This window comes from Stegodyphus dumicola, chromosome 5, assembly GCF_044657685.1.
Source record: "Stegodyphus dumicola isolate Sdum_Otavi_A_Nest chromosome 5, ASM4465768v1".
Lineage (NCBI taxonomy): Eukaryota > Metazoa > Arthropoda > Arachnida > Araneae > Eresidae > Stegodyphus > Stegodyphus dumicola.
In genome coordinates this window covers 35,523,144-35,595,232 of record NC_140772.1, presented here as the reverse complement: position 1 = coordinate 35,595,232, position 72,089 = coordinate 35,523,144, and the positions used below count along the sequence as shown (strand labels likewise).

General features: G+C 34.2%; 1 long non-coding RNA gene across 1 annotated transcript; it reads left to right on the top strand.

Moving 5' to 3' along the window:
• Nucleotides 1-40,688: 40,688 nt before the first annotated feature.
• Nucleotides 40,689-67,557, top strand: LOC118197367 (uncharacterized). The gene is made up of 2 exons (XR_004759577.2): nucleotides 40,689-40,895; nucleotides 67,217-67,557. It is a non-coding gene; the product is annotated as an uncharacterized LOC118197367 (long non-coding RNA).
• The last annotated feature ends 4,532 nt before the right edge of the window (nucleotides 67,558-72,089 follow it).

Sequence of the window (72,089 nt, the reverse complement as noted above, 5' to 3'; positions counted from 1 at the left end):
ATCACGTGGTCCGCTGTACATTATGATTCTCAACCCGTGGTCCGCAGAACACTCGTGCTGCTTCTTCAAGTATTCCGCGAAAAAAAGTCAAATGTACAATTAAAACTTGTAAGGATTATGTTAATTTTATTAACAGTTACATTTTGAGTTAAAGTTCCTTTCCTGTCGATTCTTAACTTCAACTTACTAATTCCGGCCAGAACGTAGTTTTAGAATCACTTCTGAATACATAATGAGGAAGAGCGGTATTTAACCGCGAAGTTCTTCGGTCTTAGTGAAAGAGATACCAGGTATTCTGGTGCACGCGTCCGCCTTTTTAGACCACTCTCTCGTAAGCTATTATTACACTCGGCCGTACTTTAGGCCCTTGATAGCTTCGCAGTCTATTAACGTTAAGGGGCCAACTCTGTTAGAATTTTGATAGCTTCGGTTATACCTCTTTAGTTTAGATTAGTTTAGTATTATTCTTAGTCACTTAAGTTCAAAGCTCAAGTGTCGGCTTTATTGTACACTCCAAGACGGAGTCTTGTTAAACCTTAGTTGGAATAATAAAGGGTTAGTTACCCTTCTATCTTTTTGTTTCCTGTCACACGAACTCAAGCGATTATTTGCTTAGCAGTTCTTAAGATTCTTCACTTCCAACAGTAACTTAGAATTTACAAAGTGAGGAACTCTACAAACTTTTTGGAAAAAATTCAGTACTCTATGCAACATTTCGTCATATTGTGGGTTCTTTTCGTTAGCAGCCACCCACTATTTAGAACAATTCAAAAACAATTGTTGTTGCTTCTTGAAAGTCTGAGGCCAAAGCTTCAGTGAGTACCGGCCCATACTGGAATCTTGGGTAATGAAACAGCTGACAAGACAGCAGCAAAGAGAGCAGCTAACGAGTCATAAATTTACTGAATGTACCCCTTCTTGCTTCATATCTTACTCAGCACTGAACTCTCTAAACAATGGCAGAGCTATTGGAACATCGACATTACAGGCAGAAGACTGCATAGCATGTTTCCTAATATGAATCAGAACTTCTGTGTGCAATTTACAAATACCGTGTACTGTCATTAGGTTGTATCGATACAGAAACGTGAAAAAATATGTTTTGCCCTCACCAGAACTCGAAATACAGACTTCCCGAATACGCGTCAAATGTGCTTCCAGTTACACCACGAAGACATGCGAAAAGGAGGGAGAAAATACCTTACATATTCCTTCTTAGGGATTAGGGGAGCAAACCGCCAAATCCTGGTGGGGAAGAAGTATTGTACACCCCCTCGAATTAAGTCGGGTGGCACTTGTAGAATCATTTTCGAATTTTTTGAAGCAAGGAAATCGAAAAAAAAAATCGCAATGCCCTTGTCGAAATTCGAAATCCAGACCTCCCTAATGCGTGTCAAGCATGCTTCTAGTTACACCACAAAGGCATTCGGTAAGAAGGGAGAAAATACCTTATGATCTACAGGCCATATATTTCCTATTTTCATCGTTTTCACCTCAATAATAATAACCCTCTGCATCATCAATGATGATCACTAGTTGTTCGACTCCAATGTCCGTGGTCTGGTAAAATACAAAGCATTGCAAGCAACGCCTGGCAGGATCCCCTGTAAGTCCTGTGGGGTGTAATTTATCTAGATATCTAGTGTGGCTGGACAATACCCACATTGCCAATGGTTAAACAATGGGTGTCCACCACATTTCTCCATATCCATATCCACGTATACAAAAACTATCATTTGAACAAACCCTCCATGACCCACCCACAAGCATGAGTCAGGAGCACCAACAGAAACAAATATGCGCTCAGTTGTCTGAGACATTGTTCTGCCATTCGCTAAGAGTATAGCTGAGAGCCTGGAATAATTCGCTGCTACTTACCTATCTCCATCCCTCCAAAAAAAGAGCCGGCAGCTATGAACATTTGCATTTAATTATGCACTTTTTTCTGTCTTCGTATGGAGTATTGTATTTTATATCTCTGTATTATTTGCTGAACATAATTTTAAGACATTTTCAGTTAATGTAGTTATATTTTCTTTTATATAAAGTGCACGTATGCTACTTACTGTATTGTACGAGTAAATAAACGATACACGTTAATCTTGGTGTCTTTAACTGTATATCAATAAGTATTTGGACACTTGTGGTAGAAAAGAAAAACTAACTTTATTCAAAATCAATGTTCGTATCAATGTCAATTTAAGTTTATTCAAAATCAATTAAAAATCAATAGTTGGTAGAGCCTCCACGAGAGGTAATTACAGCGTTGACCCTCCGGGACATACTTTCCACAAGTCTTTGTATGACAGCTAGTGGTATTTTCTTCCACTCGGCTTGGAGAAGACATAGAAATTCCTTCACCGATTTTGCACGGGTAGTGCACCCCTGAATTCGGCGATGCAACTCGTCCCACAGGTTCTCGATAGGGTTCAGGTCTGGACTCTGGGCAGGCCAGTCCACTCGATGAACTCCTTGGCACCATACCAAGCCTTGGTTAACGTCCAAACATGACAACTGGCATTGTCGTCCTGAAAGTAACAGGGGTCCAACCCGTGAAACTGCCACAACGTAGGAAGCACATTGTCATCCAAAATAGTGCAGTAGGCATAGGAGTTGAGCTTACCATGAATGGGGACCAAGGGTCCCAGCCCATACCAGGAGAAACACCCCCAGACCATAATTCCACCTCCGGCGAACTTGATTGTTGGCACAATGCGTTCTGGCAGACGTTCTCCAGGTAGACGCCAGACCCAGACCCTGCCATCCGAACGTTAAAGGGTGAACCTTGATTCGTCACTCCAAAGAACCCGTTTCCACTGATCTACGGTCCAATTTCGATGTGCTTTGCACCACATTAACCGAGCAGCGCGGTTGGACTTTGTGATCAAGGCTTATGGGCAGCAGCACGACCATGAAAACCAAGCAGATGTGCTTCCTTACGAATGGTATTCATTGAAACAATACTCCCAGATGCCTATTGAAACTCCTCGCGGATGGGGGCCATCGGTTGGGTGCGGTTCTTGCGAATTTCTCTGGACAGCACTCGTCGGTCTCTATCTCCCAGTTTCGTTGGTCTGCCGACTCGGGGCACATTCCGACAATGACCGCTCACCTTCCACTTCTTAATCACATAGGCCACTGCCGATTTTGGGTACTTCAGATCTCTAGATATGTCCCTTAAGGATCGGCCACATTTGTGATACCCGATAATTATACCTTTCTCGAAATCAGAGAGCTCCGAACTGCGAGGCATCTTGCATGCGACTAAAGCCGATGCTGTTTCCTACACGATATATACCGGCGGAGTCCGTGACGTACCTTAGGACCGCAGATATCGTCATTTGCATAGGTGTCCAAATACTTATTGGTAGTCAGTGTAGCTGCCATGTCCACATTTCATCACTGTGTATTCTGCTACAATTTGTTTTTATAATAGTTTGTAAAATTGGTGTCTTTATAATGCTGTATCTGTGTAATATGCGTAACTATTTTTTTTTCGAGAACGCAAATAATGTTTTACTCAGAATTTAGTTGTTTGAACATACTGCCTGGCCTTCTTCCCTGCTAAACCTCTTACCATTAATTAACCGAACGTTTTCTTTAGATACACATATTTGGATTGCATCAAAAGTGCCCCGGTGGATATGGCATAAACGTAAAGTTATTAAACAGTGTAGATAATGGAACTTTTAGCCGAAAATCTAACTAAACCCGTTAGATGGCTGCCTTTCTATCGGTGGATAAGGAAAGGGGCTTTTTTCGTAATTAAAGTAAATCTAGTGTGGAATCTTAAACAAGACATTTGCATAGTACAGGACGGTATTTTATTTACAACCTACAGTACGAACGAGTAAACAGATGTATATTACCCACATTTAATAAAATAATATTCTTCTGGATTGCAGTAACGTCGTAGCTGTTTTACACATGGTAGCAGAAACTCTCATTTTACCAGCTTATTGCGAAATAGTGATACAATAGAATTCCAGAAATCCGCAAAGCTTGGGACCAGAAGTTGTGCGGATTTTAGGATTTTGCGGATTTCAGGACAGAAAAGATAAAGCATAAAACTCGGACTAAATGAATAAGGCATATTAGATACATTTAATTAAATTATTATATACATTATTGCAATAATTTATTATAGGGATTAAATTATTATTACATATGTAAATCTATCATTGTATTATATGTACACAGCATCAAGGTTTGCCGATTTCGCCTCATGCAAAGATTTCCGGTTTCGGATTCCGCTGTTAGAATCACTGTTGCTGTAAAATTCGTTAAAGTTTTACAAAATATGAAATGGATTAAAACAAATTCGAAATTCGGCTGTTCGAGTAGAGGATCACATTATTGAGAATTTGATGGCTCTAGATACCGTCATTTTTTCCCAGTGCGAGAAACATACATGCATTCATGCAGATTATTTATTAATAAATTTCTTTAAATAGAATACAAGGCGATAATATTTGGTGGCAACAATTTATTTATAATATTTGGTGGCAACAAGGGATATTTATACGTTTAATCCTGAAACAGTGCAAAATGCCGTTTCGAAACTAATAGCCTTTCTGGGATACCGCCCCTTTGGACTAATAAATTAAATTCACAGTAAATAAAAAAAATCTTATGCAGAACTAGAATTAAATTTAAAAAAATAATCATTATAAAATATTAGCACAAACAGTTATTACAGTTTACAATTTTCACATTAGAATCAAATGTATAAAAATTATTAAGTGTTTATCGCGATGATGTATTTTGAAATATAATTGAAATAAAACTTCTTTATAAAAAATATGTTATAATATTCACCTATAATCTTTAAAAAGTAGCACAACTTAGAATTTTAAGCAAAAACTTTCAAAAATTCATTTTTAGGTATTTTAGTATTTTTTACTTATTTACGCCAATAAAAATGATAAGAGAAAATTCTTTGTTTAAAATTTTCTATTAATTCAGATTTAAAATATTATTTTCTAAAAAAAGTAGTTACAAATTTCCTTATAGCATAGGAAAAGCTAAAAAAAACAGCCGGACCTGAAAGCATGCAACAGCTTTATAATTATTTGGAACGTTAATTATGCTTTAATAATATGCTAAATTTTTAAAAATCAATCTCAGTTTAAAAAATAAAAATATCTAAAAATTCTAATTTGTGAAATGAGGCGCTACAACCAACTTTTTCTTGACAATTATACACACTGCAATAGCCAACCATTGTAAGTTTCTGCAAGTCGTCCCTACTCCTCCGGATGTGGTGAAGGTGACAGCCGGGAATGTGTCAGAAGAGGGAGGAAAGCTTGGGTTGATCTTTTTCTTATAAGGTCCATGGCAATATCCTTGTTACGTAATCAAAACAATATTTTTACTTGTTTATTTTGAAATAAGTATTTTATCATTACTATTTTACTATTTTTCATCGTTACTAATTTTTTATTACTGTTGTTTAGTTTTCGAAAGTGTGTTTTTCTTTTATTATTGTGTAAAGTATTGCTTCATGATTTTTGTAACTATATTTCTTTTCTTGTGTGGCAGCAGCTCTTCTGCAATTCTACGATATATTTCTTTTTAGTGTGTGGTGATAGTGATTCTGTAATGCTTTGAAGTGAGAACATCGTTTTCGATTTTGTAGATGAAACATGTTATTTGAGAACGTTCTTTCTTTAAAAATGTGTAAAAAACTGTTTTGCTTTTGAGCTCGAATTATGCAAACGTTTTATTTTGTTTCAACAATCATTTTTTATCATTGCGCCCTTTCAAAAATGTTGACCACTTCTCTTTAGCTTATGATTTATTACACTGTACTAAAAATGGTATCTTCATTATCAAATAAGTTCCCATAATTTGGTGATGGAAGAAATTCTTGTTATCCGTCTGTTATTTTATTCATCATTGTCATCGGTTCCGAGATTGAAGTTTGACCGAAATTCCGCCGTAAATGAAACAATTTTTTTGTCGTATAATGATTGAAAAACAAAAGTCTGTCTTGAAGTTTGTTAAAAGCATCACCTGTCATAATGTGCTTTGCACAAAAATTGTTTCATTTTTTTCATTTATGTCTTTTTTTACTTTTTATCATACGGAAAACAGATACGAAGGAATAATTGCAACCAAAATCTCGGCAATGCTTTACGCATCTGTTAACATTTTCTCAAATTCATCATTATGTCGAATTTACATTAAGGGCTAATTTTAATGATTTATATTAACTATGATACAATTTACTTCATGGATTTTACTCTGGATTTCTTCACCTGTGAATCTTATTTCGGAAAGAGAACTATATGTGTTCTGTACTGTGCCGTATATCTATTTCTTGATTTCCTAACTTAGTGGATCATTTTGTATTTTCTCAGAATGATATTCAAGTATTTGCTTTCAAACATTTTCGTTACGAGTCAGAAGTTCGATGCGCTATTATCGCATTTTCAAAACTCATCAGAAAGATAATCAAAACAATGCTTGATCTACTACTGTACTAAAATCCTTTGTTTGGAGAGATCGGATGTTGTGGTAATGTCATTTACATGTCTCTCCACTGAAAAACACTTTTTTTCCAAACTTAACTTCGTTTTACTAAAGATAGTTCATTTCACAAAAAAATCAGAAAGAAGTAAAGACGAGATTTAGCATTGTCATATATCTGAAAAGAATTAGATGACTCATCATGACACACAACAATTATCTAAGGAACTGGACCTTTGCCAATCATGAATCAACAAGTTTTACAGTTCACTTATCGTTAACTACGCAAAAAACAATCAAAATTAAAAGAACAGGAAGTTTCGTTTTGAAATATGAAAAATAAACTTCGTCGTTATTGCAGCTATCTCTCTGAATAAAAAATATAAATGTATACATGGGTTAGAAAAAAAAATTATAGTAGGCGCCGCTTAATGGAATCATGTTTTTCCTCGACTATTTTGATAGCTTTAACCCACCAGAAAAAATGTCCTTCAAAATAGCAATGGAATTTAACTAATTTAATATAAATATAGCCGGAAACATTTAAATAGGTACTTTCACAGCATTTTAACTAGGAAAAGACAAAAAAAAATTTATACCTTTTAATAATACCTTTAATGTAAAAGTTCATATATGAACTATTCATAGCATTTCAGGAAATTACTTGGCCGATGTTGAACTCCTAATCTTAATATTTGGAGGGCATCTCTTGTTGAAAAAGAACATGCCAATGTAAAATTAAAAATCTGATGTGTACACCACATGACTTCCTTGTACGGAACATTAAATTATACGCATTTTTTCCTGCATTTCATTTAAACATATTGGATTGAATTAAATCTACTTCGCCGACAGCGCATAACCCACAATAGAATAAATGCATTCTTTAAAATTCACTCTAGTACTTGTTTACCATAGCGACACTCTAACGCTAGATTCACTTAACAGTATTAATAATTATATAACAGTTAACTTATATATTTCGTTCATGTTATAACTCAAAATGCACAAAATTTATATCATTTAAAGAATAGAATTATCTAATCGTTGCCACATGTTCTATTCAAATACTATAATAAAGCTAGAATGATGTATAAAAGAAATTAAGCAAACAAAACAAAATGGAAACAGTTTTTCACAGACGATTGAGTATTTCTTATTTAATTAATTCAGTTCTCACTTCGCGAGAAGGCAAAAATACATAAAAACTCAAAATATCTATATTAAAAATTACAAAGTAAATATGAAACACTTATTTCCTCGAAAAAATTCCAGAAAGAATTAAGCATGATTTAATTGGCAATAATAAATGAATGCGTTATCTTTGTTGTTGCGAAGCTAAGTTTCTCTAATTGGCAACAAATCCACTAGTCTCCTGTTTCAAATGTAAACATCAATGGCCGCCATAAAAAAACGCTCTGCGGCACTTAGACAACTTTAAAATTGTTGATAATTCTAAAAATATTGCATACAGATTTACTAAAGGCATAAAAACCTTAACCGGAAGATAAGAAAGAACAACATAATTCAATCATTTTAAAAGCAAAAAATGTACAATTTACAAACATATAAGAGTAAAGAAACTGAGATCACTGAGCCGGGTAATAGAGTGGATATATATATAAATATATTTATATACGTTTGGGGCGGCCGATTGCAACCAAAATACGAGGTGCACATCTACATGTTATAGCAGTCCTATATACAAAATTTCAACGTTCTGAGGCTACTCGTTTTTGAGTTATGCGAGATACGTACGTACGTACATATGTTCGTACAGACGCCACGAAAAATTCTCTTCAGAATTAATTTTAAAGCAGTTTTATAATTTTTTGAAGGAAAAGAGTATTTTATTCTTTCCTTACGTACAGATATCACGCATAAACATCGTTAATAACGGTCAAAATGGATATTTTCGTTGAAATATGCTGCCTGAAACTTTTCGCGATTACAATACTTCCTTTTTACTTCGTACAAGGAAGTAATTAGCCAAAAAGCAATCTTAGGTTGACGTAGAATTTCAAATAAAACTTACAGAGCAGTTAAACTACGGAAAACTAAATTTTTTAAAATATTAGAATATTGAAAAGGGAATAAATCACAAATTAATACACCGAGAAAAAAAAAGACATGAAAATGTATTGAAGATCTTACCGATTTTTGAGAACGAAAGTATTGATAATTGAATTGAAATGGCAATCAAAATAACAAAATGGCGCAGCCAAGCAAACTCCGAATCAATAAAAAAAATTCTCGAAAATGCCGTGTCATAGTTATCATAGATACCGTAAAATATTACTTATTGAATACGCGTTTTATTCAACTAACCTTAGTAACCAATACAGCTTATTTTAATAACTTTCTTTCAAGGAAAATATATTTTATTACTTATAAAGATCTTATGCTACTATTAAATGAATGACTTCCTCCCACAATCTGTCATTATCATTAAAAATGTAAGAAAACACGTATTTTTCTTGATGTATCACCTTTTGGAATGGGAATTTCAAAATATATATTTTCTTCTAGAGAATTTTTTTAAACATTGCCATTCTATAATAAGAAGAAAAGAGAAACTCTTTTACTTAGTAATTGAAAACTTTCAATTGATTCAGAATTTCAAATTCGTATTTAATGTATTACTGTACACAACTACATTTAACATACTACTTTATTTTGTGAATACCAGAAGATACAAATAAAATTTAGCAAACGAAGTATGTACAATTCTTGAAGCTTGAACTCTTGAATACAACTTAACCAAAAATATTTGAAAGTGGCTTTCAAATTTTTTAATATTTTCCCAGTGTTTTTTTACATTATAAAGAGAGATATAAAGTTATAAAGAGTGAGAAAAGGGATCATTTTAAGTGTTAATATAACAAAAATAATTAACTGAAAATCAAGCGCACGCTTCTCATCGACACTATGAAAGAATTCCGAAATTTAAAACCTAGAATTACTGAAATAATAACAATCGCGGTTTTTACTTTTTATTTATTAGTCCAAAGGGCGTTAACCCAGAAGGGCTATTAATTTAGTTTTGGCATTTTACGTTGGTTCATTTAAAACGGGATTCCACTTTTCAAATTGTTGCCACCAAATATTAGAGCCCTGTATTATATTTAAAGAAATTAAATAATAAAAAATCAACATGAATGTATGTCTATTTCTCGCGCTGTGAGATAACAGCGGTACCTAGAGATCTCAAATTTTGAGTAACGTACACCTCCCCTCGAATATATGGAAGCCCAAATTTGGAATTTGTTTTATTATCTACTTCATATTTTGTAAAGCATTTAACCTTAATTCGTTAAGTGATTGACAAGATTTCAAAGCAAACAAACTCAACCATTCACTCAACGAATTTTGATTAACAAACACAACGATATCGAAGCAAGCAATGCAACACTTTACGGGGGGGGGAATTATCTCCAGCGCGCGTGTATCGGAAATTCTAAACATATGCTCTTTTTAAATTATTTTGTGATATTGCTGTTGACTTGAACTTTATGGTTTAAATGCGAAGAACATGATATTCAATAAATAAAGGTAACACACAGAATATTAAAAAAACGCCCCTTTGGGCGTAATATAAAAATCTGAAAGCTTTCAGTTTTTTATGACTTTTAACGATCGCTTATGGTGCATGTCAATGTCAAAATTTGAAGCTTAATGGGCGTTCAGACACACATTCGGAAAATATAATTAAGAAAAAGTCCTGACGTTTCGAGTTTTCGAATGTCATATATCTTTCGCCAGATTAATGAGATTCGACAATCGAATGTCAATCCTTAATTTTCGATAAGTGAATAAGTGGACATGGCAAAGGTATTGGTTTGTAGTTACCTTTGAGACGAAGAAAAATTGTCTTACCTGACGAAGAACTCTGAAGAGAAGTGTGAATAATAATTTTCACTTTAAAAAAAAATTCTGAAATAGCAATGAATTTATAAAAATATATAATAGTATAAAAGACCGTTTATTAATTATGAAGTATTTATTAACACAATTTAAAACGGGGAATAGTTTAAATATAAGCAGATACAGTGTCTCACAAAAGTAATGGGACACTTGTGCTTTACAAAAGGAAACTGCAATAAAATAAATTTTAAAAACATGTAAAATTTTTTGTGGGTGTGTTTCATACTTAAATTTAGTAACAATTATTACATAACATACATTTTCTCAAAATATTAAAATATTAATTTAATAAAAATACAATTGTTTAGAACGGCGCAGAAAATGGCTCACTTAAGTGATGGGACACTTACTTTTCCATCAAATATTTATCCAAAAATTTTACTTTTTAAAAGGTTTTAATAATTTGTTGGATTTCCTTTTACTTTTAAAACATGATTTAATCTTCTTGGGATGGATTCGAATAATTTTTTTGTGATTTCTGGAATGATTTTACCCCATTCTTCTTGAAGCACCGATTTTAATTGTTGTTTTGAAGAAATAGTGTGTTTGCGAATTCTTGATTCCAATTCTTGCCAAATATTCTCTATGGGATTTAATTCTGGAGATTGTGGGTTTTTTTTTATTACTTCAGGACAGTTATACAGCAGCCAGAGTCTAACGTTCAAAGCACTGTGCTTGGGGTCATTGTCCTGCCAGAATTTAAAATCGTTATGAAGGTTCAATTTTCGTGCTGAAGATTTCAAATTTTGATTTAAAATGTCAATATACTTGTACCGATCCATTATACTGTCAATAAAAACAAGATTACCAACTCCAGCGGACGGCATACACCCCCATACCATAACTCCTCCTCCACCATGTTTTACTGTTGGCACCAAGTTCTGTTTGCGAAATTCTTCCCTGGGTTTTCTCCACACCAAGATTCTACCGTCAGAACCAAATATATTAAACTTACTCTCATCAGCACATATAACTTCATTCCAGTAATCAGAATTCTTATTTATGTTGGATTTTGCGAAAGCCAGTCTGAGTTTTCTATTCTTTTCACTTACGAAGAATTTTTTCCTGGCTGCTCTACCGTGATATCCAGTAGATCGAATTACTCTTCTAATAGTCTCAGAATTAACAATTACTCCATATAATGCTTATAAATCAGCAGCAACTTTAGGAGCACTCATTCTTGGATTTTTTTAAAATATTTCGAACGATAATTCGCTTTATTCCATTGGATAGCTTTGATGATCGGCCAGGTCTTCTTTTATCCTGAATCATATGATTCTTTTTATTTCGTTTAATGATATTGAAAACTGTTGAATGACTGAAGTTAACTGTTTCAGTAGTTTCTGTAATAGATTTTCCACGTTCAGTATGCAAATTAATAACTAATTTTCGAATTCCAGGCAAAGTTTCTTTTCGTTTAGCATTCATGGCTGCACAGAGCTAAAAAACACAAAAATTCCAAAACAAACTGGAGAGAAATACTGCAAACGATTGTATAAATTATTGGCAATTGCTTTTGAGTAAAATTAAATACCCCAAAAGATATTTTTATTGCTTACTTCAGACGATTTTTGTTGCATAGTACGTAGTGTCCCATCACTTAAGTGAGCCATTTTCTGCTCCGTTCTAAACAATTGTATTTTTATTAAATTAATATTTTAATATTTTGAGAAAATGTATGTTATGTAATAATTGTTACTAAATTTAAGTATGAAACACACCCACAAAAAATTTTACATGTTTTTAAAATTTATTTTATTGCAGTTTCCTTTTGTAAAGCACAAGTGTCCCATCACTTTTTTGAGACACTGTATCTTAGTTTAATTTATTCATTTAAAGATCTACAGAAAACACATTAAAAAACGGTCGCTACCTCGTATATTTGCAGTTTGCAATTTTCAGACACTGCCATCTTAGTCATTTTTCCAAAATCCCATACCAAGCTAAAATGTAATTGGTTACATCTTAATCCCAATTTGGCGCCCTAAAATTCCAAGCAAAGTATCTGCATAGAGATAAGCAAATAAAAAATGACAGTTTATTTTTGGATTGAGGGCCTCAACTTGAGAGATCAATGACCGAAACACAGACGTACTTTAGGCAGACACGTCATTATTCAGATCCGTTAACTAACAAATGATATGCTGAAACGTGTATCTCGCATTTGAAGAATGTATGAAAACCATTTGTCGTTTCGCAGCTAAAAATACTGTGAGAGTAATTGAATGCACGAGAATTTGATGCACGTGCTTTATGCGAAGAAAACAAAATAACAACAAATATTACTGCAGATGATCGTTATCGCTTCTTTTCATAAAATCAGTATCGTTTGCTCTGCGGATGCCAAATTCAGCTATTGGTGTCATTTCTTTCGTTCTTCACGTAACAAACAAAAGCTCGGAAACGTTTGCAAGTAAATAATATTCCCAGAACACAATCTGTTGCCATGTGTTACTGAGTGTTGTTTTTGCAGATTGTTTTTATTATTTATATTTTGCTTTTGACTTTAGAACACTTCCACATATATATAAAATAAAATTATAACTTAAATGGGTAAAAGTTGAAAGCAGAGTGAAAACAGAGAAGCATTTACAACATACCTTTAGAAACGCGTCATTTCAAAACGAAGCCTTGCCACATATTCTTATGTAACGACAAAAGCGAAATTAAAGTCTTTTATCCAATAGCATTGAAACGTGTTGAAATCAAAACTTTTGCTGAACCCATAGAACAGTGGTTTCCAAACTTTATTTTATCACGGTTCCCATAAAAATATTTGATCATATGGCTCCTCCCTTACATTTTATGAAATACAACAAATACAAAAATTTTTAGTACTAAAAAATTTATTAAGATAAACTCTTATACACAAGAAAAAACGAATAACAATATTTTATTATTGTCGCTTAATGAGATGGATGTGCTTGCCTATTAGCGCAAAGTACACTCATGTCCTTAAATGAAGGATAATGCAAAATCAGGCTAAGGAAGAGTTAGAAGCAAAACAAATTTGACTTATTTGTAAAGCTTATTTATTAAACAAAAGGTAAAGAGCAAAAAAAGATGCTATATGTTTGGTATTATTAAAAAATTAGCGATTTTTTCTCCCTGGAGCAAATTACAAAAAAAACCTATTTACAAAAAACTAATATTACATGGTTGGTATGATTGTTAATACATTGTATATCTCCCAGACGATGCAATACAATCCGTACAACGCCTAGGCATACTAAGTATCAGATTATCGATCTGATCTTGGGGAATATTACACCACTCAAAAAGCAATGCTCTCCGAAGTTCCGGTAGACATGTAGGAAGAGGTTGACGGGCTGCAACTCGTCGGCCAAGCATGTCCCACACGTGCTGTACTGAATTCAAGTCTGGTAAGAATGCTGGCTAGTCCATACGAGTGATATCCTCCGATTGAAGGCATACGCTTACGATGTTTGCACGGTGAGGACGGGAGTTGTCATCTATAAACACAAATTGTGCGACCACCCCGAAACAAACGCACATGTTGTTCCAGAATGACGTCCCGATAGACTCAGACTGCAAGCTAAACCTGGACTCGTCGGAAAACATCACATAAGCATACTGTTGCGGTGTCCACAATGCATGCTCTCTACTCCAGGCTAACCGCAGACGACAGTAAGTGGAACGCATCTGACAGGTCTACGAGCATATTGACCAATCTACCCTAAGCATCTGTACACGGTCTGCCTTGAAATTGTCGTACCAGTGGCTGAAGAGAGCTGACGAAACAGGTCTGAGGCTGTGCTCCGCCTGTTTCTTTTGGCAGTAACTGCCAAATACCGGTACTCATTCGGCGTTGTAACTCTGGGGCGACCTGTGCTGTAACGTCTACTCACATTACCATCATCTTGGAATCGTTGCCAAAGCCTGGAGATGACACTCTGGGCAATTCCAAGTTCGTCTGATACTTCCAGTTGGGTACGCCCACATTCCAGACGGCCGATAATTCTACCACGCAAAAAATCATCCAAATGCGTCCTTTGTGTCATAACTATTCGGTTATTGCACTGAAATGCTTATGAAGCGCCTGCGAACAATTTTACTTCTTTGCCTGTATTCCATATATACCACTCTCTTACACTCTCCTCATTGTGACGTACCATCGGTGTCATCTGATTACTTCCTGAAATTTGTATATGATTCTTGAAGATGTGTGTAGTGATTTTACACGTGATATATTTATTTTAAAGTTCGATTTCCGCGTGACTCCGAATTATCCTTAATTTATGGACATGAGTGTATATCAAATCTCGGTGTCATTGATGAGATAGCTACACGAAGCTCCTTTTCTACAACCAAACGAGCACGATATTTCGATTTTATTGCAGCTAATGCAGAAAATCCTGTTTCGCATAAAAAAAAGATGTTGCGAACGCCAGCAATACTTTTAAAGCTTTATTTGACAAAATATTATATTCACTCTTAATATCTAGCCAAAATTGAATCAAAGATACATTCTGAAATTTTTGTTTTAAAGATGTAAGACAAGACAGTTCAATCAAGTTTTCTTTCTCAATACTTGTTAATTCAAATTCGTCATCTTCTTCATCGATAAGATTCCGTATCCTAGCATATTTTGTACAATCAAGATCATCAAAATAATTCGAAAAATGAATTAACAAACCATCCAAATGTTCAAGAAATAGATTTTTGTTTGCTTCTATATTAACTTAAGAGCATAAATGTAAAAGAGGAAACATGTCGAACCTATTTTTTTCCAAATTTCCATATCTTCATTTTTTTAATGAATGCTTTCACTTTATCTTTTTTGAATCAATGAATGCATTTGTGGCCCATGCATCGATTTATTCAAAACACTCAGTTTTCCAAAAATTTCCAACAAATAGGTAAGTTTAATAATAAAATTATCATCCCTAAACATATTTGCATCCTCATTGTGATTTCCTTCGTGAAAAATTGCCATTTCTTCTTTGAGTTCAAGTACCCTCTGAATAACTTTTGCACGAGATAGCCAGCGTACTTCACAATAATACAAAAGTGAGGTGTAATCAGCTTCCATATCTTCACACAGCTTTGCAAATAACCTAACTTTTAATGGACTGTTTTTTATGAAGTTTACAACTTTCGTTACTTTTGTAAAAACGTAGTTAAGTTCTTGACTCATATGTTTTTGATAAGAGAGCTGCTCTGTGGAGCACGCAGTGCGTCCAGAGAACATCGGGTGTTTTCCTTTTAATTAGTGCTTGAAGGCCAGTTTTGTGTCCTGACATTGACTGTGCACCGTCTGTACAAAGCCCAATACAAATTATTCCACAATATGCCGTTCTCATCAAAAAAATTGTCGTTTATATTAAAAATTTCACTGAATGTGGTTTTGCTAGGAATAGGTTTTCAAAATAATATATCATCAATTATATTATTCTCTTCAACATATTGAACATATGCAATTAAATGTGCATCTTTAGCTACACAGGTTGCTTCATCTACTTGTAAGGCGAATTTTGTAGTGCGCATCTGAGAAACTAATTGATCGCAAAGATCGTCAGATATATCTTCGATTCTTCTGCCAACAGTGTTATCAGCAAGCGGTATTTGTCGCAACTGTTTTGCATATGATTCGCCAAACATTGTTTTGACCATATCAATAGCTGCTGGCAAAACTAATATTTCGCCTATTGTGTGTGCTTTTTTACACTTCGCGATTCTGTAAGATACTAAGTACGATGCTAGTAACGCATTTGATAGAATATGAACTGTTTTTTTGAACGTTTGCTTTTGCTTAGTGAACTCATCCAATTTTATTTGAAAAAATTATTACTTGCCAACGTATTGGGAAGACATAGTGTCAATGTGGCGTTTTAATTTTCCGGGTCTCATACTATCAGCAGCCAAAACTTTCGAACAAAACAAACACATTGGTTTTTTCACAGTATCAGTAATTACACTTGTAAATCCGAACGATAAATAAGAAGAATCGTATTTTCTTGTCTTGGAAGTTCTTTCTTTCTGATTCCTACTACTTGTGCCAACATCAGATTCTTCATCATTACAGGATTTTCTCTTATAACCAGTCAAGAACTTATCCATTTCGCTAAAAATATTGGGATAATTAATTTATTTATTGTTCTTAAGAAAGTTAAACTTAATTAAATTACTTACTATTGTGATCAGTGAGTAATTAGGTACGTCAAAATAAAATAAGAAACACAATCTAACACTGCTGAGCTAAACTGAAGTCGATAGTGTCTCGATTTTTAGACTGGTCGACCAAGCATCATAGCAGTTAATATCTACCTATATGTTACGTATTGTATTAGCTACACCTGTACCAATGCTGGCTAATATTCGCGCCTCTCCATAGACTAGTCCACGCCTCCCAGTTTGGAAAATGCTGCCATAGAAATAGAAAGACATTATGCCTCTTTGTTGAGAAATGAATTATTATTTTACGATTCTTAATCTTACGCCGATTGCATATCTTCATTCTTCTAACTCTTGCTTTTGTTTAGAAAGCACTTAACTTATTTTTTCTATCGCCAATTATATAATTATGTAAAATATAAACTTGTGATTGTGGGACACCGGCATGTCTCTGTGCTTGTGTATTAATTTATTGTATTTTATTCAAAAATTATATGCCAGAAAAATAAAGAGGATATATGGCTATCCACGACTATGTATTACATAAAGAAATAATAACAATGGAAAGGATAAGCAACAGCATTTCAATCTCGGAGTTGCAATATATATATATATATATATATATATATATATATATATTTGTTATTTATACATATGTAAATTTACTACCGACTGTAAAAAATTTAAGGAGTGGTATGCTCCTCAAAAACAAATCGAGATCAAATAGTAATGCCATTGTTGTACACTCTGTGCCATAAAAAGCGAAACATCAAGGAGGAGTTATCCGAATGGGACGAAATTGAGTATCCCATATTTTACGGCAAAATATGCAAATGATTAAATTTTGGCGGCTAATAACTATCTAGCTGAAGATCAAGTGCATTACAGCAGTTCATATGAAACAGAAGACATTCCAAAGCTGAGGCATAGCCTCCATGCGAATGTGGTTTCGTCGACCCACGTAGACAGCACCAATGTCTCGCAGAAAGGTTCGCGAAGAATATGAGCACATACCATCATTTGAGAGAGGACGCGCAACTGGAGTAAGAATGAGTTTTGTCAAATGGTAGGATCGCTAGGCATTCGGATTTACCATTCGACGATATTGTCAGGAATGGGTGAATCATGACTGTAGAGGATTTCAAGATTGCAGCATTCGACAAGAGTGACGACAGAATGCGAGGACATAGTTATCGACCAACAGGCGCTCACAGTCTCTCATACGTCCTTATCAACGATCATCTATCAAACCTGAAACCGAGAGACCAGTGATTGGAATGACTATTGATAGCCGACTCAGCGGACGGAGGCTGAGCCACAAAAGCCGTTACGCTGACTGCCCCTCACCGTTGCATACTGCCAGGCATGTTTGCAGTATACCGGCCGAATTCGACCTGAGATTCCGGGGAGTGGAACAGAATTGTTTTCAACTATGAGTCCCATTTCGAACTGAGCCCCGATCGCGAGTGAAAACGAGTCTGGAAACGTCCAGGTCAGCGGTGGGATATTCACCGGACTGTCGCCGGCCACAAACCCTACAACCAGTAATTATGGCATGGGATGCCAATTCATTTTCCAGCCGTACCCCGCTGGTTATCATCCATAACACCTTTACAAAACGTTGGTATACAGACGAGATTCTATGTCTTAGTGTTGCTTTTCCTTTCCCGGAACATTCATCAGCCGAGTGCATCCACGATACACATATTTTTTTTCTCTTTACCATTTTTTTTTTCTTCGCCATTTTGTTTTCTTCGCCTTTCTAAATCATATTAACCAAGATGATGATGTCAGTGCTAAATCTTGAATTAATGACTAAAGAAAAGACACTTATGTATTATCCCATCGACCGGCCAAGTCTCGCCATTTAGCCGCCAATTATGGATGACAATTATGGATGACAATTATGGATCCTCGCCAATTTTGGATGACCATGTCATTTAGACTTCAGCAGTAACGACTGGAGGCCGTTGCCAAAATTTTCGCCAGAGTTCAACCGGATAATACCTAAATAGCGTAAAAATTCCAAATTAGGCAAATCATTCCTTAAAACCAGTTCAAAACATAACAACTTAAAGCTAACATCAAAACAGTTCGCAGAATACCACATCGCAAATCCTAAAATTAGATCACAATAATAGCCCTTAAACATCCTACGAATTATATTATTGGAATCTTAAAATTCACAATTTTAAATGTATAAAATTAGCTAAAATTAGCATCTTGCCTGTTTTTCAAAACACAAGTTTTAAAATACTTTACAATAGTTGCCATCCACAGCTTCAAAACAAAGAATAATTAATTAAAAATTTTATTAGTCTTTTCAAATAATGAGGTAGCATTTTTGTGTATTAATAGTTCGTATGAACTTTGTGAATAGACATTCCAGGAAAAAAAGTTATTAAAAGGATTTTGAGCTTTTTTTACAACTTCAAGCAAAAACTGTTTTTATAGGTGAAGGTATCCGGAGCAAATCCGGATATCTTCAGCAATTTACATCCCATTATATTTATATATATTGTTGCGTTCTACGGGTCTGTGAATTTGGAGTGATGAATAACAACACCTGATGAAGAATCAAAACACAATTTATTTAGCCAGTATAAACAATCAGGCACACACCTTTCAGTCTGTCAGGCTGCGACGGTGAAGACAGCTTCACGACGAAACACTAAAGTATAGCTCCCGACTCGGTCCATCGCTCTCGGAGCTCAACACACTCAAGATAAAACTCGACGATATACTGGCGATACACTGGCACTCGATATACTCTCAATAGACTGACGATACCCTCCCGGTATACTGCCACTCCGCGTACAGGCAGGGTTTATATAGATTTTGGCTGCCTCCGAGGACATTCTGGGCCAAACCGCTAAGAATTCGTTCCAGAATGTTCTCTTTCTGTCCATGGCATATCATCAGTTTTGTCACCAAATGTTGTCAAAGGGGTGATTTCGTTCCAAATATGGCAACCCTGCCTTCCCTTCCCATTTTCTGGCTATCATAAATCCGCTTTGCGGGGAAGCTACATTACCGCGGCTGGGCATTTCGTAGCAATATATATATGCATAATATATATAACCACTCCAGTACCAAACGTATATGTAAATAAGTTTAGTACTGCCGATTGCAAATAAAAGAAGTTGTACAACTAGATGTTATAGCAGTCCCATATATACAAGTTCGGCATTCTACGGCCAATCGTTTTTGGGTAACATGCATACGAATGTAGGTATGCAGACGTCACAACAAATTCCTCTTGAACTCATTTTAAATTCATTTTACAATCCGTTTTGGAGAAAAGTTTTTAATCTGTCCGTACGTACATTGCACCAGTACTAAATCCACCTTGGCTTAGGCCATCTAGCAGCCCATACGAGCTCTCGCTATTACATATTTCCAGCGTCATTCTGACTGGAGGGCGCTGTGTTCGTCCCAATAGTCAGTGGTAGGCAGGATACTAAAGGTGTAGGACATGGAAGGCAGCGATGCCTAATAATATGTCTCTAATTGATTGAAGTTTTCGTATATTTTCTTGTAAATAAATGTTCTTATTGTTTACAAAACCTCTTATTATCTCTTGGATGCACCTTTAGTCTCACAGAACCATTAGATGCAAAACTCGCTTCAGAGCGATGCCAGGATGCCGAAGACCCCCTCCCCTTATAATTCGGGCCAAAACAAAATCGTCCAAATGGATTCGGAAACGGTCAAAATGGAGATTTCCGTTAAAATATGATATCTGAAATTTTTCGCGATTACAATACTCCCTTTACTTCGTACAAGATAAGACATAATAATATTCATTTTCATAGACGAAATAGATATTATCAAGTTGGGCTACTCATAAACAGTTCACGAACAACTACAATAATGTAGAGGCTTTTGAAAATTACATGGTTTTACTTCTGTATCTGATAAATTAGATGTGTTTAATAAGGCAAATAAAGTTTTTATCTATGCTAACTGTCGCCTAGTAATTGTGTCTGAATAGAAAGTTTCAGTAAATGCTTGGCTTGAAAAATCTCATTTAGGTCTTTACTTTTTGTTACAAGTTTGATCGCTCCCTTTTAGGTGAAAGACGCCTACTCTCTTATCAAGCGGTAAAGTACAAGATTATGCTCACGAAATGCTTCCGGTGCTTTTTCATTTTTTGGATCAACGAGTGCGATATTTGTGTTTATTTGTTTGTGACTTCTTGTATGTATATTTTTATATTGTTTTTATTTATTTATTTAAATCAATTTGTGTAATAATTTTATATATAAGTCTTCATTTTGTGCATTATATTCAGCATTTTTCAATTCTGAATCGATTGATGTTTTATTTTTTAAAGATAGCTCATACTGTAAATGTTTCAGACGCAGAGATGACGTTCTGGGAACTTCTGAAAACTAAGTTTTAAAGTTCTAAAACTGGTTTTTCTTGGAACTTCCGAAAGTGTTGGAAAGTTTTACACATACATATATGTATATTGCAATTTCATAATTTGATTCTTCCTAATAAAACTTTGGCAGAGTAGCAAGTTTTATAAAAGTCCTATGGGTAGTTTCTTTAATCCCTTGGGGACCAGCGCGTGGAGAATGAAGCGCAGTCACGCGACCGACCACCCTGAAATGGAACACCACCACCGGCCCATGCATTTTCAGCAGTTAAGCCGACTTTTACAAAAACAATTCATATAAAATCAGCATTTTAATATTATGAGCTCAATGAATTCATTTGTCTGAAATCAGCTGTCATTGGCGGATTTTCTCCTAATACCTTTGTCATTAAAAAAGATACTTGACTATTCAGAATAGCAATAACCCTGTCGTTAATCCCATTCATCCTTCTGTCAGTTGCAAAAATGCTGAGATTTTCTAGACGTTCAACTTTCAAGTTATTTTATTATCTATCAGCAAAATTTATTCTTCAATTCTTAAAGATCCCATCTCTGATTTTAATACTTAGGAAATTTGTTGTATATCCTAACAGTATGATTTGATATATATCAGCTATGCACGAGTCGAGAGTCAGTTTCAGTTACAAGTGTTCAAAATGGTACAATTATATCGAGTTCGTTTTCACTGATTACTGCTTCAGATTTTGCTTTGTGAGTAATTTCCGTCGATTTGTGATATTTTTTGCACATTAAGATGTCTCATACACCTGAAATTCTGAAAAAAAAATCGAGAATTTTGGCTCATTTTTAGTCCAAAGGGATTTGAATCCCGAAGGACTATTAGTTTCGTTTTGGCATTTTGCGTCGGACTCATAAATGTCGGTTCACTTTTCAAACTGTTGCCACAAAATGTTAGAGTCCTGCATTATATTTGAAGAAATTAAATAATGAAAAATCTGCATAAATGTATGTATATTTCTCGTATTGTGATAAAACAACGGTACATAGAGTCATCGAATTTTGAATAACGTAATCCTCCAACGAATATGAGCATGTGGAAGACCAAATTTGAAATTTGAAATTTGTTTTATGATCGATTTCCTATTTTTTAAAACTTTGACGAATTTTTGATTAACAAACTCAAGGATTTCAAAGCGAGCAATGGCAACGTTGTGCACAAAAAACATTTTTATCTCCAGCGCGTGAGTCTCTGAATCGGAAATTCTAAAGATATGCTCGTTTTAAAACTATTTTGCGATATTGCTGTTGCACTGGATCTTATGGTTTAAGTGCGAGGAACATGATATTTAATAAAGAAAGGTAACACACAAAATGTTAAAAAACGCCCCTTTGGACGTAATTTAAAATCTGAAACATTTCAGTTTTTTTTTTTTTTTTTTTTTTTTTTTTTTTTTTTTTTGTTGTTGTTAATTTTGTATCTACTGTCATCGATATAACTGCAGTAGTTTGTTTCTTACGATCTAATATAAACAGTTAGTCAAGCTTCATTTCACTGATTTAAAGGGCTGAAGTCAGCGACGAGCTGTCAGAGTGTTGTTTGTATTATGGTGAATTTAGCGTATTTTATACTAATAATACTTAATTAAGAAACAATAACAATCTGAATTTACAGTGCTTATTCAAAACATTTATATGTTCCTAATATATAGCCTTTCGAAAATGGATATACCATGCATTTTATTAGCAAATTGTATATTTTCATAAACTATAATTTTTCATTTAAATGTATGCATAACATTTAAAGTATGTTAAAGTAACCTTTTGGAAACTGTATCAAATAATCCATATGTATGATATGCATTAACGATATTACAGAGAACCCTTGAACTGAAACAGTTATCTAAGTTTTTATTTGTAAGAAAAATCTCAGTTACATACTTGGTTATGTATAAATTTCGAATCATTTTCAGTCGAGATATTATACTTAAGTGAAGGTAGTTTATTTTATATTGTTACGAAATGTGCAGGCACGGTAAGATAGCTTCCCCGCAAAGCAGTTTTAGGGTTGCCATAAATGGCAATGGAAAGCAGGGTTGCCACATTTGGCGAGAAATCGCCCAGTTGGCGACATAGTTGGTGATATACCATGGACGGATGGAGAACCTTCTGGAACGAATTCTTACCGGTTTAGCCCAGAATGTTCTCGAATACAAGCCGAAAGCTATATAAACGCTGCTGCTCCGTAGTCAGTGTGTGTGCCTCGAATAGAGTGCGAGAGAGTCAGTATTGAGTAGGTGTCTTGTCTAGCGAGTCAATCCCTGCGGAGTCAATCGAGTTGACAGCCGGACAACGAGTGCCGAGTGGGTCGTCGAGTGCAATGAAGGAGTCTCTAAATGTATCGCGATTAGTGCATGGTCGAGAGAGCGTGTTGAGCTCCAGGAACGACTAAACCGAAAAGTCGGGAGCTGTGCTCGTGTGTCGTCGACTGCATCGCGACTGCACCGTGAAGCTTCTTGCTTTGCCGTGAAGCGTGGAGAGCCTCGAGAGTACGTGAAGTTCCGAGAACGACTAAGCAGGGTGGGGAGCTGTACTCGAGGGCTTTGCGGTGAAACTGTCTCCACTGTGATAGCCCGATAACCTAAAGGCTGTGTCGCTGATTGTGTCAGCGTGTTTGTCGACGACTGTAAAAAGACTTTTGGAGCTGTCTTGATTAATATTGGCTAAATAAAGTGTGTTTCGATACTTCATCAAGTGTCGTCGTTATTCACTCCAAATCTACGAACCCTGTACGAACGTGAAGGAAGAAAATAACGTAACAACTGGTGTCAGGAAGGGAAAAATGTAACAATATCAATTATGCTTATGCTAGGTATTGAAAATTATATATTGTTGCGAAATGCCCAGCTACGGTAAGATAGCTTCCCCGCAAAGCGAGTTTGGAGTTGTCAGAAAATGGCAAGGAGAGGCAGTTTTGCAAGATTTGGCGCAAAATCGCCCATTGGCCACTTTTGGTGACAAAATTGGTGATATGCCATGGACAAAAAGAGAACATTCTGGAACGAATTCTTACCGTTTGCCCCGGAATATTCTGGAAAGCAGGTCAAGAGCCATACAAACCCTGCCTGTACGCGATGTAACAGTTTATCGTAAAGCGTATGTGGAGTGGGGTGAATTCACTAGTAGTGCTTTGAGTTTATAGATTAGCTTGAGAGCGATCGACCGAGTCGGGAGATGTACTTTAGTGCTTTGGCGTGAAGCTGTCTTCACCGTTATAAGCTGATAGCCAGAAGGTTACGCTGCCGATTGTTTCAGCGTGTTTATCAAAGTTTTTTGACGACTATCTTTGGAACTGACCTATGTAATACTGAAGAATAAATTGTTTTTTGATTCTTCATCAAGTGTTGTCATCAATCACTCCAAATCCCCGAGCCTATAGAACGCAACAATATTATTATGGTATCATTCAAAAAATATACACTTTATACATTTCATAACAAGAATATTTTTTAAACATTTACATTAAGTCTTGATTTTCTCAAAACATGATTTTTCCCTAATGCGCGCGTGATATTTTAAAAGTAGTTATTGGCGTAAAGGATTTTCTTATAACTGAATCAAAAATCTAATGAATATTTTAATATTAAAAATATTAATGCATGAAAACATTAGATATTTTTTTGTTGAAATACATTTCATAAACTCAACTCCACATAGAATGAGAACTTAAGCATTCTTACGTTTTTGGTATACAGCAGTTTTCAGATGTTATAAAAGCTATATATTAAATGTGGAATTAAAATATATAACAGAATGCTTTTAAGTTTTTTTTTTTTTTTTTTTTTTTTTTTTTAAGGGAAATTGGCTCGTATTTGCTACACACTGGAAAATTTTCGAAAATACACGAGTTTCAAATCCGTCTTTGAACTACCAGCGTTCAGCAATGGCTCCCACTCAATCAATAATGGACACGAATGTTTCTCATGAACTAAGTTCCTAAACTTCTTGGAGATTAAGAATTTATGTTTTATATTTTTGTGTTAATTGTAAAATTGTTGATAAAGAACTGTAATCTAAATAAAAAATCACGAAACGAATTTACAAAGGTTACCACTGTTTCTTTAATGTACCAGAATATTTAGACAAGGAATGTGAATTCAAGAGCGCTTCTGAACAGGCGTGTTAAACAAACAGGAAATTAATAAATAAAAGTTGTTTATATTTTATGTAATTTTACATTTAATTTTTTATGGGTTAGTTTGTGAAATGGAGAATTAGAAGTAAAAATTTTAATGGGGTGCAATAAGTTAAATGTCGGACAACAGAGACCATCTAGTAACTTCGTGATATTGAAAACTCATCTATTACTTCGCATTCAATGAGTCACATTTAAGCGATATTGCTTAATAAATTACATGATCACATTATTATAATTTGTATAATATTTGTACTTGGTAAAAAAAAAAAAAAGAAAAAAAAAAAATAGGCTGTACTTGTCGGTTACTTTGGACTAAAGATACTCATTAAATCAGATAAATGAGAAGGTTCGATTGAAATTGTCGGACAAGAAGTTTCTTTAAAGGCATTATTTCAATTATTTGTAACAAACCGCTTCATTACAAACTCATATCTATTTTAAAAATCTTTAAACAACTGTTCTTAATCATAGTCTCGCGATAAACTGAGGCGAAGCTACTCTTTTTCAAACAAAGTATTAACTGAGGTAATTTACTTACCATAAGTTGCTCAACATCCTCCCCACTTGAGTTTTAGAACCTTTGGGAGAAAACTCAACAGAATATAAACATTAAATGTAAACTTTCTAAAATACATGAAATATTCAAAATATAAAATGTCTATTTCAAGTTACTGTTCACATTATTCGAATGTTCGGTAACTTCTAAGGGGTACAGCCTTTGAATAGGTCTGAGTAAATATCCCTTACAAGTTTTCAATTACACTAGTTTTGTACGCCCGTCTCTCCCAGAAAAGAGTTCGATCACTTGTAAGGATTATGTTAATTTTATTATCAGTTAAATTTTAAGTTAAAGTTCCTTTCCTGTCAAATTCTTAACTTCAACTTACTACTTCCGGCCAGAACGTACTTTTGGAATTTGCTGAATACTTAATGAGGGGAAGCGGTATTTAAACCACGAAGTTACTTACTGAGTCAGAGAGAATCAGAGTTTCTGATTTACGCGCGTCTGCCTTTTTGGCCACTCTCTCTCTCTCTCTCTCTCTCTTAAAGCTGTTATTTCGCTCGGCCATACTCAAGCTCTTGCTAAGCTTCGTAGTCAAATAAGTTAAGGGGCCAACTCTAATTGAACCTTGATAGCTTCGGCTATACTTGTTTGGTTAATCTTTAGTTTAATTCTTAGTCTTTAAAGTTCAAGTCCAAGTGCGGGCTTTGCTTGTACACTCCCAGGCGAAGTTTTGTTAAATCTTATTAGAATAATAAAGGGTTAGTTACCCTTCTATCTTGTTGTTTCTTGTCACCGAACGCAAGCGATTATTCGCTTATCAGTTCTTAGATTCCTCACTTCCAACATTAACTTAGAATTCCAAAGTGAGGTACTCTACACACTCTTGCTAATGGCCATTGAATTCGTTTTTTTATCCTCTCTACCATTCATGACGGTGTCTCCTAGTTTAATTTGGTTCAGTTTTGTAGGAATTGATGGAAGCAAAAATCCCAAATACTCAGTTCGAAATCTTTCTTTCAATCTTTCTCTCAGTTTCTGAACATATCTGTATCGTTTATTGATCTTAGATTTGTCGATTTTGTCTAGGTCAAGCCACCATTGGTAGGAAGATCTTGAAAGAACGAAGATGGTGTCAAAATTCTTAAATCTGCTTCTTCTGATACGTATGTCAAAGGTCTATTATTCATGATTGGTTCACACTCACAGACGAGAGTGAAGATTTCTTCGTAAGTCAGAAATGAACGTTCTAATTTTTTTTTTTTTTTTTTTTTTTGAGGAGATCTTTAAGTATGCCGATTAGTCTTTCCCAAAATCCTCCCCACCATGTGGCAGATGGTGGGTTGAACTTCCATTTGATTTGACTAACTTAAATTCTCTTTGAATTTTTGTCCAATCAAGCTGTTTTAAAAAGGAGTTTAAGCCTGTGAAATTAGTTCCATTGTCTGAGTATAGAAGGGGTATTCTACCTCTTCTCGCAATAAATCTTCGCAACGCTTGAAGAAAGCATTTGTGCTAAGAGAAGGTATTAGTTCTAAATAAACAGCCCTATATACAGTACACGCGAAGAGGACAATCCAAACGTTTTCATCTGACGTAGTTATTAAAGGTCCGGTCAAGTCCACATTGCACACTTCAAACCATGGAGGTAGGAAAGGAAGGAGGGGCCAAACGGCGCTAGAAGTGAAGCACTGCTTTGAAGCTTGGGTCACCAGATGGGGTGTTCTTTGTTTACATTCAGAAGCTCGCTTGACAGGATTCTGATAGTATTTCGACACACGACAGTTCCATAGAAATCGAAAAAGGGACACTTTCGCATGAAAGAAACATTCATAGTGTGATGGATAATAGCAATTTTTATAGTTTAGTGACATTTACGCAAAAATCACATCTTGGTTATTTTTCGATAACTAACAACAGCGATTTTGATTATGAATTTGTTTTATAAAATTCTGAGCTGTTGCACTACAAAAATATAGATTTTAAGAAAAATGTCATGCTTAAAAAATTAAAAAGTATCTTACGGTACATTTAAAATTGTATACGTCTTTCGATACACTTGATAGAGTATTCGCTACTTTTATTTTATTTTCCAAACGCCAAAATGTTTTAAATAAAACAAAATTTTTTCATATCCATATGTTATTGTAACATGTACCTTTTAAAATTTTTTAGAGGAGAGGCTTTACTGCTGTTCATTTTAAACCCATCGTTTTAATTTTATATATCTGAAAAATAATCACTTTGGGCTTACACGTTTTACTTATTTGGGTTAATTAAAAATAAAATTACCATCAAATGCTGCAATCCTTGTCAAAATTAATAAATATACACACAGATACGCCAACAAGTTAGCTTTCCCTTGATTTGGAATCACACATTTGTGTAAAATTATGTACAGTTTTACACAAATGTGTGGAACAGAAGAGGGATACATTTACGAATTTGGCGGAAGTACCATGTGCGGTCAAGATGATGTGACCATGTGAACGTGCTACATCATCAAGACAGCTTATTAAGAATTTGAAAACAGGGTAATCGACGGAGGTGAAAACATTTGTATATCCTGCGAAAGGAGGTCCGATCATGAATGGTCCTCTTATTGATTCCAGATTGTTAAATGTTTCCCACGCAAGTCTTTTTTTATCAGAAATTCGTGTTTTATGCTGGCTTCTTAACGTACGCAGGTTGTAAACATAAATTGAAATCCTGTTGAAAAATACGTCATAAAACTATTTAAGCGAGAATTGTTCCTGTTGGAAAGCAATCTGTTAAAAGGTATTGTAAAGCAAATGCTATGAGACGCGCACTTAAGAACGTAATAAAGAGTTTTGGAATATGTATTGCTGAAATGAAGGGTAAAAAAAAATCTGATAAGTATAATTAAAAGAATTATTCCCCTTACTTTTTATAATAACTCAGTTACAAGTTTTAAATAATACTTTAAAAAAAAAAAAAAAAAAAAAAAAAAAAACTTATTTTATTTCCTTTCAGAAATGTTCAGAGAAAGTCAAGTACTATTTAAAGTATTTCGCTAATTCCTAATAATTCTCTAATTTAAAATGAACCGAATAGAGCATTAATCATAAATTGACTTACATTTTTCGATTTAAAAGATGCCTCAGAAGCCAAAAAATCATGTCATATAATATTAATAATACAATAAACTTTGATCTTAATTTTTGTACCTTAACCGAATAAAATCGAATTACCTTAATTTTTTTTCCTAATGTAATTAACGAAAACTTGTGAAAATATTTCATTCAAAGTAAACCATTCTGAGAAAACTGTCCTGTGAAAAGTATAGCATTTAATTCCGTTCAGAATGAAATGTTGTTTAAAAATATGTTGTTTTCATATACTTAGGACTCTGAAGTGTTGTAGAAAAAGAAAATATATACATTTATATGTATATTTACGACGTAATTACAAAATATTTACATCCGAACGCGTCAAATCCCATTGAACTCAATGGTAAATGACCCAATGTTTTGGTCACCACGTAGGGATCGCCGGTGCTTCAGAGCAGGGTACGGGAGAAACTTGTTTAGGGCAACTCCATCTTACTTCCTACCTCCATGCTTCAAACACAGCTGATAACGTAATGCGATTTGGAGGCCAAAGGGGGCAAATGGCACATCAAAAGTCTTAGTTTTTTGTCTTTAACAGGTGACACCGTCTTTAATGATGGAGCGAATATTTTTCCGACCTTTTATGATCCAAAATCTCTCTCGTAAAATTGTTAGAAGAATGGATGTTTCTGCATATTTGTTGACTAACTGTTCTTGTTCAATAAGTCGTTTAACTATTAAATATTTTGAAAGGAAGATCAAAGAAGCAATGAATTCAAGTGTTTCATCATCGTTGGTAAGTCTGGATTTTAATCGAAGTTTATCATCATGGTCCGTGAAAACTTGAAAATTTTTTAACGATTTTTTACCTTCTTCGTCAAAAAAACACTCCCTTTTTACTTCCTTGTACTAAGTAAAAAGGAAGTATTGTAATCGCGAAAAGTTTCAGGCAGCATATTTCAACGAAAATATCCATTTTGACCGCTATCGAATGCAATTTAACGATGTTTTTGCGTGATATCTGTACATAAGGACAGAATAAAATACTCTTTTCCTCCAAAAAAATTATAAAACTGCTTTAAAATGAATTCTGAAGAGAATTTTTCGTGGCGTCTGTACGAACGTATGTACGCACGTGCATACGTACGTATCTCGCATAATTCAAAAACGAGTAGCGTCGGAACGTTTAAATTTTGTATATAGGACTGCTATAACATGTAGATGTGCACCTCGTATTTTGGTTGCAATCGGCCGCACCAAACGTATATAAATATATTTATATATATATCCACTCTGTTACTCGGCTCAGTGATCTCAGTTTCTTTACTCTTATATGTTTGTAAATTGTACATTTTTTGCTTTAAAAATGATTGAATTATGTTGTTTTTATCTTCCGGTTAAGGATTTTATGCCTTTATTAAATCTGTGTGCAATATTTTTAGAATTATCAGCAATTTTAAAGTTGTTTAATTGCCGCTAAGCCTTTTTTTAATGGCGGCCATTGATGTTTACATTTGAAACAGGAGACTAGTGGATTTGTTGCCAATCTAGAGAAACGTAGCTTCGCAACAACAAAGATAACGCATTCATTTATTATTGCCAATTAAATCATGCTTAATTCTTTCTGGAATTTTTTTCGAGGAAATAAGTGTTTAAGATATACGTCGTAATTTTTAATATAGATATTTTGAGTTTTTATGTATTTTTGCCTTCTCGCGAAGTGAGAACTGAATTAATTAAATGAGAAATACTCAATCGTCTGTGAAAAACTGTTTCTTTTTTGTTTTGTTTGCTTAATTTCTTTTATACATCATTCTAGCTTTATTATAGTATTTGAATAGAACATGTGGCAACGATTAGATAATTCTATTCTTTAAATGATATAAATTTTGTGAATTATGAGTTATAATATGAACGAAATATATAAGTTAACTGTTATATAATTATTTGATTATATAACAGTTAACTTAGTTTCCGTTATATAATTATTATATATAAGTTAACTTTTATATAATTATTAATACTGTTAAGTGTATCTAGCGCCAGAGTGTCGCTATGGTAAACAAATACTAGAGAGAATTTTAAAGAATGCATTTATTCTATTGTGGTTTATGCGCTGTCGGCATAGTAGATTTAATTCAATCCAATAAGTTTAAATGAAATGCAAGAAAAAATGCGTATAATTTAATATTCCAATACAAGGAAGTCATGTGGTGTACATATCAGATTTTTTACTAAACTTAGACGTGTTTTCTGTGCTTTTAAGATTTCTTGAGTTAGATCAGCATGTTTCCTTAAATTTTTAGCTTTCGGCTGAAAGCGTAACACCCATGCTAAGACTCTTATTATTTTATAAAACTCTGAAATTCTGGATGCGAAATAAGTTACAGTGGATTCAAATCCTACATTGCTAGCTGAGACAATAGTTCTTTGTTTCTCCTTTTCAACTTCCTCTTCATTAACATTCTCTGTTGACTTGGCCAATCTTCTTTGGAATACTTCAGCCAATACTGTCCTAGCCACCACTCGGATCTCAGTAGTTGTTTAGCTCCACATCCTCTAGACAGAAGATCGGCAGGATTCCACTTTCCCGGAAACATGACACCAATTTTCAGTAGCGGTCAAAATGGATATTTTTGTTGAAATATGATACTGAAATTTTTCGTAAACACTACTTCCTTTACCTCGTACAAGGAAGTAAAAATAACTTATTCCTTCTCAAGAAAACGATCTCTCTCTTTATTATTAGTATTACTGTCAGTAACATAAATATGCTTCACATTAAAGTTAATCAGTTAAATGTTGTATTTTTGCCAACATTACATCACCCTAATGGTCTAGTAACGTAAATGAACTAAAAGAACTCTTAATTCTATGTGATTGCGATTTGCATTTTCAAGTATTCAAAAATGTACAATGCTTACTTATTACATTTTAGCATTATATATAAACTGAAATTTAGTTTTTCTTTATTTCTTTGCCTTCTGAGTAGTACAGGGTTATCGAATTTTCTTTTATTATGAAATTAATATACTTCCGATTTTGATAACTATACTTTTGAGTTTGCTTTTCGTTAAGTAAATTTAAGCACTTTATTGTTAAAGAGGTGCTATTTATTATTTTCTATCTGTATGCCATATTATAAGCCTTGAACAAACTTCTGTTCTATGAAAATAGACTTTAAAAAAAAAGTTCTTTTTAACAAAGGCTAACACGTGCAAAGGAAGCACTTGGACTTACAGAGATTTTGACAAAATTCGATCGTAGACTGATGTTGGTTTTATGAAATAACTGTGTATTTCCATAAATTCAACACCAGGTGTTTTCAAAATGTTTTTTTTTTTTTTTTTTGATAAAAATAAACTTAATCTAAGGCTTAGTCTAAGTTCATTTAAATTTTAATCTGAGTTCATTTAAATTTTAAATAGCATTAACATTTTCCTCCTGTATGTTATCTGAAAGATAAGCTGTGTAAGAGAAGTTTGCACATTTAAAATTGTAGATAAATAAACAAATCTAAAATTTTATGAGTTAGCATTTTAAGAGGAAACTACATATATTGTATTTCTTTATGCCGTTTTCAGTTTTTGACAGGTTATTTGCTGTCCTGTTTATTTGTAATTTTAAAAATAAATATTAAAAATGCTTACAGTGCATTCTTATATCATAATTAGAAGTTTAGAGATTATCTACTAAAGTTGATTGATTGATTGATTAATTTAATTATGGCAAAGCACTCAAGTGCTGTTCTAACAGAGTTGCAATATTTTCTGTGGCAAGGCAAACAACGAAGTGAATTCTATTTTTAAATTTAAATTATTTATTCAAAACTACAATATGCCATATAAATGCTGATATTTGTACCTCGTTATGAAATCTCTTTTAATCAATATTTCCTTTCCTTTCCCTTGTAAACAAAGTTCTGGGAAGGGATGATTCACATTCAAGAAGTTTTAACTTGCAGCTTATTTGAAGGAAGAATGCCTTTTGTCTGCCAATATACCTCAGACAAAACACTTCATTCCCCAAACGAACAGCATAAAAAAGGTACTGGTGCCAAGTGCGCAATAGCTTCTTTTTCAGATGGTAGCAAGACGCTCAGAAGAGGCAGAACTTCCAGAAAAGTAGCTTCATCACCTTTTGAAATTATTTTAACTCTCAAAGTGAGTGAGAATTAAATTTATTTACTGTGCTTGGAGAGAGAACAGATGAAATTTCCTAACTACTCTCTTTCTCAGAATGTTGGCCAATGAAAGCTCCTATTTTTGCTTTTTGAAGAGTTCCATTGTGCAACCACGTTAACTTAGGAGTTTTTGAATGCCATTCTGAGCCAGACTGTTTCTGGTTTAACAGTGAAAAATATATTTACGAGACTTAATAACAGAATGATTTAAAAAAAGTTATCTAAATAAATTTCGCTCTTTTTTTTATGCAGAATGAATACTAATTGTTATTTTCGCGTTTTGCGTTTTTTCTTTTTTCTAGATTTAATTTAGGTTAGCGAAAATGGGTTCTAAATAGGACTTTAATAAAAAATAAAGATTTCATAAAGCGGGAACTTAAAAAAACGGAAAACAAAGCAAACAAGATATTCATAAGTTTCTTTTCCCGGACAACTGTCCATTTGAAACAATCAACTATGCCCTTGCCGAGATTCGAACCACGAATTTTTCTAATTGCCAGCTAGATACACTAATCAGTCCACCACTAAAACGCCAAACATTCTTGAGCATGTCCCCATTTTTGTATGCTTTCGTCAATTCCGGAAAGGTGATTTGCTAAACCAATCGATTTTTCTTTCCGCCGGTGCTCTTGTATTCTGAAATCACTGGGTTAGGAGATATGGATTTGTAGTGGAACATAATTTAATGTCTCTATATAATTATTAAGCTTTCCTAAGTGGCAACATGATGTAATGTTTTGAATAGTTATTAAGAATCGCCGTGTGGCAACAACGAGTCGAGCTAAAAACGTAGTTACTTCTAGCGTTCGTTGATAAGCGTTGCGTAAGCTTTATTTCTTAAAATTTTGTTATATTTTTATGTAAAAATAAGTAACATGTTGCAAACAAGAATGGAAACTGTAAAAATAAATATGCTGTTTCTTTTAAGAACAAAATAAGCATTTATTTCGCTTATGAAATGCTCTGGCTGATCAGTTTCGATTTCGCTTATTCATCAAATCCACAGATTCGAAGACAAAGGTTCATGAAGTTATCACCACTTTTCTTGCTCGATATGCATTTGCCACTCTAATTCAGTGATCATGTGACTCTAATCTTCAAAAGACTTTGTGACGTCCATTCCAGCAAATTTACGTAAATCTTTGAAACTTTAAACTAGCCGTTTTATTAGAATTCATCTTGGGTTTTCATCCGCAGAGAACCCGTTGGCGCTTCGGGAAAGAACCCGTTGCATTTTTACTCGCCAAGCTCGCGGTTCAGCGACGATGAGCCGAGCCGTAAACGTTATATTTTGTAAACGTGATTTTTAGTGCATGTAAATTCAAGTTAGCAGACAAAACAATATATTAAGCATATGGTAGTAAAAATTCACAGATAATAAGCATGTAGATGTAAAACTAACCGGTTAAACGTGATATACGAAAATAAATTTGTATTAAATTCAAGTTAGCAGAGAAAAGAATATAAGACAATATATAAGCATTTATAACGGAAATAAAAATTCATTAAAAAAATATAAATTAGTATTAATATACTGAAATTAACCGGTTAAATGTGATAAGCGAAAAAATTTGTCTTAAATTCCATTTAACACAGAAAACAATATATTCCTTACACCACCAGTGGTTTGCTAATTTTGATGACTATGGTGGTGCATCAAACTATTCTGTCATCTTAGATGATCAATAATATTTTTTATTTCAATTTAATCATCTATTTATGTCACACCTGCCATCCTCTGAAAGGCTATTGTTAGAAAAGCATTAACAATATATTACTTTGTTAAAATTTTACACCATAAAAATTGATTTATTCTCATAATTTTAGATGACAATAACCAATAATAAAAATAAAAGCATTACTTAATTATTTAAAATGAATGCATATTTTTGAGAGGCCTACGGAAACAAATTATTTTAGAGGTTGGAAACCTCATGGGTCTTAGAGCCGTGTTACAAATTATCATTCACTCCACCCGCCCCTTTCATCCCGAACCGAGAATCGGCATCTATCTACGAAAATATTTCTATCTATTCGTTGTTAAAAAATTCAGAAAAAATAATAATAAATAAGAGAAGAATAATATAAATCTGCAAATGCGAACAACGATAGTGATAATTCAACAAAATGAACGCAAGAGGAATGGTTGCAAACTTCGAACAAACGAATAGGACAAATCTGCTGGGTTACCAGGTTTGAACTATTATCGCCAAAGTTGGCGATGTTTACATTTACCGGGTTCTTTGCGGAAGTGCATCCTTCATCTTTTCAGTTATATGCTGTAAAGATTTCGGAACTTTTAAGACTATTCGACAAGAGGTAGGGTTTATACCCAGGCACCCTGGTGTTTGGCACCGTTTAATCATGGAAAGTATTTTAGTTCTGTTAACATTTTAGTTTGTAACATCAAATATCAAATCTAAATAAACGTTTGAGTTGCTTTACTATTTAGTGTATTAAAGTTTGAACTCTTAGATTCTAAGCTGAGACGGGACGACAATTTGTTAGTCACGCCGACTGCATAATTGCAAAAATATCTGTCTGACAACAGAAAAATATGTTAAATATCCGACAACTTCTTAGTTTAGGTGTCACACACTGGCCGAAAGCAATGGAGCTTTAGCAAATTTATTCATGAATTAATAGATCATATATAATTTAGCTTTATATATAATGTTTAGCAAGTTTAAGTGTTTAATATTAATAAATATCAATTATAATATCAGTTTTTTTCCTTTGTTGTTATTATTGTTGTTGTTGCTTACTTGTCTGACGTAGTCAGCCCAAGGCCACGAAATTCCTCGTGGCAAGGAGCGTTAGATTACGCCTACCGTTGGCAACACCCTTGAGCACCATTCAGGTGACATTGCGATTTGGTTTAGTTCCGCCCCCCAGTTTTGATGGAGAGCACCCGGGAGGAAACGGGTCCCAACCCTCTCCCCTTTCCCCAAACCACACGAAAGGACTTTCGGTTCGCCGCATATTCAGAGTGCCGCCATGCCACAACGACACTATACATTTACAAACATCCATGCCTTCTCCGGGATTCGAGCCCGGACCCTTCGTCGCGGCAGTCAGCGACGATAACCACTGTACCGGTTGGGAGGCTCCTTTTCTTTGTGGTTCATTTAAGTTTAAAGGCCCACCACCGGCCGAGCGGTAAAGTCGCTGAACACTGGTAGTTCGGTCCGAGGTTCGAATCCCGCGAACGGGCTGGCTGCATGGGTGTTTTCGTGGTTTTCCCCATGTGTAACGTGTATACGAGCCAGTTTCCCTTAGAAAGTCCTCCACGAAGGCATCCCTCCACTTAGGCAGGTAGCCCTCGTGTGCTTTGCCATAATTAAATACACCACCACACACAACACACCATTCAAGTTTAAAATCCTTAGTAGTCCAAAAAAAAAGAAGAAGAAGAAGATATACGTCTGCATTTTCTTGATTGTAATATATGCTTTTTTTTTTTTTTTTTTTTTTTTTTTTTTCAATTTTTTTCTTTCTAAACTGAGCTGTTACTTCAAACAAATGAATATCGCAATCTGCTATAAAAGTTAAAGTACAGCTCTTTCACTGCAACCTTGTTTTTCCAAGCGTTCTTAGATAAAAGTGCGTTTGATATTTTGGACTTACAGATTTAACATGCAATGGACTTTAATAGCGAAATAAATTTAGATTTTGTAACTCTTAGTGACTGCAAGCAAGGTTCAATTCATTCCTCTTACGAAATTCTCCAACAAGGGCGCACTTGAAAATGACTGTAAATATCACACATTCACCTCGAATAGTCATCCTAAAATTTTCCTCTTTCCTGTTTACTGGCTCCGTTCCAAAGCTAATCAGCCCTGAAAAGGAGATCTAGAACAAAGTTCAGTTGCCATTCTGTTTAAGAATTCTCTCATTTCTCTGAAACTAAAATAAGAATAAAACGAAAAATGTTTACTTTTACTGTAAATTTGCGTTGTAAGAGCACGAATTCAAAATATTTAAGAGGAGTTATTGCAATTCCCTGTACGTGAAAGTGGTTGTCACATCCAGCTAACATTTGAAAAATCCTAGCGAGAGCACTGTTGCTGGTGTTAGGCCCCCAGTCCCCCTTTCAGTGGCAGAGAATGTAAGGAATTATAGCAGTTTCGCGTGCATGCTTTATTGGTTGTTGTAAAGAAAGAAGTAGAGGGCGCTGCTTGGCAGTAGCGCAACGCATGTAAGTAGAAACGAAATGTCGTTTGATTAGGCAACATGATTTCTGTGAAGGTAGTCCACCTAACAATAGGACAGTTGTAAATATGTAAATATAACGAATAATAAATAGCATTAGAAAACTGAACCATCGGATGTTTTGTGCTTGCTCTACGGGCCGCTATGGATAAATGCAGGTTCGTCACATTGGTTAACAGAACCAATTAACATTTGAAAGATGCATGATTCGAATCCTGGAGAGAGTACAACTGATTTTTTATATTGCTTGATACAAAATATCTAATGATTCCTACACGCTTATAATGGTACATAGAAAGCAACTAACACATTTCAGCATTTTCGCTACTAGTTCACCTTTTCCCGTTCTCCTTCAAACTCGCAGCATAGCTTCTCACGCCAAAACAAACACGCTTTCGCGAATGGACGGGCGTATTTACCAGGCAGGTAAATAGGTGCGGTGTCGTGAAGATTTTGTCATTTCAGCTTCAATTTTTTTGGATTTTTCAAGAAACGAATAATAAAAAACAAGAAAACAAAAAGGAAAATTTTCAGAGAGTATATCTTTAGAATTTCCAATCCACAGTCTCTCGTGTTGGAAATAAAAAAAGTTTTTTTCCTCCGTACAGTGTTGCCATTGTTCGTTTTGAAATCGTTGAGTTGTTTAATCAAAAATTCTTTAATGTTTGACAAAATATGAAAGAGATAGTAAAACAAGTTCCAAATGCCAAATTTGGGCTTCAAGATGCCCATATTAGAACGGAAGACTATGTTATTCAGAATTTGATGTCTCTAGCTACCGTTGTTTTACCACAATGCGAGAAACATAGTTACATTTATGCAAATTCTTCATTATTTAATTTCTTTAAATAAAATGCAGAGCTCTAGCATTTAGTGGCAACAATTTGAAAAGTGATATGCCGTTTATAGTGAGTCAACGCGAAATGGCAAAATGAAATTAATAACCCTTCTGGGCTAACGTACTTTGGGCTAATAAACTAAAAGGTTTATTTTAATTTTAGCTAATTTGTTTGATGGAAGCCCATTATCATTTCGTCTTCTTTCAAGATACAGCCGCGGAATGCTTTGAAAAATGATTCGTTGTCTGAAACATATGTGTGAATTCATTTTCAGATGAGTATTCATTTTCATATCTGATACATTTTCAAATTGATGGGGCGAGAAATTTTTCTATTACATCTTCAATCATAAATTCCCTTAGATTTTCATATTCTTTTAAATTTCAGAAATCGGTTTCAATTAAATGCCTTCCTGCGTCAAGTTTGCTAATTTCAAATTTCTCGCTGTATTACCTCGAAACAATATACAGACCCCACTGTGTGTATTTATAACTCTAAATAAAGACATCGAAAATACGAGCCAGTTTTCCAATCCTTTATGAAAGCATCCCTTCTCTTAGGCAGATATGCTCTCGTATGCTTTACCATATTACGTATTACAATAACCAAACATAACAACAAGGACACATATTAGAAATAAAAGTCAAATTCAATGACTTTAATTTTTAAACTTCGACAATTAACTTCACTGCAGATCAAAATAAAGTTAATTACAGCTTGCTGGCAAAAAAAAGAAATATTTACAAAAAATATTGACTGTAGTTTGCATTTAATAATTTGATTATAACTATCATCAAAAGCTACAATATTTTGCATTTTTTACTTCCTTGTACGAAGTAAAAAGGAAGTATTGTAATCGCGAAAAGTTTCAGGCAGCATATTTCAACGAAAATATCCACTTTGACCGCTTTCGAATGCAATTTAACGATGTTTTTGCGTCATATCTGTACGTAAGGACAGAATAAAAGACTCTTTTCCTCCAAAAAAAACTAAAAAACTGCTTTAAAATGAATTCTGAAGAGAATTTTTCGTGGCGTCGGTACGAACGTATGTACGTACGTGTGTACGTACGTATCTCGCATAACTCAAAAATGAGTAGCCTCAGAAAGTTAAAATTTTGTATATAAGGACTATTAAAACATGTAGATGTGCGCCTCGTATTTTCGTTCCAATCGGCCGCGCCAAACATATATAAATATATTTATAAATATATCCACTCTGTTACCCGGCTCAGTGATCTCAGTTTCTTTACTCTTATATGTTTGTAAATTGTACATTTTTTGCTTTAAAAATGATGGAATTATGTTTTTTTTTTATCTTCCGGTTAAGGTTTTTATGCCTTTTGTAAATCTGTATACAATCTTTTTAGAATTATCAACAATTTTAAAGTTGTCTAAGTGCCGCTAAGCCTTTTTATAATGGCTACCATTGATGTTTACATTTGAAACAGGAGAATAGTGGATTTGTTGCCAATCTAGAGAAACTTAGCTTCGCAACAACAAAGATAACGCATTCTTTTATTATTGCCAATTAAATCATGCTTAATTCTTTCTGGAATTTTTTCGAGGAAATAAGTGTTTGAGATTTACTTCGTAATTTTTAATATAGATATTTTTAGTTTTTATGTATTTTTGCCTTCTCGCGAAGTGAGAACTGAATTAATTGAATGAGAAATACTCAATTGTCTGTGAAAACTGTTTCTTTTTTTTTTTTTTTCTTTTGTTTTGTTTGCTTAAATTTCTTTTATACATCGTTCTAGCTTTATTATAGTATTTGAATAGAACATGTGGCAACGATTAGATAATTCTTTAAATGATATACATTTTGTGCATTCTGAGTTATAATATGAACGAAATATAACACTGTTAAAAAAGAAATATTTACGAAAAATAGTGACAGTAGTTTGCATTTAATAATTTGATTATAACTATCATCAAAAGCTACAATATTTTGCATTTTTTACTTCCTTGTACGAAGTAAAAAGGAAGTATTGTAATCGCGAAAAGCTTCAGGCAGCATATTTCAACGAAAATATCCACTTTGACCGCTTTCGTTAAGTAAACCTAGCGCCAGAGATTCACTGTTAAGTAAACCTAGCGCCAGAGTGTCGCTATGGTAAACAAAGTGAATTTTAAAGAATGCATTTATTCTATTGTGGTTTATGCGCTGTCGGCGAAGTAGGTTTAATTCAATCCAATAAGTTTAAATGAAATGCAAGAAAAAATGCGTATAATTTAATATTCCGTACAAGGAAGTCATGTGATGTATACATCAGATTTTTTAAGTTAAGCTGTCGGGAGGGAGGAAAAAGAATTGAAGCAGGGTAAATTCCAATCGGAAGTTCAACTTAGTTAAGTTAAAACGCGTTGTTGGTCTATGTTTCAGGAATTTTGGATTTCTAATTAATTGCGGAAACAAGAAATCGTTGAAAGTACGGTTCAAGAAACTGAAACACGGTGGTGTTTAACAATTAATAATTTTTAACTTTGCAGTCTGCTGTTATAGTTTGATTCCAGAGGAATTAGTTGACATTTTTGTTATCATGATTTAATGTGTAATATAAATAAACTACAAACAGAACGTTTTTAAAATTTTTTTTCACTGTCACGTTGTTTCCCTGTATACATCTGTATGCCAAATCATAAATCAAGTGCGTACCTTTACTTTTCCTTAATCGCTTTTCCTTATCACTTCCCCCATAAACTCACTGACGACAGGTAAATATTTCAGCGTATCTTTAGAGCCAAGTCTACTTCACTGTGATAAAAGGAGTAGGTTGACAATGAGTACAACTGTAAACCTTTTCGAAAATGCACTTTTCTAAGGTTTGTAATGGCAACCCGCCAAAACACGGGTTCATAGATATGTAAAGGTTTTGAGACATGTTATCTTTTCCTTTTATCTTACGTTATAAAGCATCAATATCTTTTCTGTAAGTTTATTGTAAGGGAGTTAAGCAACTAAGTTTATTAAATCACTTGACTGTAAGCATGAAAATTTAAGAGTTTCGACCAAAAGGTAAAAAAATTCTTCATTAATTCTGAGATTGTTGCATTCTGCAGACTTAAAACGTTTTCGTTGAAAAATTACAATAGCTACAAAATAAGGAAATTCAGTAAATAAACAAATAAGGATAATAAAATGTGATAAATATACAGTAAACTCGCTCTTGTTGTTGTTATTTATGCTCAGTCTGACAGCAGCATAAGACCAACCTACGAAATTCCTCGTGGCAAGGAGCCCTCGTGGACAACCAAAATTCCTCGTGGCACAAGATACGCCTGCCTATGAATTATCATCTATCACCTTTTTAGTTCGGGCGCCACCACTTAGAGAGACACTAGGAATTTTTAGAAGCAGGCAAGATAAAAAATTAGCAACGCCTTCGCCGGGAATCGAACCGCGAACCTCTGGAATACGCGCCCAGCGTGCAGACCACCACACCACTAAGGCATGCCAAGAAGGTGAGAGAAATACCTTATAAACCTGTAAGGTGCCTTGAGCACCTTACAGGTGACATTGGGATTTAACTCAGTCCCCCCCCCAATTTTGATGGAGAGCACCCCGGGGGGGGATGGGTTCGAGGGTCTTCCACCCCTGTCCTCTTCCACCAAACCCCACGACAGCACTTTCGGCTCGCCGCATATTTGAAATGCCGCCATGCTGCACCGACACACATACATTTACAAACATCCATGCCTTCTCCGGGATTCGAACCCAGGCCCATCGGCACGGCAGTCAGCGATGCTAACTACTATACCGGTTGGGCGGCAGACTCCCTCTTAACCAGCCTAAATGGCACCAGGTTATGCCGGTTAAAGCGGAGAATTAAAAAAAAATTAATTGATGAAAATGCATCTTTTTTATACTTAAAATAATCATTAATTAAATATGTCAATTTACTATAAAAGTTTTACATATCATTGGTAGGAATGTTTAAAAAATTCAGTCATTTTTTTCTGCTGAAGGCTGGGACTCGCTACCCAAGTTCCCGCTAATATTTTTTTGTGTAAATCCGGCAACCTCTGCCCATAACTCAGCTATCATACAAACAGCTCCCTTTATATTAATTATGGTCAGTTTATAAGGTATTTCTCTCACCTTCTTGGCATGCCTTAGTGGTGTGGTGGTCTGCACGCTGGGCGCGTATTCCAGAGGTCCGCGGTTCGATTCCCGGCGAAGGCGTTGCTAATTTTTTATCTTACCTGCTTCTAAAAATTCCTAGTGTCTCTCTAAGTGGTGGCGCCCGAACTAAAAGGGGGGTGGATGATAATTCTCCCCACCCAGGATTTTGGGATTGGGCCTCCTAAAAACCCCAGCCGCCCTTTAAAAAGGGGATTATATAAGGTATTTCTCCCACCTTGCTAGCGTGCCTTCGTGGGGTAGTGGTCTGCATGCTGGGCGCGTATTCCAGAGGTCCGTGGTTCGATTCCTGGCGAGGGCATTGCTCATTTTCCATCTTGCCTTCTTCCAAAAATACCTAATGTCACTACAGTCACTACATTATCGAAGTGAAGCCCGATAAATTGTATTTTAAAATTAGACATAATTCGAAATTAGACCCATGCTAGAGACCATGCATACAAACTATATGCATTTTGAGAGAATATAGCATTGGTTTCTTTCTTCCAGGAGCTTCATTATTCTCCTTAGGCAGAAGAGTAAGTTTAATAATGGAATCGGAAACATTTCTAATAGCTTAGATTCCCACAAGCGCCGAGCGGTAAAGTCGCTGAACACCGGTAGTTCGGTTACTCACTAGATGCTTCAGGACGGTCTCCTCCGAGGTTCTCTTTGTTCTGGCTGGTACTCCGCCCCTCTCAATTTTATATCAATTATATTTTGATAGATTTCTTTTAAGATCTGGAAATTTGGAATTCAAAGTTTTTGTAAATGAATTAATCACTAAAAATGCCTATGACAAATTTAATAGACTACTTTTTCATCCTTCTAAAAATATTATGTGTTCTTTTGATAAAATTTTACCTAGTAATAATATGTATGAAATTTATACGGATGGGTCAGGCATTGACAGTAATTTTGGAGCCGCTTTTGTTGTATTTTATTATGGTGTTGAGATTGATAATTATATGTATAAGTTGAATAAATATAACTCTGTTTTCCAGGCTGAGAGCTGTGCTCTGGAACAAGCTCTTTTGTATGTCTACCGTAGTTTGCCTCCGAAATCTGTTATTAATATATGTAGTGATTGCTTATCATTACTACAGAACTTACAAAATCCAATTATTTCCAACTATACTATATTTAATATTAAGTCTTTATACAAAAGTATTTCATGTATCAGTTCTTTAAACCTGCATTGGATTAAAGCCCACGTGGGGTTTGTCTGTAACGAGAGGGCGGATGTGCTCGCCAGACAAGCAGCAAAATCTGAAAATATTCCCTTCATCGAGATTTCAGGCTCCAGAAGACATGCAAATAGAATTATATTGGAGACCTATATTGAAGAGTGGAAAAATGACTGGAGTTTATCGGAAAAAATAAACGCTTTTTAAAATATATTGGCATTAAGAAAAAGATGAAAACTTTTAACAATATCGACTTGAATCAAATTCTCACTTCTCATGGTCGCTTTCCAGATTATTTGAATCGTTTTAATGTGCAGAATGGCAATATTTGTTCGGTGTGTAAAGTTGTTGGTGATACGAACCACTTCGTCTTCGATTGCATAATTTTTAAGGCCTTGAGAGACAGATTTAGAATTTCTATGAATACTGTTCCTGATTTCGAAAAATTGCAATCTTTTGCAGAGGCCGTCCTGGGGTATATCAATACCAACAGAATTAAATGTGGGGTTTTAATATAATATTTGAACTGTTCTTGTTTTATTCTTTGAATTTTAACTTCTGTATTTATGCTGTATGTTTTTATCTTGATGTTTTTAACTATATACTGATTTTATTGTATCTTTTATATATACGTTGTGATTTTATTTACTGGGTACTCACCAATAGATATTCGGCTTTTGTAGTTTTAGCATTTGCTGTTCATTGTATTTTATGTATTTTATGCTTTTATATTTGATTGACACTTAATTGTGTTTTTGAGATTTTATTGTATATTTTTCAGGCCCGAGGGAAGGCATGTATATTAATTTTTGTATTTTGTTTGTCTAAACCGGCTTCCTGGTGGGGATTATTGTGCTTGGAATTAAGATTTTTACTTCTCCATGTTAGCTGTGAAGAAAATTGCATTGTTTTTCACCGTAATTTATTATTGATTTCTGATATATCAAAAAGAGAAGACCTTATATCTGTATTTTTGTGTATTTGTGATGATTATTGTGTCTAAACACTGCTATTACATTTGTATTCATGATTTCTTTCTTTAAAAAACAATTAATGTTAAATTATAAAACTTTTATAGCACGCGGAGGCGTACAACCAATGTTCTATGTATGCTTTCAACACCTTTCACTATTCTGTATATCTGTTGGAACAGCTATTTTATAACTTTTCTTGAAATTGTAAATTTTTAGACTACACTGTTATAATAATTTGATTTTTTTTATATTATCATTTAGAATCACTGAGAACTAGCGTTTCAGTGATTATATCGGCACTGATCTTTCCAACGGTTTGAATAGTTCAGTTGGTTATGGTGTAGGAAGCTTTTCATTATTATACCTGTTTTACCTGTCTTGCCTTTGCTCTTTTTCTATTATTTTCTACTAACCATATTTCCTTTTATGTTTATGCAGCTTGCACTTTCTTTTCTTCTTTTGTATGATTGTTTATCAGCTTAGCGGCCACTTTTATTCTTAGTTTTATTTGTCTTAGTTTTTCTACTAACCTTTTTAGTTGCCCGGACCCTTTCAGCTCCTCGGCGTGTATTTAAAAATTTTTAAATTCTATATATATCTTTTATATCGGGCACGGCCGGACCGCTGGAGGCCGTCGTTTGTGGTTTGAAGGAGGAGGTACCATGAAGCCATAAGGCAGCTGTGCCAGGTGGGCAGTCCTTTTCTTTAGCTCTTACCGCTCTTACTGGTAGTTCGGTCTGTGGTTCGAACCCTGGCGAACGAGCTGGCTGCATTGGTGTTTTCGTAATTTTCCCCTTGTGTAACGTGTATACGAACCAGTTCCTCTTAAGAAAGTCCTTCACGAAGACATCTCTCTCCACAGGCAGATATAGCCCTCCAGTGCGTTGCCATAATTAAATAAAATATACCAAACCTAATAGATAAGATACTTGCTAAATCATCTATCAAACAAAAGACGGAAGTTTTCAGTCCTTCTGAAAGGAGGGAATTCGTTTACAGAGTATGCGATGCGTTTTCGCTCAGTAAATTGGCTTATATAAATTTAAGGCCGACCTTTGCTTCATTTTTAAAGATTTTTCTATATGCACTACATTATTTGCTACTGTATAAATATCTTAAAAAAAGCTGAATTTTGCGCAGGCGTTATCTCAAATTAAATTCTTCAATGAAAAGTACGTTTGATTATAAATTAAAAACTGTTGTAAAAGTACCTTAAAAAATAATTTATCTTAGTGCTTTAATTGTCTGTTAGTGAAACTAACATTACTTTGCAACTTAGGGGCTAAATTTTTACAAATGAAACTAATTAACAAATGCAAATATTCTAAAACGTAAAATGTGAATATATAGAATCATTAAAATATTTGTTTCCTATGTACTGTTAATTAAATTTTGAGCTAAAATTAATTTGTTCAACTTAAGAGTAATCAAATAACCAAAATTAACAATACAGCTATTTAATCAGAAAAGCAGAATTATGCATTAAAAGACATTTATTCAGATGTAAAATGCTCAGAAGCAGTTGCATTGTTTTTTGAGACGTGTTGCGTGTACTAATCAGTCAATATTATTAGAGTTTCAAATTCAATTTTTATTAAAAGAATAAATTCAAAATATCCCTTCTTGCACCGTTCATTCTTATGTAGTCGTTTCTCATTTGCAGATGGAAACAGTAACACCTGAAACAGTTCTTTCAGCTGTTTCAGGTGTTATTGCACTAACTTTGTAAAATAAATTCGATTTTGAGAAAATAGCAGTCTGTTTGCAAACCCATGCAATAACGTAAAATTTATTTTCCTTTTCTCCAGATGTTAATGGTGTATCGATTATCTGTGCAACAAAGACAGCAGTTTAAAATATACGCATTTCTCAATAACATTTTGATATTTTTCGATTGTAACAAATTTCATTAGTGCTTAATATCATGATTATAATTAACAACAGTCTCCAAAGGATCTCCAGACTTTTTGATCGCGTACCTTAAGGGGACTCGGTACCCCAAAAATCAATGAAAATACCGATTTTTCAATTTTTTGCTGAAAACGTGCCGTAATACACTTACTACACTGAAGAGGAATTTTGAAATGATCTGACGATAATAAATGCTATAAAAAGGTTTTTAAAATTTTGACACCCCTTTAAATGTTTATTATTATTATTATTATTATTATTATTTTTACTTTTTAATTTTTTCAGTAACTTACTAAAAATCAGTGTAAATGAAAAGGAGTGTAATTAAATGTGACTCCAACTATCAAAAAACTCTATTTATGCGTATATACTGATTTATTTAAATACAAATTAAACATGGAAAAAAAATTTTTTTCACCTTTAAACTGGCAAGTTTTTATATTTATACTGAGCTCAGCAAATAATTTTATATGTATTATCAGTCAACAAAAATGCTATATTTATTCAAAAGTTGAAATTATCTGTGATTAGATACGAACAGAAAGAGGTGGTGTAATGAAAGTGATCAAATTTCTGACCGTAGCATTATTGAAATAGTGCTGGAACAAACATTAAACTTTTTAATTAATTAAAATGCACATAAATTAATTTAAAATTGAATTTATATACGAGAACAAATGGCTAAAATAAGAGAAGAAATCACATAAGCTGCTGAGTAGTTTTAAATAAAAATGTTTTATGTCCGTTAAAATTTCAAATTTTGCTTTTTAAAAAATGAATAAAACGACAAATTAATATTATTAATAATGATTATAAGAGTTTTAGAAAATATATTATAATTAATTCATGCATTAAAATTGTTTTGAGCGTGTTTTAAAAAACAAAAACAGGTAAAGGAAAATTCTACTTGCATTTTATGATATTTTTGCAATATTTCTAGCCAGATAAGGTTTTAAACAAAAGTTTGTAATTTATATTCATATTAATCACTTGAGCAGTACTAAGTTTTAATATAAATATACATATGTATCGAAATTCAGTAATAAAATTTTTAAGAAATTGGAAATGATTTAATGACTATCCAGACAATTTACATTCTTTAAACTGCGATTTCTCAGTTTGCAATTTTTTAATATATCCTTTTACTTAAAGTCCTAAAATTTGTTCAGATATAGACCAAATTATTTAATAAATTTACTGCTTATTTAAAATTATATACTAAATAGAATCAAGGATGGGATTTGAAAAATAATAAAAAGAAAAATTATTGGAAGTAAAAATGTTACTGAAATCATAATTTTTTAAAATTTTTATATAAAAATGTGCTTTTTATTTTTTTCTCAGAAACTAATTCATTAATTGAAAAATCGATCCGTAAAGTTATTAAGAACACTATTATGAATACAATAAAAAATTTTGAAGCAAAAATATTGAAAATTGAGGAAGAAGAAAGAATTTTTAATTGTTGAATTTTTAAAAAAAAAATTCAAATTAAACAACAATTAATAGCAAGAAAATGCTTTTTTCAGCTTAAAACCATTTTGTCTCATAAAACCACTTAATATTATTCATAAAAAGTAGATGAAAGTGCTTAAATAAAAAAAAATCATTCAAAAGGTACCGAGTCCCCTTAAATAAGAAAATATAAGTTGTACCTCTTATAGTATAGTTTTATGTTATGTTATATTACTGAAACAAGTGCGCATGTGCTTTACAGTCGTTACATTCATGATGTTGAGCTCCCATGACGCTAGTGAAACCAGACAAATCCGACCAATGAAAAAACCTCGCCCTCATGTGAAACACGATCATTACACTGGCAAGTGATCGTGATAGCGTATCCCCAAGTATTTCTTTACTTACCCCCCTGAGCTTTGCTTACATTAACTTTGGAGAGCACTCGTTTATAACAGGTTATATTTGCGTTTCTGAAACTTCTTACTCTTACAAAACCATTGAAATAAGATTATATCCCAGAGAGGCCCTATGTGATGCTTTAACAATACTATATTTACTAGCGCTGTGTGTCTACAATTTTCTTACACGAAGTTTGGAAAGTTAATTACGGTTTACGGTTAGTAAATTACGAATTTAATAGTTTTGAAATCACAGCAGTATCATCCTCATACTTATGACCGTACTGTTACTACACTATGATGAATTAATAGTTGATTAAGAGATTTGGTTTGGTTTGGTTTATTTAATTACGGCAAAGCACACTAGGGCTATCTGCCTAAGGGAAGGAATGCCTTCGTGGAGGACTTTCTAAGGTAAACGGGCTCGTATACACGTTACACATGGGGAAAACCCCGAAAACGCCCATGCAGCCAGCCCGTTCGCCGTATTCGAACCTCGGACCGAACTACCAGTGTTAAGCGACTTTACCGCTCGGGCAGTGGTGGCTTGATTAAGAGATAAGGTATCAGAAGTGGGCGAAGCCCGAAATTGGGTTTATTTTCTCCCTGCCTTCAAGCATGCCTTAGTGGTAGCACACTCAACGGTAGCACACTCGACGTGCATTCGACAGGTCCAGGTTCGAGTCCCGGTGAGAGGATTTCCCATTTTTTACGTCTCCCTCATCAAAAAATCCTAGTGACTCTACAAACATCATTTATTTACTGATTAAACTAGAAACATGTTATATAATGATGACTATAACTCTAGGATATAAGCTTTGAAATTGATAAAACTAAATAAAAGTTTTATTTATTAGTCCAAAGAGGCTTTTGTCACTGAAGGACTATTGTTTTCGTTTTGCGATTTTGCGTCGGACTCCTATAAACGTCGGTTCACTTTTCAAACTGTTGCCACAAAATGTTAGAGTCCTGCATTATATTTGAAGAAATTAAATAATGAAAAATCTGCATAAATGATTGTCTATTTCTCGCATTGTGATAAAACAATGGTACACAGAGCCATCGAATTTTGAATGACGAAATCCTACTGCGAATATGGGCATCTGAAATCCCAAATTTGGAATTTGTTTTATTATAGATTTTATATTTTGTAAAACTTTAACGAATTTTTGATTTACAAACTCAATGCTTTAAAAGCGAGAAATGGCAACGTTATATAGAAAAAAAAAATACTTTTATCTCCAGCTCGCGAGACTGTGTATATCGGAAATTCTAAAGATATGCTTAATTTAACATTATTTTGCGATATTGCTCTTGAACTGAATTTTATGGTTTAAGTGCAAAGAACATGATATTTAATAAATAAAGGTAACACTCAAAATGTTAAAAAAACGCCCCTTTGGACGTAATTTAAAATCTGAAAAATTTCAGATTTCCCCCCCCCCTTCTTTCTTTCTTTCTTTCTTTCTTTTTTTTTTTTTTTTTTTTTTTTTTTTTTTTTTTTTTTTTTTTTTTAATAAAACTAATTTTATTTATTATATTTTGTAAGAAAAAAATTCATTTCGGCATTTCAGACCGTAAATCTGATAAACTTTAAATTTGCAATTTAGCATTTCAGACCTTAAATCCGATGAATTTAAAATCTTTATTGTGTGCATTTGATTATTTTAAATGTTGTGCATTATTTAATAGTACGTTACTACGCAAACACTACATTCAACTTTGAATACATGCAATTCTAATTGTCATTTATAAATATAACTTTTTTTTAATTTGGTATTCAGCAGCACGTCCTTTATGAAAGCTCAGGATATAACCCTGGGGGCAATTTACTGATCGGAAAATATGGCAGTCTGTTAGTGCAAGGTCCAAGTTATGTAGTAAATAAAGCAAAATGTTCCAACTAAGCTCTAAGAACTTCTGGGCAATGAAGGTGTGGATACCTCGAAGTATCCTGAGAGAGCTGGAAAAACAAGCTATACTTCAACTAATTTTCCAGGGAGGTGCTATAATTGTTAACTGTGCAGTTTCGTAACGATGCTAGTTTAACTGAAAAAATCTGATGTGTACACCACATGACTTCCTTGTATTGGAATATTAAATTGGAATATTAAATTATACGCATTTTTTCTTGCATTTCATTTAAACTTATTAGATTGAATTAAATCTACTTCGCCGACAGCGCATAAACCACAATAGAATAAATGCATTCTTTAAAATTCACTCTAGTACTTGTTTACCATAGCGACACTCTGGCGCTAGATTCACTTAACAGTATTAATAATTATATAACAGTTAACTTATATAATAATTTTATAACGGAAACCAAGTTAACTGTTATATAATCCAATAATTATATAACAGTTAACATATATATTTCGTTCATATTATAACTCATAATGCACAAAATTTATATCATTTAATGAATAGAATTATCTAATCGTTGCCACATGTTCTATTCAAATACTATAATAAATCTAGAATGATGTATAAAAGAAATCAAGCAAACAAAACAAAAAAAAAAAAAAGAAACAGTTTTTCACAGACGATTGAGTATTTCTCATTTAATTAATTCAGTTCTCACTTCGCGAGAAGGCAAAAATACATAAAAACTCAAAATATCTCTATTAAAAATTACGAAGTAAATCTTAAACACTTATTTCCTCGAAAAAATTCCAGAAAGGATTAAGCATGATTTAAATAATAAATGAAGGCGTTATCTTTGTTGTTGCGAAGCTCAGTTTCTCTAGATTGGCAACAAATCCACTAGACTCCTGTTTCAAATGTAAACATCAATAGCCGCCATTAAAAAAGGCTTAGCGGCAATTAAACAACTTTAAAATTGCTGTTAATTCTAAAAATATTGCACACAGATTTACTAAAGGCATAAAATCCTTAACCGGAAGATAAAAACAACATAATTCAATCATTTTTACAGCAAAAAACGTACAATTTACCAGCATATAAGAGTAAAGAAGCTGAGATCACTGAGCCGGGTAACAGAGTGGATATATATATAAATATATTTATATACGTTTGGTGCGGCGATTGCAACCAAACTACGCGGTGCACATCTACATGTTATAGCAGTCCTATATACAAAATTTCGACGTTCTGAGGCTACTCGTTTTTGAGTTATGCGAGATACATACGTACGCACGTACGTACATACGTTCGTACAGACGCCACGAAAAATTCTCTTCAGAATTCATTTTAAAGCAGTTTTATAATTTTTTTGAAGGAAAAGAGTATTCTATTCTGTCCTTACATACAGATATCACGCAAAATCATCGTAAAATTGCATTCGATAGCGGTCAAAATGGATATTTTCGTTGAAATATGCTGCCTGAAACTTTTCGCGATTACAATACTTCCTTTTTACTTCGTACAAGGAAGTAAAAAAGCAAGCCAGTGTAAAATTAGACAAAAATGCGACTTTAGGTGGGCGCAGACTCTGACTAAACTCTCTCGATTTTGAGGGAGATCTTAGGAACAAAACGTTTTTGTTACTGAATAAGAAAGATTTACCGCGGAAGTTTCTTTTCAATACTCTTGATATTTTTTAAAGAACTCAGAAGTTCTATTTTAACCGTCTAGTTATATCCTCGGCTCAGGCGATCACAATTTGCTATTTCAGGATCCCGCGTAAGAACGCTATCCTAGTGTAAGCTAAATTCAACTTCGAAAAATAAGTTCGTTTGTACATAAGAAATCCTTTAAAGATAGTGAATTGTAAACAGTCTACAGTAGGGGAATTCATAAGTTCATTTTAAGTGGATGCTGTTGTGACCTGTCCGTATATATATATATATTCTTCCTTCACGTTCGTACGGAGTTCATGCGGATTTGGAGTGAATAATGAAAACACTACTTGATGGAATATCGAAACACAATTTATTTACCAATATTTATCAGGATAGCTCCAAAACACTTTTACAGTCGTCGAAGATCTACTATAAACACGCTGGAACAATCAGCGACACAGTCTTCACACTATCAGGCAATAACGGTGGAGATAGCTTCACTGCAAAGCACCAGAGTACAGCTCCCGACTTTGCTCGGTCGTTCTCGGAACTCCACGTACTCTCGAAACTCTCCACGCTACAACTCGCAAAGCACTCGACGACACACACAGCACAGCTCCCGACTCTTCGGTTCAGTCGTTCCCGGAGCTGAACACACTCTCTCGACGATACACTAAGAGACTCTTCGATGCACTCGACGACCCACTCGGCACTCGCTGCCCGGCTGTTCACTCGATCGACTCCGCACGGACTGACTAACTCGAGATTCACTATCTCACACTCACTCTCCGCGTACCAGCAGGGCTTATATAGTTTTTTGCTTGTGTTCGAGAACATTCTGGGCTAAATCGGTAAGAATTCGTTCCAGAAGGTTCTAAATCCGCCCATGGCATATCGCCAATTTTGTCGCCAAATGGGCGATTTCTTGCCAAATGTGGCAGCTCTGCCTTCCCTTGCCATTTTATGGCAACCCTAAAACTGCTTTGCGGAGGAAGCTATCTTACCGCGCCTGGACATTTCGAAACAAAATAATAACAAAAAATTAATAAAAAAAAAATAAACTTGGAGGTTTCAGATTTCAATTACGTCCAAAGGGGAGTTTTTTTAACGTTTTGTGCATTACCTTTATTTATTAAATATCATGTTCTTCGCACTTAAACCATAAAATTCAGTTCAATAGCAATGTCGCAACATCATTTTAAAATGAGCAAAGAATTTCCGATACACAGTTCCACACGTTGGAGATAAAAAGTTTAAAAAATATGAAATCGATCATAAAACAAATTCGAAATTTCAAATTTGGTCTTCCACATGCCCATATTCGCAGTAGGATTACGTCATTCAAAATTGGATGTCTTTAGGTACCATTGTTTTTTCACAATGCGAGAAACTTACATACATTCATGTAGATTCTTCATAAATTAATTTATTTAAATATAATGCAGGGGTCTAATATTTGGTAGCAACAATTTAAAAAGTGAAACACAATTTATAGAGTGAATGAATGCAAAATGCCAAAACGAAATTAATATCCCTTCTGGGCAAATTGCCCCTTTGGGCTTTAAAAAAATTAAATTTTCTGAATGGAATGAGGAACAAGCCTCTCGCCACCTAAATTGATCTGCTAATCAAAAAATTACATGATGACACCCGTTCATAAGACACATTTCAATACAGAGGCAAAGAGAGAAGTTGCTGAATGGATTTATGCATTTTTGTATTAATTACTTCCCTTTTAACATCGGGTTTTTTCATACGTTATGCAAAATGAGAGATTCTATTTTGTAACAATAAATCATTCCGATACCCCTAAGCAGACATAAATAATTGCTAGATACGCCTTGTCTTATACTAGGCCTCGGCAATGTATGTACCTTGGGTCACCGAGTGATCCATCTCATAATTTCAAATGACCCATTTGAGTTCTGAAAATAAATATATAAAAATAAATTATAAAACATGAATATAAAACGAGCACTTGAAGAATACATAAAAAATAAATCGAAATAAATAGTAACAATAACATTTTTGTTTGATTACAATGTTAAAATAAGGTTGCAGTAACGAACATGCATTTTTACTTCGTTGTACGAAGTAAAAAGGAAGTATTGTAATCGCGAAAAGCTTCAGGCAGCATATTTCAACGAAAATATCCACTTTGACCGCTTTCGAATGCAATTTAACGATGTTTTTGCATGATATCTGTGCGTAAGGACAGAATAAAAGACACCTTTCCTCCAAAAAAATTATGAAACTGCTTTAAAATTAATTCTAAAGAGAATTTTTCGTGGCGTCTGTACGAACCTATGTACGTACATACGTACGTATCTCGCATAACTCAAAAACGAGTAGCCTCAGAACGTTGAAATTTTATATATAGGACTGCTATAACATGTAGATGTGCACCTCGTATTTTGGTTGCAATCGGCCGCACCAAACCTATGTAAATATATTTATATATATATCCACTCTGTTATCCGGCTCAGTGATCTCAGTATCTTTACTTTTATATGTTTGTAAATTGTACATTTTTTGCTTTAAAAATGATTGAATCAAGTTGTTTTTATCTTCCGGTTAAGGTTTTTATGCCTTTCGTAATTCTGGAAGCAATATTTGTGCAATTATCAACAATTTAAAAGCTGTTTAAGTGCGGTTAAGTTTTAAATAACATGGCGGACATATATGTTTACATTTGAAACAGAAGAATTGTAGATTTGTTGCCAATCTAAAGGGACTAAGCTTCGCAACACAAAAATAATGCCTTCATTTATTGTTGTGAATTCAATCATGCTTAATCCTTTCTGGAATTTTTTCGAGGAAATAAGTGTTTATGATTTACTTCGTAATTTTTATTTTTATTTTGAGTTTTTATGTATTTTTGCCTTGTCGCGAAGTGAGAGCTGAATTAATGGAATGAGAAATACTAAATCGTCTGTGAAAAACTGTTTCTTTTCTGTTTTGTTTGCTTAATTTCTTTTATACATCGTTTTAGCTTCATTATAGTATTTGAATAGAACATGTGGCAACGATAATTCTTCAAATGATATAAATTTTGTGCATTCAGAGTGTCGGTATAGTAAACAAATATAGTGAATTTTAAAGAGTGCATTTATTCTATTGTGGTTTATGCGCTGTCGACGAAGTAGATTTAATTCAATCCAATCAATTTAAATGAAATTCAAGAAAAAATGCGTATAATTTAATATTCCGTACAAGGAAGTCATGTGGTGTACACATCAGATTTTTTTAAAAGTAGCATAACATAATTTCAAGGAGAAATCGGCTAAGTTTGGCAACTCCGATCCAAAAAACTGACTTTGCCATTTTGTGCGCATTCGGTTCAACTGATAAGTGCGAGCTGATATTTTCCCATATGAAATTCATTTTGAGAGCAGCTTAACTACCAAATATTCAGGTGCTTGAATTCGTCTAAGACGTCTGGAAGCCAGATTTCACTATACTTACGTCACAAATTCAGCGTCCGACAAGTCGTTGATATCGAAGAGAAAATTAGTTTGAATTTGTTATTGTAATAAATTAGAAAATTCTTGTATTGAAAGTTTAAAGCGTATTGTAACTATTTTTTAATAAAATTTATCTTAATATTCAACAAGAAAGACTGTTATAAAATGAAAATAACACTGAGCCGAAACGTCTTCTTAATACACACATTTTGATACACAAGAGGGTATAAAAATCCGTTCAGTGGTTGCTTTCCATTATTCGAAGTTCAGATTTTGAGCGTGAAGGTGCAGTTGCCCCTCGCTCCCTATTTTTAACTTCGCTAATTTTTCTTGTCCTTTGTGTTACATGTTTGATCAGATAGCCTGGCTCAGTAAAAGTAGGCGGCCAGTGTAACTCTGATTAAAAATCCGGTTATAACCACGTGCAGTGCTGATAAGGACTACGTGTTTCTGAGACTCCTTCCCCTTTATTTTTCTTCTTTCTAGGTATTTCTTTCTCCTGATGAGGAGGGACCTTTAGCTGCCCTCGAAATCGATTGAGTGTTTCAATATACTTACGCTAATAACAAGGTTGTTTTTACGATTTTGATTGTCACATTAGCGTGTTTCTCTTCTAGTTTATTCTAGTCTACACACATTTTGGTTGATTTTGACTGGCAGCCGTAAAAGGTGCCCATGTCTGTGTTACACTTTTCCTAGTCTATCCTTATGTGTTATATTAATATTAGTTTTATAATTAATATGAAACGCAATTTTAAATTCTATTATAATTAATTATTTGTTTTTAGATGCATTAAGCCTTTAATTAAGATAAGCAATAATTTATGATTTAATAATTATTTCTCTTAATGTATTTATTTTTAGGCGATTAACAATGATACATATCTCTGGACTCTAAGTCCAGAGAACCGTTTAATTGTGTAAAGATCCTATATCTCATGAATGATTCTAAAAATTTATACGTTTCACCTTTTGCTCTTTGTGTTCGTACCAAGTATAGCATCACTCAAGATTTATGTCATTAAGCAGATATATTATACTCCATTTATAGCTCATAGAAATGAGCTTGCGTAGATACGAGGGCCATCCAGGAAGTAGATTACGTTTCCGTCTGTGTCCGCTAGGGGCGGGGCTAGCGCGGCCATCTTGGGGTCAGAGCGTTGCGCAGCTCAGTCTGCATCTAGCCGTGCTAGTGAGAGGTTCGTGCTGTGCTCCGTTCAGATACTGTGACGGTTTGAAATGTCTGCGTTAATTGAAAATCCCGCGAGCTGCGAGGTGCGCTCAGTAATAAGGTTTCTGACTGCAAAAAACTGTAAACCGATAGAAATCTATCGGCAGCTTCGTGAAGTGTATGGGGACAACATTATCACTGAAGGTGGAGTGCGTCAGTGGGTCATAAGATTTCAAAATGGCCGAACCAATGTTCACGACGAAGATCGAAGTGGGAGACCCAGCATAGTGACCGCCGAACTTCTCGAAAAAGTCGATGCTAAAGTCCGTGAAAATCGAAATTTCACAATAACGGAACTTTCTTTGAGTTTTCCACAAATTTCGCGAAGTTTGTTGCACGAAATCATCAGCGAAAAGCTTGGTTACCACAAGTTTTGTGCAAGATGGATTCCAAAAATCTTGACAGAGGACCACAAAAATCAGCGAATGGCTGCAGCGTTGAACTTTTTGGACGCTTACCATAAGGATGGTGACTCTTTACTCGATCGCATCGTTACTGGTGACGAAACATGGGTGAAACATGTGAACTGTGAAACGAAATTGCAATCAATGCGTTTTGATGACGACGCACAGCTGCAAGAAGAGGTAACGAAGTGGTTGAAGGCGCAGGCGGCCGAATTTTTCGACGAAGGAATTTCCAAGCTCGTACATCGCTACGATAAATGCCTTAATTTGTATGGTGACTATGTAGAAAAGTAGTATTTGAGTGTGGCTTTCATCTGTATATAATAAAATTTGTTTCCTATACTTTGTTTATTTTTTTATTCCAAAACGTAATCTACTTTCTGGATAGCCCTCGTAAAAGTATTTCATAAACGTGGCGTAAAATGTGAAAAATAGTTCATCACACATATGGATTTGTTTACTAAGTTATTGTGAAAGAACAGCAATAAAAATAAAATGTATCCTTGGAAGAAAACTGGTTTATTAGAATTGTTACAGACATTGATCAACCCGCAGCGCTGCTGAACAAACCACTTCTAATTTTTCATTTTATTGAAACGTAACGTTATGCGTTAATGACCGGAAATTTAACCAGTAACGTAAAACGTCACCTGACAATTATATCACATGTTATGTACTACATTACATATAACATTCTTACAATAAAATAAACCGGAGAGAAGAAAACAGTAAGAAAATCATAAAGAAAAGAAACGTACTGTTATACGCTATGCGTTCGCAGATATCTCTTTAATAATTACGCCAAATGAGCAGCAAGAAAGCGATGCTTTTGTTGAAAGTAGCCATATCTTGTACAAGATAACAGTTAAGCAGGGGCGTGGCTAGAGGGGTAGCAAGGGGGGACATCTGTCCTCGGGCGCAGAATCCAAGGGGCGCCAAATTGATGTTACGACATTTTGGAATTAAATGTTTTCCATCCTGGGCAAGCAGTAGGGGGCGCAAAATCTTCAGTTGTCCCTGGGCGCTGAAAACCCTAGCTACGACTCTGCAGTTAAGTAATTTAAGATGAACAATATAGATAAGTTGACTTATTCTTAGCACACGAAGAATACTGCCGATCTTCAAAATCATTTACTAAGTGATGTCTAAAGCGTTGCCCAACAAATAGAAGCCCAAAACAATCGCACTAAACTGGAACTAAATAACTGAACTGATTCTTGGCTCCACAGCAGACAATACATAAATTGTTATCTAAGCATCTTTGAAAGCGTCGATAGAAATCGCTCCTAAAACTCCGAAAACACGTTTCCTAGGATGTCGGCAGATTGGCGTATCACTAACTGGTCACAAAAATCGTCGTCAAGTCTTGCAAAGAAACTCTTGCCAAAGTCCAAGCTGTAATTAAGCTAGCTTGAAATTTCAAGCATTGATCGGCTGACCATTACAGGATTCAGAATCTGCAAAATAATGCATTACATAAACGCTTAAAAGCATGAATGGCCACAAATTCGACTAAAAAAATAGACAATAAATTTATATCCTAAAATTCTCTAAGTAAATGTACTAATAAAAACTACCCTAGAATGTATAAAAATGCACAAAACCAAAACACAATCAAATAAAGAGAAATATTTGCATAAATTCGCAACAATATTTATAATATTGTAGTGTACACTTGAGCTTAAATCCTGTGTTTGAAAATGAAATCATCTGTTTTTAAGGTCCTGCATCAGTATTTCTTCAAATGATTCAAATACTGTAGATTTTAACTGTTTATTAACAGCAGATATAGGAAATGAAACTTGTTTGTTATATAGTGTGTCTCAGAATAAAGTCGCTTACGCCAAGGAGGGCATTCTAGACGCGAAAAAAAGTAAGAAGTATTTTAATGTGGCAAGAAACAACTTGTTCTCCCTCATATGACTCCATTTAGTCAGAAGGTACATTAAATAAAACCTAATCTGATGACAGCTAACGTATTATTTAGTATGTCTCATTTAAGTAACAAAAATCAGTAAACTAAAATAACGAAATTAAAATTGAAAATGTTACCTTGTCATTAATTAAAAGATTCATAACGTTGAAAAAGTTTATACTAGCAATACTATAAAATCCAAACAAATTAGCATATACTTTTAAACTGGCTCCGTGCTCTCCATACAGACTACAACAGACGGCAGACGATAATGAATGGTTCAAATAAGGCATGTGTCATTCACCGCCTGAGGTATGCAGTGTGAAACTTAACATACATAGTTTACAAGCTGCAGGACATTGGTGATTAGTAGTAAGAGGATACCAGTTATGGTCTGAAGTACCCTGTTAACTCCAGCTTATCTTAAACGACGATTTTTTTACCAGAATTCCTACCGTATATTTAGGCTATCGCTCAACGGATTAATAAAACCTTGTACTGTCGCACAGCTAGCCTTTGCATCCTTTGTCCTTGATATTCAGCGTTTCATAACTCGTAAATTTCATGGTTTCCTCTGTATGCCTCTGTATAATTTTGTATTATCTTCGGCCTCAAAATGCACTGGAACTTTACTTTGGGACACTCATTAAACTAGCTTTGCTTATCTATGATATTCAACGTCACATGCATCGTAATTTTCACTTTGTCCATTGTATTTTCACCAGATGTTCTATATTTATCTTCAGGCACAAATTGTTGGCGTATCTGTTAAGTGAGAACTCATTTGCTTGTTACTGATGTTCAATGTAACTCATAAACTACACGTTCACTTCTGTAAGTTCAGAGAACACTTGTTTTATTCATCCCGGATTTATTGACGAAGGTGTATTCTTTAGAGACGCGTTTTATACTGGAAGATGTGGCAATCTATTAATGCGAAGCATACACCAGTTGAGACAAAATGCCCGAGCTATGCTCTAATAATTTCTGGAAGGTCATTAAGCAATTTGAGGGCTTGAACTATCATGCAGGAATGGAAAGGACGTATTTTATGTTTCAACGAATCTGTCAAAGAGATGGTACAGTTGTGAATTGCAGTTAACTGTAGTTAACTGACATATACATGTATTTTTGTTACATATGTGAATTCCTGCTATACATCATTCCTTGAACTTGACTTGTAGCGATATTAGGCGTTTTTTGAACCTGGAGAAGTGAAAAATGAGCAATGCCATCGCTGGGACTTGAATCACGGACCTCTCGAATACGCGCCGAGTGAGCTGATCACTACACCACGAAGGCATGGTACGAAAGCGGTATTAATCAAATTCAATTTAGATTTATAGTCTAATCGAGTTCAATTTAATTTATTAACCGTAACGGTAGAGGGATGGTGCCCACGTCCTCCGTCACTCACTCACTCAATTTAATTTACTTTATAACTTTAAAAATGTCTTTAAGAAAATAGTTAGAACTAGTCTAGAAGAGAGCTAGTCTAGATAGCTAGTCTAGAACTTTGATACTGGAAGCCACAGAGATCGCATGACTTCCGAAGACATTTCAACAGAAAAGTAAGCCAGTACGGATGACTGCTGCTGAAAAGGCAAGCTATTATGACCACAGAGAAGCAGATTAAGACTAAAGATGAAATACTGGTGAAAATATCCTTGTAATTCCTTAGGGCCATGAAATTTGTTCACAAAAAATACCTTGAAACTAGATAAATAATACAGTACATATGACTGTTACTAAGAAGGCAAGTTTATTGTGACCACGGAGAAGCAGATCAAGACTAGAGACCAAATGTTGATGAAAATCTCCATGTATTCCTATGGACCATGAAATTTTCTCGAAAAGAACATACTGCAACCGTGAAACTACGTAAATAATCCAGTGCGATCTGATATGCTAATGATCGAATTTTGGCGGGACGCCGTATGAATACAATAGTATTATAAGCTGTAACTGGCAGCCGTATAAACCGTTTAATCAAAGCTACATGAACACGAAAACCATCGTCTGACGCAACCAAGAACATGAAATTAGAAGGTTGCCGGAGAGACAGACATCAGAGACTTCAACTTACTCATCTCACATATTTTAATAGAAGGGTTATCATCAGCTTGAAGTCTGCAGTGCGATCGGCCTGCTGTTGGTATTGCAAGCCCTAGATACGTAACAGCATCCACACAATGTAGACTGGCTCCGGACAGACCAATAATTCCCCCAGTAAAGAGGTTCAAAAGATCGGGAAGCAGTTAGTTACCGATCGGATGGTGTTCCGGTTAATTATAGAGGCATATGTAGTGGCTTTTCTTTGCTCGTGAATCATTTCTAGACAGCTCGCTGAAACAACTTTGTAATCCGTGCGATTTGTATGTGCTACCTTCAACAGCAATTTATTGGTTGCTGTCTTTGCAGTGATCAGCCAACTTAGGCTGATGTGCAACGCCACAAATTACTGATGTGTGGTGTTTAAGACAAAATGCCAGTGGACTCCCCATTTCCCAGCCGTTTCATGCACATGTGGGGGACCACTTGAAGCGGAAGCTATCTCCCTGCTGCAGTATCTGCAAATATTTTATCGTGAGTTGTTTCTTAAAAGTATGTTGCATGGAACAGAATGACAGGAAATTAAAAATAAAATTTTAAAACTAGTTCATTAAGCACAACAGTGCATAAAGCTGCTGTAATTAGAGCTTCTTTATGTCAATCACATTTTGAATCACAATTGAAAAATCTGTTGATAAATTTTGGTCTTATGATTAAAACATATCTGCTCCGTGCAAAATTATGTAGTATATATTAAGTGCAATTGTTTAAAGTCACTCATAATCGTCTTATATCTTTTACTGACGTAAAGTTTCATGCCGCTTGAAAACGTGCTTTTATTATCTTCAGCCAGATTAAGGCCATCATTGTGGCTGGTAGATAACATTCCTTATCTACAAAAACATTTTAATAATTGCATTTTAATGCTTATCGTTTTTACGTAAGAAAACATCCGATCACAATAACACATTATTTCTTTATTAAAACACGTGAATACGCACTATTTTTTTAGCTGTAGTAAAATTCTAGAAAGTCTTTTATTTCTAAAACACAGTTTCTAAAACTGAGACATCAGTTTTTCGATTTTTCAGAATTTTGATTGCCGCTGAGTTTAAAGTGTATATGTTTCCAGTATTTAAATCAGTCCTACCCCATTTTTTAATTTTTTTCATATTCCATTATTTTAATTAGATTCTGAGTCATTACTGTATTATTCAGCAATATCTTTCTGCAGGTGTCCGCCGATAACATCGCGGCAAAATCACCGTGGGCGAAAACGTCGCGGAGAAAACAATGCAAGGCGAAAACGTCGTGCTACAAAACATCGTGGGAAAAAACATCGTGGGAGAAAACATCGCAAAGAGAAAACATCGTGGTACAAAATATCGCGGTAAAAAATAAAGTATCGACAAATCATCGCAGGACGATAACATCGCAGGCCTGCTTTTTTCAGGCTTTAATAATTGTAAATGTATATTCCCATAATGATTTGTGAGCGCGAGATGGAAAGAAAGATAATTTTTACTTTCATATTTTTATTAACTAATAAATTTTTGCTGAAAAAGTAAGAAGGAAACTTAATACTTAAGAATAAACTGAAGCAGAACAAGAAATAATTTTCACTATAAGAGTATTAGATTGACAAAAGTGAAGAAAATAATCTCATAATTAGCAATTTTTTATACATAAGGTCATGCAGTTACGTAACTTCCTTTTTCTAAACATTTTTAGATTATACTTTTAATGAAAAATTACCAGTAAAAATTTTATAAAAAATGATTTATTAATGACCTTTGTTAGTTAACTATGTCAGTTTAAAATTCAGTTAAGTGATATAAGTTGCCTTAATTTTCTATGCTAAAATTTCCCTCTTATTTTTTCAGCAAAAAATTATTAGTTCATAAAAAATATGAAAGTAAAGATTATCCTTCTTTTCATCTTGCGCTCACAAATCATTATGGAAATATCCATTTACAATTATTAAAGCCTGAAAAAAGCATGTCTGCGATGTTATCGTCATGCGATGATTTGTAGATACTTTATTTTTTACCACGATATTTTCGACGACGATGTTTTTAAACTGCGAAATTTTTGAACCGCTTTATTTTGGACGACAATATTTTGTATCACGATGTTTTAGAACTGCGATGTTTTCTCTTTGCGATGTTTTCTCCCACGATGTTTTGTATCACGACGTTTTCGCCTTGCGTTATTTTCTCCGTCATGTTTTCGTCCGCGATGTTTTCGGCTCTAACCCTTTCTGTAATTTCTGATAGTATAGTGTCTGAAATCGGAATAAAAGTACAATTTTAAGTTTCCTTACGCATTATTTGCATCAGGAAATATATGCATCAATATATATATGCATCATCCTTATGCATATATATATTCTTTTGTTCTTTCAAAACGTTTGGTAAAACGAGATCTATACTGAGATAACCTTTGCAGAAATAATAACGTTTGCAAACGTTTAAATTTTCTTGATATTCTTCAAATCTTTTGCAAATGAGATCGAAATTTTCTATAATTGGTTTTAGATTAAATTTTGAACTCCGCTTCATTTCTTTTGCAACATTTATGTCATTTAAGATGTTGTACCAAATATTAATACAGCAAACGAACTCACATGAACAAATATTTGAAATTAAATTGTCAGCCTGAATTTTAGAATCGATATATTTATTACCATTTTTTGTAATTTCTAAAACACCATCGCATATTTCCTTGATATTACTTTAAAGCTATCATATTGTTTCCGTTTTCTAATTTAGCAGGAGAATGCTTCTATGCCCCCGAAGAAAGTAATTGTTTCAATGAAGTTTTTGTATTATTAATTGATAAATTTAGTGAAAGAGTAACATGCGAAATAAAAAAAAAGGCTGTTGAATTGCTCGAAAGATATTTTGCTTAAAGTCCGTTATGTTTACGTGGCGTATTGGTACCACTGTAATAAGCTTGTCAAACTAAATCTGAAATATTGATAATCAATAAGTAGAAATGATTTACAACAAATTCAAGATTTATTGTGGTATAAAGACTGAATGAATTTGACAAAACTATTGATAATGGCTAGAGTCCAGAGTAGTTCCAAGATTTTTTTTTAGTCCAAAGGGATTTGAATCCCGAAGGACTATTAGTTTCGTTTTGGCATTTTGCGTCGGACTCATAAATGTCGGTTCACTTTTCAAACTGTTGCCACAAAATGTTAGAGTCCTGCATTATATTTGAAGAAATTAAATAATGAAAAATCTGCATAAATGTATGTATATTTCTCGTATTGTGATAAAACAACGGTACATAGAGTCATCGAATTTTGAATAACGTAATCCTCCAACGAATATGAGCATGTGGAAGACCAAATTTGAAATTTGAAATTTGTTTTATGATCGATTTCCTATTTTTTAAAACTTTGACGAATTTTTGATTAACAAACTCAAGGATTTCAAAGCGAGCAATGGCAACGTTGTGCACAAAAAACATTTTTATCTCCAGCGCGTGAGTCTCTGTATCGGAAATTCTAAAGATATGCTCGTTTTAAAACTATTTTACGATATTGCTGTTGCACTGGATCTTATGGTTTAAGTGCGAGGAACATTATATTTAATAAAGAAAGGTAACACACAAAATGTTAAAAAACGCCCCTTTGGACGTAATTTAAAATCTGAAACATTTCAGATTTTTTTTTTTTTTTTTTTTTTTTTTTTTTTTTTTTTTAAATTTATAGTCCTTCGATTCTTCAACTATTTCTGAAATACAGATAATCCTAAGACGATCACCCTGGATCCGGATGATTTTTTTGTCTTCAGCTAAGTGGTTGTCTTAGAAAGGTGATAACAGCACCGATTTTTTTGAAGTTCTCAGAAATATTATTGATTTTCAGATGTGATCGCCACGAGAGGATTAATTCTATTTTGTTTCACGCCAACACGGAAAAAATGAAAGATTTCATTTCCCCCCATCGCTTAAATGAAGGACAACATTTCTTCTTATGACATCTGGATACGATACATATACTACGCCATTATTCATTGAAAGTTCATACACTCAAAATTTGAGACAATTTACGATAATTTAAAAAATTACCATTATCATTGGCAAATTAATTGTTTAAAGTCATACATTCTGTCATCTGGTCTAGTAATACGTACAGTGTCTCACAAAAGTGATGGGACACTTGTGCTTTACAAAAGGAAACTAATAAAATAAATTAGAAAAACACGTAAAAATGTTTTTTGGGTGTGTTACATACTTAAATTTAGTAACAATTATTACATAACATACATTTTCTCAAAATATTAAAATAGTAATTTAATAAAAAATACAATTGTTTGGAAAGGAGCAAAAAATGGCTCACATTAAGTGATGGGACACCATTAGATACTACTACGTACTACAATAAAAATATTTTTTGGGTTTTTATTTTTACTCAAAAGCAATTGGCAATAATTTGTAAAATCGTCTGCAGTATTTCTCTCCAGTTTTTTTTTGGAATTTTTGTGTTTTTTAGCTCTGTGCAGCCATGAATACTAAACGAAATGAAACTTTGCCTGAAGTTAGAAAATTACTTATTAATTTGCATATTGAACGTGGAAAATCTATTAGAGAAACTCCTGAAACAGTTAACTTGAGTCATTCAACAATTTACAATATCATTAAACGATATAAAAAGAATCATATGATTCAGAATAAAAGAAGACCTGGCCGACCATCAAAGCTATCCAATGGAATAAAGCGAATTATCGTTCGAAATATTTTAAAAAAATCCAAGAATGAGTGTTCCTAAAGTTGCTGCTGATTTACAAGCATTATATGGAGTAATTGTTAAACCTGAGACTATTAGAAGAGTAATTCGATCTGCTGGATATCACGGTAGAGCAGCCAGGAAAAAATTCTTCGTAAGTGAAAAGAATAGAAAACTCAGACTGGCTTTCGCAAAATCCAACATAAATAAGAATTCTGATTACTGGAATGAAGTTATATTTGCTGATGAGAGTATATTTAATATATTTGGTTCTGACGGTAGAATCTTGGTGTGGAGAAAACCCAGGGAAGAATTTCGAAAACAGAACTTGGTGCCAACAGCAAAACATGGTGGAGGAGGAGTTATGGTATGGGGGTGTATGCCGTCCGCTGGAGTTGGTAATCTTGTTTTTATTGACAGTGTAATGGATCAGTACAAGTATATTGACATTTTAAATCAAAATTTGAAATCTTCAGCGCGAAAATTAAATTTTCATAACAATTTTAAATTCTACCAGGACAATGACCCCACGCACACTGCTTTGAACGTTAGACTCTGGCTGCTGTATAACTGTCCTAAAATAATAAAAACACCACCACAATCTCCAGACTTAAATCCCATAGAGAATATTTGGCAAGAATTCGAATCAAGAATTCGCAAACACACCATTTCTTCAAAACAACAATTAAAATCGGTGCTTCAAGAAGAATGGGGTAAAATCACTCCAGAAATCACAAAAAAATTAGTCGAATCCATTCCAAGAAGATTAAATCATGTTTTAAAAGTAAAAGGAAATCCAACAAAATATTAAAACCTTTTAAAAAGTAAAATTTTTGGATAAATATTTGATGGAAAAGTAAGTGTCCCATCACTTATGTGAGCCATTTTTTGCTCCGTTCTAAACAATTGTATTTTTATTAAATTAATATTTTAATATTTTGAGAAAATGTATGTCATGTAATAATTGTTACTATATTTAAGTATGAAACACACCCACAAAAAATTTTTACGTGTTTTTTAATTTATTTTACTACAGTTTCCTTTTGTAAAGCACAAGTGTCCCATCACTTTTATGAGACACTGTATTCTTTAAACTATTCAATAATACACAGCCAGTATTTTTGTAGGAGTTCATTATAAGTTTCGCTGTGCTAAATCAGGTCGGGATTTAGCACGGAAGAGTTCCAAGGTTTTTTTTTTTAATTTATAGTCCTTCGATTCTTCAACTATTTCTGAAATACAGATAATAATAAGACGATCACCCTGGTTCCGGATGATTTTTTATCTTCAGCGAAGTAGTCGTCTTAGAAAGGTGATAACATTTCTAAGACGCACATTTTTTAGACGACTTTGGTTTGCTATACAAAGCATCGTCTGCTTGGAATTTTTTTTAACTACAGCTGTGTTTTTGAAAGTGTAAATAATCGTCTGCTACTTAAAAAATTTTGTTTTCATGCAAAATGGCACTTTTAAAGAAGCAATGGACAGAAGACTATGGTTCAGCTCTTTTCGAAGAAAATTATTCTTATCTAATTATTAAAAAATGCTGAGAAAGTCATGAATTTTTTTTAAGATAATAAAGTTCCTTTTTTGGGGGGGGGAGGAAATAAAATTGCTTGCCATCAAAGCTGATAAAATAACTACAAATAATAAGTTGATAAATTAAACTACAAAAGCTATTATTTCTGTTTTTTATTCGCTGTTCTTACATATTAAAAAAAAAACTTTGAAAAATATCCAGAATAATATTCATTCATGCAGTAAAGATGATAGTGATAGAATAAAGCACTATTATACTTTTCCCATTTATACTTTTTTTACATTTATATGTTACTTTATCTCTGCCCGAGTTTATTCCCATTTATGTTAAAATACATCATTTTTTTTTTCTTACTCAATGAGATTTTTTTATCACAGCTTAGATTGTATCTCTGAAACTCAATCCTTTCTTTCGATAGAATTTGGAAACTGCACATTGGGGTATAACGAAGAGAAAGAAGGACCTGGGTACATATTTCAAACTGCAAGGGCTCGATTAGACGGATAGAATAAGAAATGGAGTTTAATGACCAGATATGTTTGCTGAGAGGATTTCTTCATTTCTGCGTCATTTGGGAAGCATATTTGGAGTGGGCTGAAATCTGCACTTTGCAATTTCAGTGTTTTGCTTAAGGCTCAGAATCAAACATCAAATGAAACTTAAGGCTTTTTCTTAATAAAAACTGAAATCTCGCTTGAAAAAAAATTGTATTTATTCGAAATGAGGAATTGAAATAAAAGTGTTGCCATTCTTGTTTTATATATGTTACTCAATTTGAAATCTTATAATTTTAAAAGTGAATATTTTAAATTTTAAAAATATAAATAGTATTCTTAAGAAATTTATATTGTAGAGTCACACACTCTTCTCGGTAACATACATTAAGTCAAGGGCCAGCAGTTCTGGCGTAAACTTAAAAAGTAGAATTTTACATTAAAACTTAGTTAGCCGGAGGCTACACAGATATATTAAACGGATAAGTTGGCTGTAACCTACACCGGCATGACAGCACTGTTTGCAAGATTAAAGTAGCGCCGTAGACAGGAATGTTATAAATGTGGGTTTATAAGATTTTTTTTATATCTCAGAATGGCAACTCGCTCACCAACAGGATCACGTGACTATCTCTCGCTGCGGAGATAAAAACAGAAGCAACGATGAAGTTCGAAGTTATGTGTGTATGCGAAGGACTGTGAATTCTTCTTATAATGCTGAATCTGAATTATCCTAAGGATTAATTCCACTTAATATGAAGTTATTCTGTTTTCGTGATGCCATGGACTGACTTTTTTCTTCTTATTTTCTTCTCATTTCTTATGTGTTATCTTCGTATTAATTATGTTCTCGTGTTTTCGTCATTAAACATTAAAATTACCTTAAAAATAATCAAAGAATTTTTGCAATATATTATTCCAAATTCTCGATTAATAACTTATTCATGTTCTAGCTACGGATCCAAAATAATTTTCCCAGTTACGCTCCAGTTTACGTTCCCAGTTACGGAAAAATGCCCCCTTATCCTCAGCGGCCACATGCTGTCTTCATCATATCTGAGGGAAAAAATCGCGAAGTCGACACGCTGTTGCTCGTCTCCAGGTTGCAATATTTGAACGCGCTGGAATCGATAAAGAAGCAACCGCAGAGTATAGCGCATATGCCTGAGGACTATGGTTTTCGGTACATCTATAAACTGCGGGCAGCACTTCTTGCAGAATGCAATGAGCCTACAGTAATCGTATTCCGCAGCAACTTCCGTAGGAGCACAGGATCGTCTAGTTGGGCATCTAATCACATATGCATCCAATTTCTTCGAATTTTTTACCAAATCACGAACAGTTTTTGCGGAACATGGGTTTCATCTTAGTTCATGATTTCGCAGATAAACTCGCACTGCTTTGGTTGCATATTCCCCACACAGAAAAAACAGCTTTATCAATTCACCTCGTGCTTTCCCTGCAGATTTCATTTTGTTAGCACGTTCGACCACCTTGTAAGGTTTATCCTAAGTTTTGAGTTATCTTTAGTTATAGCTACTTTCCTGTCACTTCTGATTTCAGCTTAAAATTTCCTACCAGAATGTGGTTTTAGAATCGCGGTTAATGCAAATGAGTAAGAGCGGTATTTAAGTCGAAGTTCCACTGACTTCGTTAGAGAGCCACAGTTTCTGACTAGCGCGCGTTCGCCTTTTGGCTACATTCTCTTTAAGCTATTACTATGCTCGGCCGTATTTCAAGCTGTTGATAGCTTCGCTAGCTTATTTGATATTTAGCGGCCAATTACTTAGGCATCTTGATAGTTTCGGGTCTATCTTTATAGTTAAGCATAAGTTAAGTTTTACTTCTTATTACTTAAAGTTAAAGCCCAAGTGGAGACTTTGCTGTACGCTCTGAAGGAGCTATCTGTTAAGTTCTTATTATGAGAAATAAAGGGTCATTAACCCTTCTTGAGTTTTACGTTTCTGTTTTCTGAGCTAAAGCGACTATTCGCTTACTTGTTCACGAGGGTTCCTACACACTTAGCTGTTAGATAAAAGGTTGGAACCCCACAACCTGATTGAAAAAACAGCTTTTCCACACTAATTATTAAATGTTTTCAGTAAGCACTGCTTTGTACATCGTGTTCTGTAATTGGTGTTTTTACTGTTTATCTCTGTGAATTATGCAAAGTATGTCAGTGCATCTCCTGTCTATGTCCCCGGTCCTTTACAATGCTCTTCTTTGCAAATGTTTGACACCGGCAATTTTCGTCGTACGTGTATCCTTCAACCCCCCCCCCCCCAATGCTCTGATCCATTTGCGCATTAATAAAGTGGGTGTTGTCATTCGAAAATTTCGAAATTTTATCATTGTCACCATAACCATGAGAGCTCTGTGGTTTTTAAATCATCACAATGTCGAGTGCAAATAACAATATCTGAAAATTTCATTTCGATTGTTTGAGCGGACTGGCCGATAGGGGTTCATATATTGGTGACGTTTATGACCACCCTGTGGACAGAGGCGTAGCTAGAGGGGGGCAAGGGGGCCATCTGTCCCCGGGCGCAGAATCCAAGGGGCGCCAAACTGATGTTACGACATTTTGGAATTAAATGTTTTCCATCCTTGGCAAGCAGTAGGGGGCGCGAAATCTTCAATTGTCCCTGGGCGCTGAAAACCCTAACTACGACTCTGCATGTGGATTATTTTCGTGCTATTCGTTTAGGTCGTTCTTATTTATATTTTTCACATGCTTTGATTTCTGCTGGAGCGATCTGTGTTGCAAGTTTTAGGGGAATGAATGGAAATGGAGAATAGAAATGGCACACTAAACCTCCTTCTGTTTATGCATTAAAAGTCTAGAGCATGCTTTATTTCCATTTCAAATCGGGCAGTTCCACTCTCCCCACCACCACTGGTGGATACTGCATGGGAAAAAATGGGAATTATATTTTTCACATGCTTTGATTTCTGCTGGAGCGATGTGTGTAGCAAGTTTTAGGGGAATGAATGGAAATGGAGAATAGAAATGGCACACTAAACCTCCTTCTGTTTATGCATTAAAAGTCTAGAGCATGTTTTATTTCCATTTCAAATCGGGCAGTTCCACTCTCACCACCACCACTGGTGGATACTGCATGGGAAAAAATGGGAATTATATTTTTCACATGCTTTGATTTCTGCTGGAGCGATCTGTGTTGCAAGTTTTAGGGGAATGAATGGAAATGGAGAATAGAAATGGCACACTAAACCTCCTTCTGTTTATGCATTAAAAGTCTAGAGCATGTTTTATTTCCATTTCAAATTGGGCAGTTCCACTCTCACCACCACCACTGGTGGATACTGCATGGGAAAAAATGGGAATTATATTTTTCACATGCTTTAATTTCTGCTGGAGCGATCTGTGTTGCAAGTTTTAGGGGAATGAATGGAAATGGAGAATAGAAATGGCACACTAAACCTCCTTCTGTTTATGCATTAAAAGTCTAGAGCATGTTTTATTTCCATTTCAAATCGGGCAGTTCCACTCTCACCACCACCACTGGTGGATACTGCATGAGAATAAAAATGCATCAAAATTAAATAAAAATTTTTTATCTTAAAATTCGTATTCATTTGCGATTACAGTTTCCTATTTTTCTATTTTAAATTAAGTGCGCTATAAAGTACAAAAATATGAACTGTTATGAATAAAGATATGGTAGCTGAAGATTTGCTGAAGTTTTTTCTGCCTAGCTCGAAGGAATATGACGTCCTCCTATTTTTACATACTTTTTTTTTTTTTTTTTTAACTTGCATTTTCTATTCCTTTAATCTCAAGAGCTGCAGACGTTTGAAATAAGATCTACCTTGAGGAACCTTGTGATAAAGCTACACTTGAAAAGGATAAGGGGAGTGTTTAGAGTGTTGAAGATAACGACTTCTCAATAACATGCACTCGTGGTTAAAAATCGTTCGAGAAAGTAGGTAGTTCGCGAGAAACGGCCTTATTATCTAAAGATAAATAAGACCGATTAAGAATAAAATATTATTTACTTAGCCATCAGTAAAATAGTACTAAAGTTTAAACATTTCATTTACAATCTTATCAAAATCCTCCATTGTCGTATTTTTTAAAAGGAGGATGAAGTAAAGAAATTAACACGAGAAATGTAACAAATGACGCTACATTAAAACAATAAATGCTGTTTATCCATTCAGTAGAAATCACGGAAAACCCGAGAAAATATACATTTTATTTTTTTTAATTAATTAATTACAAAATATTTCTGGTGTTGAATTTTAGTTGGTAAAACAAATTCCTCCTCTCGCATTTCAAGGCATTGTTAAAATCACTACTAAAAATTTCATTTCTATTTGAACCAGACGAATAGTAGCAATGAAGCTGCTCTTAAAAGCTGCTGCCTGAATTTTGAAAAATAATACAAGCAGAATCGTGCTGTGTTTAGGCATTTCTTGAGGCCGAACGATATGCGTCCTTCAGTTGTAACAAAAAAAAATATAAAGATTCTGTGAGTAACTTTATGCTCCATAGTTCAGTATTCCTTGTTCAGTGAGACAAATCAGGCACTTGATGACCCTTCTTCCGATTCTGAAATTTTGCATTTAAATTTACATCATTTATCTTTTGGTTTCTAACGATAGGAACGATGGTGTTTTCCATAGTCAGTCTGTAGGGTTTCCCTTAGTTTGCATAGCAAATTATTTTAAGTTTGGTATCTTTCCTGAACCTCTCATTTTCCCATCGCATTTCGTCGCCAGGAGGCAAATTTAAAGTGAAGAGGGTATAAATGCAGAAGAATCTAGAAGTTTATT